Source organism: Populus alba, chromosome 1 (assembly GCF_005239225.2).
Source record: "Populus alba chromosome 1, ASM523922v2, whole genome shotgun sequence".
NCBI classification, from domain to species: domain Eukaryota; kingdom Viridiplantae; phylum Streptophyta; class Magnoliopsida; order Malpighiales; family Salicaceae; genus Populus; species Populus alba.
Window position 1 is genome coordinate 52,935,576 of NC_133284.1, and position 72,089 is coordinate 53,007,664.

At 34.0% G+C, this 72,089-nt stretch overlaps 3 protein-coding genes and 1 long non-coding RNA gene across 4 annotated transcripts; 1 reads left to right on the plus strand and 3 right to left on the minus strand.

The window, feature by feature from the left end:
* Positions 1–7,090: 7,090 nt before the first annotated feature.
* Positions 7,091–10,901, minus strand: LOC140955697 (putative disease resistance protein RGA4). The gene has a single exon (XM_073409842.1). It carries the CDS (start codon positions 10,770–10,772, stop codon positions 7,224–7,226), a length of 3,549 nt encoding a protein of 1,182 aa, XP_073265943.1. The 5' UTR covers positions 10,773–10,901; the 3' UTR covers positions 7,091–7,223.
* A 7,813-nt stretch (positions 10,902–18,714) lies between these two features.
* On the minus strand, positions 18,715–21,228 carry LOC140955949 (uncharacterized). The gene is made up of 4 exons (XR_012170729.1): positions 21,091–21,228; positions 20,911–21,011; positions 18,928–19,506; positions 18,715–18,858 (listed from the first exon to the last, which is right to left on the minus strand). It is a non-coding gene; the product is annotated as an uncharacterized lncRNA (long non-coding RNA).
* Positions 21,229–45,419: 24,191 nt separating this feature from the next.
* LOC118063037 (putative disease resistance protein RGA3) lies at positions 45,420–49,114 on the minus strand. Its single transcript, XM_073407103.1, is given in 2 exon segments — positions 45,420–45,795; positions 45,798–49,114. Coding segments are annotated over 2 exon segments (3,465 nt in total). The 5' UTR covers positions 49,042–49,114; the 3' UTR covers positions 45,420–45,574.
* An 11,674-nt stretch (positions 49,115–60,788) lies between these two features.
* On the plus strand, positions 60,789–62,393 carry LOC118063029 (histone deacetylase 17-like). The gene is made up of 6 exons (XM_035076940.2): positions 60,789–60,795; positions 60,969–61,043; positions 61,399–61,415; positions 61,498–61,588; positions 61,996–62,066; positions 62,201–62,393. The coding sequence occupies exons 1-6, from the start codon at positions 60,789–60,791 to the stop codon at positions 62,306–62,308; spliced, it is 369 nt and encodes a 122-aa protein (XP_034932831.1). The 3' UTR covers positions 62,309–62,393.
* The last annotated feature ends 9,696 nt before the right edge of the window (positions 62,394–72,089 follow it).

The following is a 72,089-nucleotide window of genomic DNA, read 5'->3' on the forward strand; positions in this document are numbered from 1 at the left end:
AGCATGTTTTTATAATAACAAGTTTGATATTATAAGATACCTTAATTTATGGTAAATGCCCATTTTAAATGCAGGACTATCACATAAATAAAAGGATTGATTGATGAGTTTAAGCATTAAAAGTTAAAGGACAAAGAGATGGCCAAACTTAGAAAAGAGATGTCGGTGCAGTCCAAACCGAAACATTGCTCGGTAATTGGATCATATCTGGAGCTCTAGATTTCGGATTTAGGTCCACTTTATATGGATGGAAAGGTAAGACAAAAGCCTACAACTTTCATGAGGAGCCCAAGATTTGAAAAGGTCGTTTTGAAGTCCAAATTGAAGGAACAACGAAGAAGTCCGAAGCTGTCCTGCAGCCCAAACACTATTTAGTGTTCAGCCCATATCTTGAGTTCTAGAAGTCCAAATGACCTCATTTTTTTTTTGTTGGAAAGCTGAGACAATTTCCTAGAACATTCTTGAGGATTCTGGGCAAATTATGATGTTAGCAATGACATCTTGATCAGACAAGAAGATAAGGATTGTTATCTAGTCAAGATGTGGCCACCCACTCATCAATTAGTCAACAAATCAATAGTTCCAAATTTTGGCCTATAAAAGGAGGCACTTACCATGTATTGAGGCATCTTGGTTTCCAGATCAAGATCATGCTCTTGCTTTCTCTCTTTGTATTGCTTATGTTTTGCTTTCATTAATATCAAGTTTATGCACTTAATTTCCTTTCCTTTACTTAGTTAACTTCTTTCTCATTTATGTTCTTACCTTGTTCATTTATGTTTCTTTCTTTCATTATGTTTAGCTAAGTTAATTATGTCAAGGTGAAAAGGATACACTAATGGTGTAAGAATAAGTATAATATAAACTTAACATGGACCTTAACGTTGGATACTAACATGTTTTATATTTGTTATCTTGTTCACTTTTAATACTTTGCTTGTTAAATGGTTAATCTAGATTTATGTTGTATAACACTTGGTACAACAAATACTTGGTACTTTCATAGCCCATACTGTATGGTATAACCGACACCTGAGCTATGAAAAGGACTTGATTTGTTATTAACATAAGTTATAATCATGAATGCCTGCCAACATTTACAAGTATTAGCTTTATTCGAATAAGATAACTAATGTAATCATGTTAACAATTTATAATCTGATAGGAACCTCCTTTATGTGTGATTTCCAATTGAGTAATAAGAGTTTATATTATACTTGTTTGAAGTACCGTTAGTGGATCCTCTAACCTTGACATTCGTTTTTATCATTGGTTAATCCTTACATTAATCTTCCAACTCAAAGTTCTCATTAATTTCTTCATCTTCTTCTATTACTACTACTACTACTATTGTTATTATTATTATTGTTATTGTTGTTATTTACATTCTGTAATATATCCCTTTGATCTTTTCATAAACTTAGTATATAGGCTGGAAACCTGTGACCCGGTCTTTTGGATCATTCTCAGGTGTAACAACGCCACGTACTGAGTATTGTAATTATTATTGTTATTATTATTGTTGTTGTTGTTGTTTTGTTATTTATAATTTATACAATTAACCTCTCTGTGGTTCGACCCCGGTCTTGCCGGGTTATTTATTACTTCGACACTTCTGCACTTGGGAAGAGACATCAAGCTTTTGGTCGTGTCAGCTAGCAACAGAAGCAACACTCATTTCTGGCCCAATATACATATCAAAGTCATTCCCCAAGTCTTGTTGACCAAGCTGAGACATACATATCAAAAAGGGGGTTAATATATGACAAATAACATGAATTGAAAAAAAAAAAGAGGGAAAGTGTCAAACCAGTTCATCAATATTGTCTGGCATGATTGATGCACTAGGGACTCCATGAAGAAAACCCGAGCTGCAAGGATTGAACACTTTTTTGGTACGTTTTAAACGTTTCTAATGATGATCACTGTTTTCATGCTCACTGTCATAAACATTTAAGATCGCTTCAACATTATCTTCCTCCTCCTGTTACATGCATATCCTTATGAGCATCTCAATAAAAAAAAAAGGGAATTAATAAGGCATATATATATAAAAAGGAGACGAGTATTTATTTACTAATTGTGGAGAAAAGGATTGTGCACTCCTTTCCTTTGTCCTTGAGGAGTTAGAGGATTTCTTATTAAGATGATCTTTTGAAGTACTCACTCTCTTTACACTAGGAATCACAAGTGGTGTCCTATTTATGTGGGCAGATGTTCGTGTACCATCTTCCTTGTCTAAATCAACATCAACTACCCGCTTGTCTCTTTTATAGGTAGGAGAAGATCGTTTCTTTTTGGTTAAGAGAGGGTCATTCTTCTTTTCTTTTGTCCTTTGTGATACTATGGCAACATTAGCAGGACTTTTAAGAATGATCTTCATCTCTGGAGAACAAACTTTGGACCACCTTGGAGTCCACCAATCCATGTAACGTTTAGTTACCAAAGGAAGTTTATCATTTGGGGGCAACAGAAGCTTGCACTGGGAATGAGTTTTGAGTTTGGTAAAACTATGCCAAAGTTGAGATACATCCTCCAAGGTTGAGACTCCAGTTCTCCCTCCAAAGTCACGGGGAATATGTTGGCAAAACCCAAATTGTCTACTGAATCTATCAGGACAGTAAGATTCAAAAATAAAAGTATCATCATAACGAAGAGTCAAATAGCCGGATCGAATACATATAAAGTAGTCACTCTCGAGGATTGACAAGTTGCCATCATCATATAAGACCCCAACTTTAGCCAGGGGAAGTAATGCAGGAAATATGACTCTCTTGGGATCTCTGAAAAGAGCATGAGCTTGAGATTCATTGAAATGTTTTGCCAACCCCACGCCGGCATATTTCGTCATCCCAACTAACTTGGTAGGACTAATTGTTGTTTGATGGGTGCCAAATTTTTCTACAAGCCAACTGCTGAGAAAATAAATAGGAAAAGGGATGTCTCGTGCGGTCACACTCAATGCAGATTGGACTTCCTTTAGACCTTTGAAGATACTTGCTAGAACTGGTATCACAAGAGAGAATTGCCTTCCAGCTGCCATCATGGATGCTACTTTGAAAGTACTAGGATGAATGAAACCAACATCCTTGCTAGGAAATACAAATTTGCATAGCCAACATGAAAGAAAAGCCGTTAAATAAACTTCATCCTGAATATGAGAAGGGACATTAAGCTCCTTAAAAGGATGAATGAATTTGCTGGAGCGAACACGAGACTTATCAATTGAGCCAAAAGGATAGTTAGTCTTATTGGATCCGCTAGACTTGCCCACAGAAAAAGGTACCTTGTATCTCAAGTCATCTCGAAACCAGAAATCTACCCAATCTTGAAGGGTCATTACATGGTCACCATCAATAGTCTGACATTCTTTATGAAAGGCGATGAATAGGTACTTGCAGCTCTTTGGAAGAAAAGAACGTCCTTTCTTGTCAGCTTCATTAAGTTCATCAGCAGAAGGGATGACTTCATCATAAAAAGTGCCAAAAATAGGAAGGCCGCTACATGATTTTAGCTCCCAAAGAGATATAGACTCCTCGCCATTCGGGGTAGATAGCGTGTTGGTAGCAGGATTCCAATGGTTATAAAAAGAAAGGATAACATTCATCTGCCAGTCATAAGTAAAAAGGGATGCAAAAATAGTGTCTCGAATATGTGCCCTCTCGAGGATTGACTCGTAATGTTTCAAAATATCTTCTGTCCATTCCCAATACTTGGGAGTATACTTAAGTGCATCGGAGATTGGGAAATAATCCTTGCAAGTAGCATTTCCATCACGTTTATGATAGTCTAATGACGGCAGATCAGCTAGAAAAGTTGTTGAATGTGGAAAGGAGGATTGAAGTTGTAAAACTGATTGAGACAAACCACCATGACCATAAAGTTCATAAGAAGTCTCCAATGACCAGGAAGTCAAATGCTTGATGCTTTCGGAAGGCCTGCATTTAAGATAAACATTTACCATATATTAGAGCATTTTATAGTATTATACTTGTTATTATAAAACATATTTTAGTTAAGGAGTTATTGATACTTTAAGTGCAAAATGATGATATAAACCCTTGATAAACATGCACTTTTAAGTACTAATCATGTACCATCAAGGACAGTGTATGTAATTTGATTATTGATAGTGGTAATTGTGAAAAGGTGGTGTTAATTGAAGTAGTAGAGAAGTTGCAACTTAAAAAAAAAACACCATATACCCTACAAATTGAAGTAGATAAATCGAGATCCCAATGTAATCATGGATAAATATTATCTTGTTTTATTTTTTATAGGTAAGAGATATTTTGATAGTATTTGATATGATGTTGTGTCTATGGATGTATGTTATTTATTGCTGTATAGACCATGATAATATGACAAGAATGTCATGCATAACAAACAATGTAATACTTATACCCTTAATATAGTAATGAAAGAAAAAGGGAAGTTGTTAAGAGCGAACATAAAAATATGTTGTTTTTATCCTAATTTATCGAAATGAAAAAAAAAAAGAGAGAGAGAGAAATGAGATTTTAGAGAATCAAGATGACATGAAAAAGGGTATGATATGGAATAAGTCATTGGTGGCTACTAATGGTTCCACAAAGATTGAGATTATATTAGTATATAAAACTATTACTAATCTGCAAGACTTTTTAGCCATTCTCATCGTGTCATTTTGCAGCAACAAAAATAAAAATAAAAAAACTACTACACATGCCTTCATCTCTTTGCTATCTTCTTTTTATCTCTTAAAAGGAGATAAAAATGAATAAAATGATCAATGAAGAGTAAAAAAAAAAAAGAGTTTTTTTACTTGAAAAATATTAAATTAATATATTTTTTTTATGATTTTAATGTTAAAAAAAATCAATTCTTGTTTTTTCTTTGGACGATAACTTATTTTTTTAAAACAAAAATGTAAGGCAAATAATATATTTAAACTCTGTTTGTTTTTTCATTTCAAAGTGTTTTTTAAAAAATTAAAAAACTATTTTTTTTATTTGCTTCAAATTGATATTTTTTTAGTGTTTTCATATCATTTTGATGTGTTGATATTAAAAATAATTTTTTTAAAATAAAAAATATTATTTTAATTTATTTTTTAGTAAAAAAATACTTTTAAAAATAACTACAATCACACTCCCGAACACCCTATTAGTGCCTGTTGGAGAACTAGTGGCTTTTGTCTCTTCCCCCCCCCCCCCTTAAAAGCTAAGTGTTTGAAAGATTTTTAAAAGTTATTGTGAAAGCTCTATTAACATATATATATATATATATATATATATATATATATATATATATATAACCTGTTAGTGATATTTATATGTATTAGATATTAGATGGAATTGAGATTATATTTATTTTAAAATCCAATATGAAGATATGTTTGTGAATAGAGTAATATAACATATAGTTGCTACCGATCAAGGATTAGATATCACAAATTTAACCACATTTTTTTAATCAATTAAATACTTTTAGCTTTAATTGTGAATAGAGTAATATAGCATATAGTTGCTACCGATCAAGGATTAGATATCACAAATTTAACCACATTTTTTTAATCAATTAAATACTTTTAGCTTTAATTGTGAATAGAGTAATATAGCATATAGTTGCTACCGATCAAGGATTAGATATCACAAATATATTTTTTATTTTTTAATTGTGTTTTATTTGCTTGATGATATAGTATTTGCAGAATTTGATCACAATTCTAATTTGTTCCTGATTATATTTTACAAGTTATATTATTGCGTGTTAAAGAAACCAAGAAAATTGTCGGATGTATTTCAGACGTGATGGAATTGTAGCTCGTTCAATGGAATAATAAAAAAAAAATATTTTATATAAAGTATGATTTATTTTATGATGTAATAGCAATAGTTAAATCCACAATATTTAAATTAAAAATCATCAATATTAATATATATTTTTTAAAATTATTTTATAACCTCAATTTTAAAAGCATTCTTAACCAAACACATTAAATTATTTTTTCTTCAACCTCAGTTTCAACCACAGTTTTAACCAAACATCTATTTTTTCAAACCACCTCAATTAAAAGTATTTTTTTATAAAATAATTTTTGTTAAATCACAATCACAACATCTACAATAATACCAAACACACTCTAAGTATCAATTTCTGACAAACACACTTATCTCATAAATACCACAGAAAATTGTGCAAGTCACACATTTTATCCACCATTTAGCCCGATAAACACTAGTCTGCATAAGCTTCAAATAACCATTCCATGACGTCGCGTCTTGGAGGTTCCTACAACAGTTAAAATAGCTAACATGGTGTTAGCCATTGAAAGATAAACAACGTTAAAATTCAAAATGGTTGGAGTTAGATAATATATTATCAATATATAATTTATAAATCTATATTTTATATAAACTGGAGCCAAGTTTGCCTCTTTTTTTTTTTTTATAATCTTGGGGTCAACTAAAGAGTGTTTTTTAGCTTTAATTGTATTTGCTACTAAAAAGTGATTGGTTAGTAATTTCAGTAATAATCTAGTTGGTTGTTATTAAATGAAATTAGCGAAGTTAAAATTGGTTAGGCAAGAAGTGATTAGGTAATTTTTTTAGAAAGCAAAAGTCTAATGATATTTTAAATTATTGACTTCATGGTTATAATTTTTTCAATTTTAACAAATCATCATTAAATTCATATGTATATAAAGTATTTAATTTTAAGATTTAATGGTTTGTTTTAAGAATCATAATTATATATAAATTTGATGATTTTAAAATAAATAATACTGCATAGACAATGCAATAAATATAAGTTAAATTATTTTGTAAGAATGATATTAGAACAATGCTGGATTGCTATTGATCATTTTATCATTGATATGTGTATATTTTGATACATAGTAGAAGCTAAATAATAATGGAATTTGATAGTGTCCGTCCTATATATTCCACAAAAATAATGATTTATGGTTATTGATATTATCATTGATCACAAGTATAAATTTGGTTAACATAATAATAAAAGATAATAAGATATTAGTATCTAATAATTGCTTTTGATTATGATTGATTTGGTTAATTTTGATATTAGTCTAAAGAATGTTGGGATATGAGAAATAAACCATTCTTAAATGAATGAAGTCTAATTATTGCTTTCATTAATTTGAATACTTTAATTGGTTCTCTCTCCTTAGCATACTACAAATACTACAAAGTAATGAAATAATTAAAACCCCAACCTACCTATACACGTGTTCCCTCTCTATAGATTTCTAGGATATGAGAAATCTTGGGCCACTCAGAACTATTCTCCTTTGTACAATTTTCTTTAAGATGTGGACATCCCCAAATACTTAATTGCTTTAAATTGGAGAGGCGTTGAATGGCTGTTGAACTTGGCATATACTTGAGATTCTTGCAATCCCCAATCCAAAGAAATCGAAGAGAAGAAAGGTTGGTCATCCATTCTGGCAATGCTTCCTCAAATCCCTCTCCACTGAAACCACATATAGACAAATCCTCGAGGGCAGTGAGGTGTTGAAGTTGGTGTGGTACACTCTTCAGTTTATCCCATCCATATATCGATAGAGATTTGAGGGACCCACTCAAGTTGAGGTGTTGGAATGAGTTTAAAACTCCTACAGGAAAAGCCTCCATCTCTGAGAAACCACCGATTATCAATTCCTGCAGTTGGGTGAGGCCGCCCAACCAATCATCCCCTGGGATATCACTCAAATTGGGACACGCGGTGATTTCTAAAAAAACAAGAGAAGGCAATTGTCGTAAACCATGCCAATCAATACTGATGAGCTTATCACAACCTCTAATCAATAATCTTCGAAGCGAAGACAATTCTTGAAAATCATTGCTATGGATAAGCTGACTCCAATCAATTATTGATAATTCCTCTAAAGATGCGCAACATTGTAGTCCGCTTGGAAGAGCTCCCAATTTACACCCAGAAACAATCAATTTTTTCAAAGAATTCAAATCTCGGAAATCACCAGGAATTGAGATCAACTCACCGCACCCATATATAATCAATTCCACCAGAGCTGTGCAGTGTTGTACGCTTGGAATGGATGCCAGCTTTAGACACCTCCATATACTTAAAACTCGAAGAGACGTGAAGCCATGAAATTCACCAGACAAATATCTCAGCTTATCACAACTGTCAATTTTAAATTCTACAAGAGATGAAAGACGACATATCGGAATGCTTTTCAACTTTCCACAATACTTAATGCTCAACTTTTCAAGACAAGGAAATACTGCAACAACTTCTCCACCTGGTACCATCCATTCTTCAAGACCATCCATGTATAGAGTGAGTATTTGTAGTGCTGGAAACAGTACACCTGCGCTGTCTCTGCTGCTATAGAACTCATTGCCTATACATTTCACATTAGGCATTTCAATCATCTGTAGAATCTTAAGGCGTGGAAGACATCCAAGTGTTGGGAGTTGTCTCAACTTGCTGCAGCCTTTCAATCTCAGCACCGTCAGATTATTGAGTTGCAATATCCATGATGAGAAATTTTCACCTCCATAACCCTCAATTGTCAAGCTTCTTATGTCTGGGTGAGGCTGCAGGCCTTCCAGCACATCCTCGCTATTGACACTGCTGTTACCTTCATCATCACTCCATTCAAACACCAATTTGTTCATTCTTTTTCCACTCAGTTCTGCCTTCTCAGCTTCTTCTCTGTCTCTCACTTGCTCAAGCTTGCATATCTTCAATGCTCCTCTTAGTTCTTTCAAACATCCCAGCTCTTCAACCATATGATCTGGACCCACAGCAAATATCGGCAGAGTTTGAAGGCGTGTTAAGAGTCTCACCTCAGCTGGCACTAGCTTTGGATCATCAAAATGAAGATGTCTCAAGCTCACTAAATTCCTCACTTTCTGGGGAAGCTTTTCTAGTGACTTGCAATCAGTGAATCTTAATGTTTCCAAATGGTAGAGCTTGGTGATGGATTCCGACAATGCTCTGATAGCAGTATCCGAGACATCAAGATATCTCAAATGTCTCAGCTTGCAAATTGAATCTGGTAACTCTGTGATATCAGACCGTCGCAATTTGAGAGTTCTCAAGCTTTTGAATTTCCAAGGCCCGTTGAGTACATCAACCATTGAGAAAACAGTTCGCAATTTTTTAGCATCAATCGCTGTTAATGCTGCCTCGTCATCCCCACGAGATACGAGATTTAGATGACGAATATGAGATGCAACATCAACAGCCGAACCCTCTTCCAGATTTAACGCTTCTGATTTTGAGACCTGTAATGCAAGATCATGCACTAGATCATGCATCTTGCAACTTGTTACGATCTCACACTCATTCCTTTCAACATCTTGGAAAAAGGAATTCGCAAGCAAGTCATTGAAATACTTGTTGCCTTCGTCTTCCATCCTCCCATTTGATGGCCTGAGAAAACCTTCAGCCATCCAAAGTTGAACCAGCTCTTCCATTTCAATTTCAAAATCTTTAGGGAAAATGGAACAGTATGCAAAACATTTTTTCAGTGCTGGCGATGACAGGTAATCAAAACTTAATCGCAATATGCGCAAAGCTTTTTCATTAACATCCCGAGAATCCCAATTTCTACTCTTTAGAATTGACTGCCACACATCTGCCTGCTTTCCGTGAAGAGTTCCTCCCAAAACATTAGCAAGCAACGGAAGCCCTCCACATTTCTTTGCAATCTCTGTTCCAATAGACTCCAAGTCTGAAGCTATTGTTTCTCGTCCACCCCCACTCACCTTTTGCTTAATAATGGACCAACATTCATCATCTGTTAGTTTTCCTGGCTCGTGCTGAATAAAAGGAGAAGTCTCCATCATGTCTGCGACTTGCTTTTTGCGGGTTGTAACAACAACACCATTCCCATTCATGCTGTTAATTTTTAACAGTTGCTCCTTCAAATCATTCCACTTATCAAGGTCTTCATTCCACACATCATCAAGAACAAGAAAAAATGTCCTCTTTTCCAGCTTTTTCTTAAGGTTTTCCATAATTGCATTTAGGTTGCTCAACCTACTTGTAGTTTCATCAACATTTTGCAACATCTCTCCTAAAATCCTCCCTTTACTAAAATCATTAGAAACACAAACCCAGATTGTTATATCAAAGTGTTTTCTCTCCCGCACTACTTCACAAACTTTTTTTGCTACAGTAGTCTTTCCAAGGCCAGCCATCCCCACTATAGGGACAACCGGAAGGACATGTTGGTGTTTGGTCAAGCTAGTCAGCAATTCCATAACTTTAGAGACATCATCCTCCCTTCCTACAACTTCTGAGCTGTCAAGGAACGAATGTGTCTCTCGATCTGGGTCCCAGCTAACTTCTTGAGCTCTATCTAGAGGTAGAGATGTCAATCCAAGCCCAAATCCGGCTGCATCTTTCCGGATTTCATCCAGGGCTCTATTGATCTTCTCAACTTTTTGACCCATAATCAAACGGAATGCAACAGGATTGTGGAGTGAAAACCAATCACGTACCTTTCCCTTCTTTTCGTCTCTTCGGAGAATCTCATAAGCAAACTCGTCCAGAACATCTTCAGCATCGTAAGCTACATCCTGTAGGTTCTGCAGCCAACGCTTCACAGACTCGTCTGTTACTGCCCTTCTGGCTGCGTCTTGGAGCACATCTTTGATCATGGTCAAGGACTGGTCGAGCTTTCGCAGCTGGCCCTCCAATCCCCAAGGAAGTCCGATCCCTTTAGCAGCAATGGAACTCACCCTTTTCAAAGTCTCCTCCAAGGCAAACGTAAGAAGAAGCTCTGCTGCCATATTCTCCGTCTCTGTTTGTTTGTTTGTTTTTTTTTTTTTTTTGGGGGGGGGGATCAAAGAAGAAATTTTGAGCACAAGAGAGAGAGAAGCATGGTGTGAAATATTAAAAGATGAAACGAGGTGTGTTTGGAACGATGAGATACAGAGTTTAATATTTAAATCGAGTTATTTATATCAATAAAAAAGATATAGTTTTTTTTTTAAGAAAAAAGGTTAATATAACGTAGTTTTGAAGAATTTTTCTTTAAAATTAAACTAAATTTTAACCTAGTTCTAGGTTAACCCAAAAATATTGTTATCACGCCACTACTTACCAAGTCACTACTTACCAAGAAATTAATCATTGTGAATTGTAATAATGATTTTTTTTAGTTTTTTTATTGCACCCTTATAATCCCAAATTGATGGTCAATTAAAACACATTTATTAATAAATTACAAGATTAAAAAATAGATGACTAAAATGAAAACCACAGATAAAAGATGATTTTACTAAAATTAGGGCTAAACGTATATTTTAATTCTTCAACTTTTCATTTTATAGCTTGAGTATGGCAGGTGATGTGTCGCCTCTATTTTTTTTTTCAAATCATTAAGAGGCAGACGGCTAGTCATTCTTCTCTTAAGAAAACTACATATAAGGCTTAGGTGCATGGGCTGCTCCAAGCTCGTGCACCTATGCCTTTTTATAGAGGTTTAGAAGCTTTAGGCTTTCTTAGCATGAGAGATTGAGCTTTGTTTTTTTTATCCATTACAATTGGATTTGTTTTTTTTTTCTTTGCTTATTTTTTTTTTCAATTTCATCACCTAATATTTGGTTGATTATTAATTGGGTAACATAATTTATTTCAGTTTGATTTTTTTTCTAATCACTTTGGTATTTTGCAGGTTCTTAATTTTATAGATATATCTTTTAGATCAAATATTATAAAAAGATTGTTGAACCCTGTTAAGTTTGTTATCTAGGTCATGAGTTTGGTTGGTTTACTTTGACTGGGTAGGAATTGAACTAGATAAAACTTTTTTTTCTCGCATAAATTGTTCTCAATTTTTTTTTATTATATACATGCATGAACTTTTAAAATTTTGCTTGAGATTTCTTTATGTACAAAAACATGTTGTAAAAAGTTTGCATATATATATATATGATCATGATCATTGGTGAAACGCGGGTCAAATAGCTAATACTATTATTACTAATTCCAGCCTCACATAGGAGTGAGACAACTAGCTCCCCAACATCTACATGCAGAGTGTGTTTATTTATGCGGTTAGACCGTGATTTTGAAGGTTTTTTTAGTTTTAAATTAATAATTTTTTGTATTTTTTATTGTTTTGATGTGTTTATATAAAACGATTTTAAAAATATTATTTTAATACATTTCAAAATAATTTTTTTAAAATAATCTAATCATATTTTACAAACAAGACTCGTAATAGGTTATACCATGTTGCAACTATGCCACTACATGTGCACCATTATTTCCATTTCTTGTGTGTCACAATATATTTATATTTATATTTACAGTACAACTATGAATGAGATGGTCAAAGGTGGAAGGGAAAATATTAAATCAATTGATCTTATTATATAACTATAACATAGGATCAGGACAACGAAGAAGAAAGGAAGAAAAGTTGTCTTTGTGAGTGACAATGATACGATGCTTCTTTTCATGTGGAATTTTTGGTCTAAGACTTTTTGCGCATGTAAAATTGTGAGGGGATGCACCTTAAAAAGGTCATGTAAAATTGTGAGGGGATGCACCTTAAAAAAGGTAGGGTGTTATTAGCCCATGATTCTAGTCATTGGGATTTATTACATTGATGCCAATTCTTTTAATATCAATTAACAAAAGCTCGAGCTTGAGTAAAATTAAAAAAAAATAATTTTTTATTATATATATATATATATATATGTATATATATATATATTGATTGTTTTAATATATTAATATCAAAAATAATTTTTTAAAAAAATAAAAAAAATATTATTTTAATGCATTTCCGAGTAAAAACCATTTTAAAAAAGCAACCGCTACAATATTCGGGTGTTGTAACCCATTTTCGGGTGCCCACAAAAAATAAATAATAATATTAATAAAATAAATAGCCAAAAGAGATTAGAAAAATAATAGCAGGCAGAAGCGCTTAGAAGATGGTCGGAAAAAATTGGTCAAGGAGGTTAAAAATATAAATATTAGATTTTTGACAGTATATTCTTGAATGATGAGAGCCCTGTTGGGAAGGAAATTTTGAATTTTTTAGGAGAAAAGTCCAAAGTTGGATGTTTATGGACTTAATTGGATTTTTAATTGAATTTATAGAGGATTTGATTGCGAGAAAATTGATTTTTAAGTCAATTTGGGCTTTAATTAGAAGAAATTAAAGTTCTGGGGCCAAATTATAATTTTTAGGAATTTATTAGGTCAAATCAGGGGCTTAATTGCATAAATATTGAAGTTTAATGGCCAATTAGGGACTTAATTGAGAAAATCTGAAACCAAGGACCAAATTGGAAAAGGCGCGTAAATAGAGGGGTTGGAATTAATTGATTCGGGGGCCTAATTGAAGAAATTAGAAGTTTATTGATCAATTGAGGGCTCAATTGCATAAATCAGAGGTCAAGGACCAAAGTGAAAAACGCGGCCAACTATAGGGGCAAGGACTGAAATTGGCAGGGACGCAATTGAATTTATTCTTAAAATCGAGATTAGATTTGAGGACTTAATAGAACAAAGGATAAATTAATGATCGATTTGGAACAAGTATTATGGCGCCACTTTTAAATGAAACAGAGCATTTTCCCCAAAACGACGTCGTTTCATATTATTAAAAAAAAAAAAAAGAGAGAGGAGGACCGAACGGTGCCGTTTTGAACAACACTGTTCCCCTTTCTTCTTCCCCCCCAAACGTGCAGCAGGGGAAGAAGAAAACCTTTGTTTAAATCTTCCTGTCTCTCTCTCCTCGCGCCAACCGATCAACCCGAAGCCCCACGCCTTTGGACCACCAAAACCGAAGCCACTGGCCAATAACCCACTGCGCTGCCAAAACCGAGGGAGGCATGCCTGGACAGCTGTGCCCACTGACCAGCCGCCGCGTGACCTGTTCCCCATGCGCCATAGTAAAAAGCCACACTCACTTGCTCTATGAATAGCACCCAACACAGCAGCAAAAGGAGACGACAAAAAAGGGGGAGGAGGGAACCCGAAGAGAGAGGGAGAAGAGAGAGAACGAACGAGAGAGAGGGGAAAGAAGGAGCAAATCGAAAACAACAAAAGAAAAAAAAAACCAAGAATAAAGAGAAAGGAAGGCATAGAGAGAACCACCGAAAACGAAAGAAGAGGAGAGGGGAAAAGGAAGAAATCTCTCTCTCCACCGGTTAAGAGCCGCCGTTTGGAGCCACCGTTCGTGAGCCACGACACCGTCACCGGCCTCCACCGCAGCACCACCAGCGACCGCCTCCTCCACGCCAGGTACAGTCTTTTTCTCCTCTGCATTTGTTGCATGCGTTTTCCTCCTGCATGCAGAATCGTTCTGCATGCAGGAGGCGGGGAGGGGAAAAATAATCCCCCCCCGCTGGGCTTCTTTTGCTGGGCCAGCTCGATGCTGGCCCAGCCTTGCATGTCTGGGTCGGGTCTGGCCCAGACTAAAGAGGGATTTTTGGTTGGGCTAAGATCGGCCCAATCTCCTTTTGGGCCGAATAAATTTAGCTAGAACAAAAGAAGAGATTGTTACTTGACCATAGACAATTAGTCCTCACCCAAAGAAACTGAGTGAATGAGAGAAAAAGACTATTAGCTAGAAAACAATCAACAGATCCAAGAATTTTCTGTATGGTTTCCAAGAAAATGAAACGAAACGAGCAGCACAACCCTCTTTCCCCTCTAAGAAAAGAAAGAAGAAGAAGAAAAAGAAAGAAAAGAAACAAAGAAGTTCGAGGAAAGAAAAAGTAAGAACGTTCATTCCTTTATAAACATTGACTTTGATTTTTCCTTTATAAAACCATAAACCTGCAATTGTCCTACAAATCACGAAAAGCTAGATCAACATGAAGACTTATCAGATCCTAATGAAAAGCTGTCAAAATCCTATCAGAAATTAAGGATTAATTGTAGCAGATCTTATAGAGTTCAGCTGATTGCTTTACTTGTTTAAATAATTCTCTTGTAAGCCTAATGGTTAACGTCTTCCATCATTGCAACCTTTTTTTCTGTGATTGAAAAATCTATAATAGGAACCTGCACTGCATCCCTTCTATGCTGTTGTTCTTTCTTCTTGTTTTGCTATTTTGATTTTATCATATTTTCTATGATGAAAGTTGAAGAAATTCTACTTCGAAACTCAAGACAAAGTCTCTCGGACTGCATATTAGTGGGTTGCTCATTGGGATTTCTATAAACAACTGATTCTAATTACGAAAAACTGAATATTTCACACACAGTCTAATAAAAGTAGATTCCATTGTCAGTTGCTCAGCATTTTCCAAACAAATCCATGCTCCTCAGTTTATACTGTCTTGAGGGTTTCTATTCTCTTATTACCAATTTCAGTGAGTTTCATAATAAGCTGCTTAGAAAGAAGCAATCTAACAGGAGGGCGGGGCTACTCTTAGCCAATGAAAACAGCTTCACATGCTATACAGCAACGTTAAAAAAAGATTCTGAGCCTGTTCTCTCTTCAATGAACACCCTCTTGGATTCTCTAGCACTAGCCAATAAGGTATCTGCTTGGAATTACTTCGACCAATCTGCAAAGAATATACAACCTATTTAATACACTTAACTAAGAGTGTATTTCATAACCCTATTTATTTTTTAACCGAACTAGTTATTTTTCTCAAAAATCCACCAAGTTAATGGTTTTTCAGAAATGTAATTCATAATAAAACAAATAATGAGACTTGATAATAATTCACTAAATAAACATCAATTATTCATCAAAACAATATGAAAAATCTAATATTAAAGTTAGGGACCAATATGGAATTTTATCATATTTTTAGGGGTCAAATTATAATTTTATCAAATTGGAGGATCAAACTAAAAATATCATAAATTCATGACTATACTGGAATTCTGCCCATAATTCATCCTAAATTCTGCCCAGAATCTCAAATTATGCTCCAAGGGACCACTATAGAATTTTATGAAAATTCTAGGGTCAAATTGTAATTTCATCAAATTGGAGGACCAAAGTGAAAATATCATAAATTCATAACTATACTGGAATTCTGCCCATAATTTAACTTTAATTTTGTCCAGAATCTCGGATTATGCTCCAGGGACCAATCTCTAATTTTTCTAAAGTTCAGAGACTAAACTGTAGTTTTCACAAATTGAGGGACTAAACTGAAATTTCATAATCTTTAACCTCAAACCCAGAATTTACACAGATAACCTACTGATATATCAAGATTTCTAACTTAAATTCACCATTTGAATAAATCATAATTCAAAATCATTATTTTTACCTAAAATCTTTTAAAATCAACTAAATAACTTATTACCTGTAACAATGGACTTTTTGTAATGTAATTGTAATTCCTAGCATAATGCATATTCGAGGGCAAGCACAACAACTCAAGAGCAAAGAAACTCGATGAAATAGGAAAAGAAGAAGAATTGAAGGACTGAAATAAAATAAAACCAAAAAAGAGGGATGAAAAAAGTAACTGCACTCTGGTTGCCATCAAAAACATATTTCTTTTAGTATATTTTTTTTATAAAATATTGTAATAGGTCAATCATATTACCCGAGTGTGTAACAGAGATGATCATCATAGAAAATTACTTTTAATTGCTTGAGTTTTATCCTTAGATGACAAACTTACCTTGTCCTACTAATACTTTTGCTTTCATTGTTTCGAAAGTACAAGAGACATAAACATAATCATTTCCTTCCTTTTACTTTCCACTTCTTTGTAATTAATGGATTGCAAACGGGATGGTGCTTAGTGGGGCCAGTTTTTCTTTTCCTTTCTTTTTAAAATCTTATGCCTAATTGGGTGAGGAAATTAGTGGATATTAGACTTTTTAAAAGACAACAAAAAGAAGTAATGTCTCATCTTTTGATATGGTGGTCTTCCATGATCAGTTTGTTGATGAAGATATCGAAAGATTCGAGTCTCCGTTCTAGCTCAGGTTGGAAGCTAGGTCGAAAGCTAAGCTTCTTTTAATTATGAATTGTTTATGCAAAGGAAACCCAGAAGCTTGAACAAACAGAAATGCCTTGTTGATTTTCTCTGCTACTACTCATTATTTCCAATATTATTCCATTATCTTACCCGAAGCAATTATACAAGAAATTTCATTATCCTGCCCCAAAAGGCAATTTATTACAAGGACTTCCTTTAGCCTCCTTTAAGGCAATTTATTTGATGAAAATTCCTTTAATCCACCTCAAAGACAATTTATCTTGGGAATTCCAGCGACCCAGGCAATTTATTTCTTGGAAATTCCTTTAACCCGCCCTAATTAAGTCATTTTATCTAAGGGAATTCCAAAATCAATTTATTTCTTGGACGCAGTATTCTTTGATACTAGTTATTTATATATAATTTAACATCACTTAATCATCTTGCATTTAAGAAGAAATTCAAAGGAAAGGATAACCCTTATCTAGAGCTCCTGTGGTTCTTGCTCCCGAGAGAATTGGCTCCATTCCTGACAAATCTATTACCAAAAACCCAAGTTTCAACCAATCAATAACATCAACACCCATTTTAATTCAATGCAATAAGTTTTTTCTTAACCAATTTACTTGATGCAAGTTCTTATAATCAAAGTGACAGTATTCAGGATGAAGACAAGCAGAAGGGCATGTATTAATTTTATTTTTTAATGTTGAGCTTTTTTTATTAAATTTTATTTGTTAATATTGAATTAATTATAAATTAATTTTATATTTTTTTTATCATATAAAAAAAGCAAAGTAATCTCATCTTTTGATACGGTGGTCCAAGATGCACCATGATATGGTTGTAGTTTTTTTTTTTTTTTTTTGCCTTTTTCTTTTTAAAATGTTATGTCCATGGTAAGGAATCCTTGGTTCCCAACAGCAACTGTGGCTGAGTCAACGGTTGCGTAAAAAAAAAAATCTCTAAACTCCACCGAAAGTAGTGGAGCGTTAGAATTTTTAAAAGACAAAACAGGGACAAGTGGGAGACGAAGAAAAAGACAAAAGTAGGTGTTCTAAGATACATCATATATATGACAATAATAAAACAACCGTTTAAAAACAAAATTCACATAGTGCAATTTACATAGTACAATTTAAAAATAAAAAAAAACAAAATCCACCTTATTTTTTTTATTTCAACCTTTTCTATTAACATGTTTCATAATTGGTCATGGTATTTTGTTTTGATTTTCTCTATGTTTGTCTTCTTCTACAGTTAAAAAACATAAAGTTTTTAGGTTTGAGCTTTGTCGCGTAAAATATTTTAATGTAGACGGAAGCTAAAAACATCAATAATTAAAAAAACACAATTTTTAATGAATGAAAATGAACTGCAAGTATGAACTTTTTAAATTTACAAGTTTATTTTTTTTTAAATAAATAATAATAAAGTCTATAATAATAATAATAATAATAGTTATAAAATCCGAGCCGGTAGTTGACCCGGCAAAATGACCGGGTCATGGGTTTTGTGGGACAACCCGAGTCAACCCCTCTTCTTGAATATAAAGATTAAAGAAATCAAACTGATACATCATCTCTATACCGCAAAACCCAGTGATGAATTGCTTACCTTTTCCTATCCATTTTTAGCATAAGCAGCTGAATGAAAAAATAAAATACCTGTGTAACTAAAATTTAAGCAGTAGAACAAATATAGAATGTATTAGCTTCCAACAAATCCAAAAGATTCCTTAAAATCACAATAAATCATAAAACATAAGAAAAAAAATGAAGAATGAAACCGACAACAACAAAGTTCATGTTTGCAAATCATATCAGAGAAACATGTTTCTCTTCATAGGTGACTAAAGGATGGTTGTCAAATGAATACTTTTTTTCAGTTACTTGTTCCAATCCGAAGAAGAGCTTAAAAAGCATGGAAAAAGGAGTGAATCATTCAAAATCTGCAGCAATTGTTTGCAATAGGAAATCTCAACAATGAAAAAATAAGCAGTGTAAGGAAAATAGAGCACCTGTAGAAATAAACACCCATTTCTCCGATGAAATCTCAACCAATTATTTGTTTTGCAAAAGATAACAGAGAAGGAAATTAGGGGCGGGCTGCTCTTCTCAGAAAATTAGGGCAGAGACTAATTAATTAGTTGTTCAACTTTCGTTTTGCTGCCAGCGACTCAAAGGAAAGTTAATGTATATATATGCCGGGTCTCGCCCCGGTTTGACCGGGTCACGGGTTGACCCACCAGGTCGACCGGGTTTGACCGGTTTTTTGCGCAAGCCGGTTTTTAACCTTGCCCGGACCGGTCCAGCCACCGGGTCGACCCGCCGGGCCGGTCCGGGTTTAATAACTGTGACAAAGATCATGCATATCACATACGTCCCGGGTCGACCCGCCGGGCCGATCCGGGTTTAATAACTGTGACAAAGACCATGCATATCACATACGTTGATTTAATTGAACCATTAAAGAAGAAGGAAAAGGAGAGCAGACAAATCATAGTTTTGAAACCCGACCCGGTCATTGACCCGGTCGACCTTCTGGGTCACGGGTCAGGTGGGTTGACCCGGGTTAACACGGGTCAACCCAAAAAAACCTATATAAAAAAAAAAAACATAATTAATTACAATACAACACTTACTTAAACCAAATTTAAATTATAAACCAACAACATAAATGAATTGTTAAACCAAACTCTAAATTACTCAATTTTTTCCTCTACACTTTTGCATGGTGAGCATTGCCTTCAAATTTTATGGTCTCATGATTGATGTTGAAGCAATGGTGATAATGCTGATAACTAGACCATGCTGAAATGAACTTTTCAATATTGCCCATCTAAGAAGGTTAGTTTGATACTGGCATAATAATTACAAGAGATTAACTAGGGAAAGTTACTCTCTTGATTGCCTTCTGAACATTTTTATATTACATCTTACATCAAGCAGTTATCCTTCATATAAAGCTAATTTCCAGTACCACCTGCTTAAAGAAACAGCAGACTAGGAGATTGAGTTGGAAAGGAATAAAAAAAAGAAATCATGTATAGGTTTTACTGCAAAGGATTATATATTTGTTACGAATCCAGAGCGGATGAGAAATGCTAACAACTTAGGCGTTTGTCAGCAATTCAGATCCTGAACCTCGGATCTAATGGTATATCAGGTTCTTTCCCTTATGATGAACTCTCCGAACTCAAGAACTTAACCATCCTTTTTCTTCAATCCAACAACTTCTCTGGCCCATTGCCTTCAAATTTCTCAGTCTGGAATAATCTCACAATTCTTAATATTTCCAATAATGGCTTCAATGGGAGCTTTCCTCCTTCAATATCAAATTTGACTCACCTCACATCTTTGAACCTTGCTAACAACTTCCTTTCAGGCAATATTCCTGATATAAATGTCTCTAGTTTGCAACAGCTAGAATTAGCCAACAATAATTTTACTGGAAGTATGCCCAAGTCTCTTCAAAGATTTCCAAGTTCTGCATTTTCTGGTAACAATCTTTCATCAGAAAATGCCCTTCCCCCTGCTCTTGTTTCTAATACGTTGCAGATATATACTTTCAAGTGAAGAACGATGAAGACATTTTGCAAACACTTACTACAGAAAATGAGATACATGAGCAGCAGATTAAGGTAGAAATATGAACAAACAACACAAACTCGTCAAATGAACAAATCAGACGCCTTTATTTCTCTAAAATTCCTCTTCGTTAATCACTAATTACAAAAACAACACAAACAAACCTCGAATAATTAAGTTCATAAAACATGCTAGAAACAGAGACCGTGTTGTTTGTTTGCATAGAAACAGAGACTGTTGCTCAAAATCATAAAGAAAAGAAACATAGAAATCATGCCAGGATGGTTGAATGATTATGTAGCAGTTGTATGAATCGACAGAGAGTTCATCAAGAAGTGATGAAGAACACAGACGAATTGAATTGATGAAGAAAATACAGACACTGTAGCAGCAATCGGGTTAGAGAAACATACCTGAGGGCTGAGGTTTCTTCTTCTGCGAAATCGATTGAAGAACCCAGAAGTATGAACTTGAATCGCAGCGAGTGAAGAAACACAGAAGTATGAACTTGAAACTGAAATTGATGCCAGAACCTAGAAATGAGAAAACGCGAAGAATAAACAAAACAGAGAGTGAAAGAAGGAGATTCAAACCTTTTTCGCAGAGATCAATGGTTAATTCGTTCTTCTTCTGCTTCGTTCAATTCGGGCGACACAGATTAGGTCTTCGTTCTTCGTTCGATTGCTTCGTTCTTCTTCTGCTTTGCTTTCCGGTGCGATTGTATATTTTAGAGTCATTAAACAGCGTCGTTTAATGACAGGGGGAGTAAAAAAAAATAGTGGCCGGGTCGACCCACCGGGTGGACCGGATTTGATCGGGCCAATTCCCAAGCGGGTTTTGGCCTCCACCCGGACCGGTTCCATGCCCGGGTCGGCCGGGTCCCGGGTCGACCCGCCGGGCCGGTCCGGGTTTAAAAACTATGAGACAAATAATTGCAGCCATATTACCTGTTTAGCATGTTTTTCAAATTCCAATGCCAAACTAATCATCAGACCCATCATCACCATCATCACCATCATCTTCCTTCTCCTTCTTCCCAACCATTATTTCGGGTCCACGTTCTGTAAGTGCTGATTGGTGCAGAGCAATGTGTTTTCATTTGGTATTCAATTTCATAAACATTACTTTACTCTCAAATTAAATTGCTACAATTATATTATACCCTTAACCAAACTACTAGTTTACTATTCCTCATAGTTATCAGACTAGATTCGAAGGTTCACCGGTCAAGACCTGGGTTATATGGGTTGACCCGGGGCAACCCAGAAAAAAATATATTTAAAATTGTAATATTTCATATGAAAAAATTAAGAAGCAATCAATGTGAATATAGGCTATACATATTATAAATAATGAAGTTTAAAAAAATATTTGGAAAGTATTTTAAACCAAATATATTTGTGAATATATTTTTTTTATCATACATTGAAAATATACTATGTTAGTATGTTTATCTTTTCAAGTTAAAGTATTCAAACCAAAAAGGTTTTTTTATCAGACATTGAAAAAAAATAACTTTTTTCTTGTGAATATAGAGTATATATACTAAAGGGTTTCAGATCCTACATTGAATAAATAATTTTTTTCTTGTGAAGATAGAATATATATACTAAAGGGTTTCGGATCTCACATTGGAAAAATAGAGCATTCTTTTAGTATTTGTGTAGTGAACTTTGAATAGGGTTACTAATCAACTAAAATATATTTTTTAAAAAAAGATGAGTCACTGGCTAGAAGAAAAAACACATTTTAAAAAAAAAAATCGGGTCTCAACCAGGTTTTGCTAGGTCGCCAAGGTCATGGGTCAACCCAGCAGATCAACCATGTTTTTGTTTATCCCAATCTTTTACCTTATGTAGACCTATTCAGCCATCAAATCAACCCACCAGACCAGTCTAGATTTAATAATTATGCTATTCCTATCTAGCTATTGTATCCTTTTAGCAAGAGTCATTGCTAATTATTATAATCCATTAGTAGTCCATTAAAACTAGTTCTTGACAACTTCACTCACTACTTCTACTTCATTTGTAGCATACGTGAGTCATTATCCATTTTCAATTTCATTCCAAATCACTTTCTTTTGATAAATCAATTTATAAAATATTTTTACAAAACCTCCTGTTGAAGAATAAGGAGGAGGATGTAAAGTTGTTAAAAGAAAAAGGATGATTAGTTATTTTTCTTGTTTTACAACTATAGTAAGTTATGCATTCTTTTCTTTATAACCACCTTGTTAAACATGCTGCTGGTGTGGGAATAATTTCCTTTTACATGGGAAAGGCTGACTCATCAGCCTTGATACTTGTATATATATATTCCTTCTGTTTCTGCATTGTAATTAGAACGAGACAATCAGAATAATAAGATTGCATTGGAGAGTTAACAGCCAAAACATCTTTGTTCTCTATTTCTCTTCTTTTCCTTTGGTTTTCAGCCTTTACAACCCTCAGCATGTCTTTCATGGTATCAGAGCTTCGGTTATTTAACTAGCAATGGAAAAAGATGTTGAAAATCAACAATCACCACCATTTACTGCAAAATCAACCTCACGTTTCCATAACCTCTCTGAACCAAACAATCCATACAGACTTGATCATTGAGATACGTTAGTTCTTGGTTTGGTGACTGATCTCTTAACTACAGAAAACTATGTTACTTGGGCAAGAGCCATGAAGAGGGCCCTTAGAGCCAAGAACAAACTTGGTTTTGTTGATGGCAGTATCACAAAACCTTCAGATCCCAATGATCCTTTTCTAGAAGCGTGGGAAAGATGCAATGATATGATTGTTTCATGGATTCACAACTTTGTAAGTTATTCATTAAAGTCTTCTTTCATTCTTTTCGACAATGCATATGATATTTGGAATGAGCTTTGTGAGAGACTTACCTAGCAAAATAGTCCACGAATATTTCAACTAAAAGGTGCTCTACCCAACTTAACTTAGGGAAATGATTTAGTTAATGTTTATTATGGAAAGCTGAAAACAATTTGGGATGAGTTAACCTTTCATTGTCCCATGCCAAAGTGTTCTTGTGGACAGATGAAAATGCTGATTGATCGATACCAACAAGATTGTGTAATCCAGTTTTTCATGGGTCTAAATGAAACATATTCCAATGTAAGGGATCATATCATGTTAATAAATCCCATACCACAAGTCAGTAAATTTTTTTCTCTTATTCAACAGCAGGAAAAACAACACCAAATGTTATCTCGTACATCTACTCCTGAATCAATGGCTTTTCTTGCCAAAAACACATCCACAACCTTCAGGTCATTTAACAGACCCTACTATCCATACTGAAAAATTCAATGGCATCTCTTAGAAGATTGTTTTAAAGCAGGAAATGCCACACCACCTACTTGCAGCCATTGTCATATGAGTGGCCATCTGGCAGAAAAATGTTACAAGTTATTAGACTATCCTCCTATTCATAAATTGCATAACAAGGAAAGACGATCAAATATGCATACTAGACAATTCAATGTCATTATAGCTGAAGATTTTCCCAAAAATCAAGTTGACAAGATGAATTTGATTTCAAATCAGTATTAGAAAATCTTGCAGTTGCTTCATGAGAAACAAAATCCAACAGGCACTCCTCCAATGGCTAATTTTACGAGTCTACCATCAATGTCTGGTATCACAACTTGCCTCTCTACTTACTCTCATAAATCTTTTGATATTAATAATGTTCATTGGATCATAGACACAGGAGCTCCAGATCATACGATCTGCAGCACCATATTTTTTTACAAAAATAACAGCTATTGTGTCCTATAATGTTAAACTTCCAAATGGTCAAGAGGTTCCAGTCACACACATAGGCACTGTCAAACTCTCCACATTAATCACTCTTGAGAATGTTTTGTGTGTTCCTTTTTTCACTTTCAATCTCCTTTCGACTCCTACATTAACCAGAAATGTCTTCTGTTGTTTTGTTTTCCTTTCCACTGCTTGTTTTCTGCAGGACCTCATGTCATAGACAACGATTGGATTGGGTGAAATGAAGAATGGTCTCTACCATCTTAAGCATGTTGAAGTATCTCCAGATGCCTTGATGTGCACACTATCCAAGTATTTCGACAATAATCGTTTGCATTCTGTTTGTACCACAAATATCAATCATCGTTTTGGCTTATGGCATTATCGCCTAGGCCATATTTCCAATTCCAGATTACAATTGATTAGAGATCCTGTTGTAATCCAAACCACACGTTCTACTATTAACATAGCTTCTTGTTTGATTTGTCCTTTGGCAAGGCATCATAGACTTCCTTTTGATCAAAACCTACATAAATCTTCTTCCAATTTTGAACTTCATTGTGATCTATGGGGGCCATGTTCTGCTGCAGCTTATGATGGAAGTAGATACTTCTTAACCATTGTTGATGACTTGTCTCGTAGTAAATGGTTATATTTGCTCAGATATAACTCAGACACACGGAAATTTATAAAATCATTTTGCAACCTTATTCACACTCAATTTGGAGCCAAGGTTAAGTATCTAAGAAGTGACAATGGAGCTGAATTTCACATGTAAGATTTTTTCCATAAAAATGGCATCATTCACCAAAGAGCCTGTGTAGAAACTCCCCAACAGAATGGGATAGTTGAGAGAAAACATTAACATATCTTAAATGTTGCTAGAGCTCTTAGATTCCAAGCTAATTTACCTCTTGAGTTCTGGCATGATTGTGTCCTCACTGCCACATACATTATCAACCGCATTCCTACTCCTCTACTACAAAATAAAACACCTTATGAAGCAATTTTCCATACTGATCCCACATATCATCACCTGCGAGTGTTTGGATGTCTTTGCTTTGCAACCACCATAGGTGAGGGCAGAAGGAAATTTGATTCTTGAGCAAGAAGGTGTGCTTTTATTGGTTATCCTTTTAGAGTCAAAGGCTATAAATTGGTAGATTTAGAAACATATGAAATCCTTTTGTCTAGAGATGTGGTATTTCACGAACAAATTTTCCCTTTCAAACTACCTATACCCCAACCTCTCCATTCTGATACACTACTTCCTCTGGCTCAACCTCAACCATTTGATTCTGGTTATTTTCCTATTTTAGAACCTTCACAACATCCCATTCTTGATACTTCTTCCCCACCTACCACTTCCATCAATTTATCTTCAGGCACAAATATTTTCCCTGACACACATGATCAATATCTTTAGCCTGAATCACAATCATCGGATTTTGTTTCTTTTTCACCTCACATACCACAAACTCCTACCCCTCACCTTTATGTTCGCAAATCTGCTAGGCCAAAACAGGCTCCCAAATACTTACAGGATTTTCATTGTCAATTGGCTTCTTTCAATTCATCCAATCCAATCCAAAACACAACAGCTGAGGCTCCTTCAGGTAATGCAATTCATTTGAGTAAATATCTTTCATACAATACATTCTCTTTACCATTTGAAGTCTTCTCTACTTCCATTTCTTCTCACACCGAACCCGCAAACCTATGCTCAAGCTGTTAATGACCCTCATTGGTGCATGGCCATGAAGGATGAATTGAAAGCTTTAGAGGCTAACCAGACATGGATCTTGACTGATCTGCCTGCTGGAAAAAGACCTATTGCCTGCAAATATGTCTATAAGATAAAATACAATTCTGATGGTAGTATTGAAAGATATAAGGCAAGGTTAGTGGCCAAAGGTTACACCTAAGAAGAAGGTATTGACTATCACGAATCTTTCTCTCCCGTTGCTAAACTTATTACATTACGTTGTCTCCTAGCCATAGCAGTTGTGAAAGGTTGGGGCCTGTATCAGTTTGACGTCAACAACCCTTTTCTTCATGGCGACTTACATGAAGAAATATACATGAAACGTCCTCCTGGGTACACTCAAGGTCGTTCTCATCAAGTTTGCAGACTTCTTAAGAGTCTTTACTGGTTAAAGCAGGCCTCACGACAATGGTACTCAAAATTATCTACCTCTTTACTTAAGTTCTGTTTTTATCAGTCCAAGGTAGATTATAGTTTGTTCATCAAAGAAGACAATCGATCGTTCACAGCCCTACTAGTATATGTTGATGATATTGTTGTAGCAAGTGACTCTCCTGCTGTTATCGAAGATATTAAAGTATTTTTCAACAATCAATTCAAAATCAAAGACTTGGGACAGTTGAGGTATTTTCTAGGACTTGAAATTGCCAGAACTTCACAAGGAATATAGATTTGTCAAAGGAAATATGCTTTAGATATTCTAGCTAACTTTGGCATTCTCGGCTCTCGACCTTCTAAGCTTCCTATGGATCAAAACTTAAAGCTTAGTAAAGAGGAGGGCACCCTTCTATTTGATTCTACCTATTACAAGCAGCTCGTTGGAAAACTTTTATACTTGACCATTACAAGGCTAGACATTTCCTATAGTGTTCAAATTCTCATTCAATTTATGGATCATCCTACTGATTTTCACTTAGCTGCAGCCTTCAAGATCTTGAAATACATCAAAGGAGCTTTAGACCAGGGTCTCTTCTTTTCTTCAGAAGATAACCTAGACATCATGACATATTGTGATTCAGACTGGGCATCTTATCCTGATACCAGACATTCTGTTTTTGGTTTCTACATCTTCCTTGGTTCATCCTTAATCTCTTGGAAATCCAAGAAGCAATTAGTGGTCTCTCGATCGTCAGCAGAAGCTGAGTATCACACCATGGCCATCACTAGCTCAGAAATAACTTGGTTGTGTTTTCTTCTAATAGATCTTCGAATCCATCATCCTCACCCCGCTGCATTACATTGTGACAACCAAGCTGCATTGCATATTGCTTCGAATCCTTTTTTCCATGAAAGAACCAAGCATATTGAGTTAGATTGTCACCTTATTCGTGATGACAAAATCCAAGCAGGTGTCTTATGGACTGCCTATGTCTCTAACAAATGTCAATTGGCAGATGTGTTCACAAAAGCATTACCTGCCTATCTATTATCTTCTCATATGTCCAAGATGGGCATTGTCAACTACTATGCTCCATCTTGCGGGGGGAATGTTGAAGAATAAGGAGGAGGATGTAAAGTTGTTAAAAGAAAAGGGATGATTAGTTATTTTTCTCGTTTCACAGCTATAGTCAGTTATGCATTCTTTTCTTTATAACCACCCTGTTAAACATGTTGCTGGTGTGTGAATAAATTCCTTTTGCATAGGAAAGGCTGACTCATCAGCCTTGATACTTGTATATATATTCCTTTTGTTTCTGCATTGTAATTGCAACCAGACAATCAAAATAATAAGATTGCATTGGAGAGTTAACAGCCATAACGTCTTTGTTCTCTATTTCTCTTCTTTTCCTTTAGTTTTCAACCTCTGCAACCCTCAACATTTCTTTCACCTTCATTTCATATATTCGCAAACATCACATATAAGCAAATTAATTTAAACTTAGCAAGTGTTATATCTTCTTTTAAAGATTGTAATACATATAGTTGAGGCAATTACATTTTTTTGGAGTTATAAACTAATTTCAATTACATTTGCAATCATATATTATTCATCTGGTAATTTCTTTTATAGAATTTATAATAAACTCTAAAAAAAATTATTTTGAAAAACAAAGTTGATGGACATAACCACGGGCATGCTAATATTATAAGTTTAAATATCGTAATTTTAGTTATATTTTAATAAATTATCAATTATGTGTCCAAGTATTTTGATTTTTAGATTGAAAATTTTTTATATAAAAAAAAGGGTAGAAAAAGCTTGTATATTTAGTTTTTGTAAAGTGCGGGCTTTGAAGTGTGGACTCTTGGGAGATCTAAAAGACCCTGCAACTAGATTTGTTTGTTTGCAACCTGACACGGCAATTCTAGTTTTGCCTTTGAAAATGAATTTCTAATACCTTTTTCCATGAAAAAGTATTGACCTTCATAAATAGAAATAGAATTCATCAATTATTTTGTTTGTAGAACATGAATGAGAAAGAAACGTCAAGATATAAACTTAATTAATAAATATATAGTTGGTTTTGTTTTACAAGAAAGAATTTTTTTGTCCTAGAAAAGAGTAATTGAATTCTAGTTGAATAGAAACACGAAATTATTTATTCCTATACAAGATTAAGTCAAGATTAACCACTCATTTGTGTAAGGCAAGACCATATTATTATTATTATTATTATTATTATTATTATTATTATTATTATTATTATTATTATTATTTCCCCAACAACAAACAATTATTATTATTATTATTTTAGGGGCCACCTAGTCCTTTGCTAGAAACTTTACATCCAAAAATTCCTTCACTGATCTTTTGCTCATTTTCAAACCGAAGAGTCCTGTACTAACAAAAGCTTTTTTATAGGATGCTATGTTTTCTTACCCACCTCACGAACATGATCATGAACACAAGCCTGAGATGTTTTCTTACCCACCTCACGAAAAAAAATCACCGACTTTATTTGCATCCAATCTTTGGAGGTAATCTTGCAAATCAACATTGATTTCTCTTTGCTTGTTTCGTGGAGATAGGATCAGATTTTGAAAGCTGAATCTTGCATCAAAATTGAAAGGATGGCTGCTGGTCTTGGAGGGAGGCTGATTGAGTGAGCATGTTTGGCATAAAATCTGTAATGGATTCTGAGAGTTAAAGCCTGATTTCTTGTATCATGATTGTAGCTAACATATCATAGAACATTTTTCTCTCATTTTCTTGCCACCATGAGAATCAATTGGGATCTAAATTAGGCCCTAATATTGCACGAAGATCAGTCTTCCTTGCCCACAAATCTGCAGAGCACATGAACAAAACGACGTTGTTTCCTTTGAATCTTCATCTTTTATTCTCCCGTCCTTTAATCAAAATGCATCGTTTCAATTAATTTGAAACAACGCCGTTTTAGGCCTTAGGGTTTCTTTTCTAATTAAACCAGGCCCATCTTCATATAAGTCCCTGTATTTAAGTGTTTTTTTCATTTCAGTCATTGGTCTATGAATCTTTCTTAACTAGGTCAATTTCATCCTTTTCCTCTTACTTTCTTTCAATTATACCCCTTGCAGAATATGTCCTCTAAATTCTCTGCTTTATCCATTTCCGTGCTTTGGTACTTCAATTCTTCATTTTTAAGCCAAATTGCCTTCTAATTTCAATTTTTTTTAATTTAATTTTCTAACTTGATTATTTGTTCCAAACTCATCTTTGAACCTCAATTTCTTTCAATTTTAGCTAATTTGAGCTCATTTCTCTTCAACTCAGATCTCAATTATGACTTTAAAATTTACAAATTTTATTTTTGCTTGTGATACTCAAATGTTTTGTCCAATTGCAACCCTATATGATCAAAGACCAATATTATATTTTTTAAACCCTTCACTCTTATAAAAACAATTTATATGATTATAAATAGGAAAAAATATTTTTTAGAAATTACATATTATTTTTTTAGTTTTTCTTTTTAATTAGAGATAAGTGAAAGGTTAATACAACTCCTAATAATTAGTTTCATGTAAAAAATAAAAATAAAAATAGTAACCAAAATTTTATTTTAGTTATAAAGTTAATAAAATTTTAAATATATTTTAATTGAATTAAATATTTCAATACAAAATTTATGTTCTTATACAGTTATATATTAATTCTAACAAATAATATGATTTCTATGTTTAAATTTTGGTATTAATAACGCATACAACAATGCGGCAGTTAAGATTTTTAGATAAAAAAATCATTAAAAATAAAAATAAGCTAGCACATTTGTTACATAACTAAAAAAAATTGATTTTTTTCTTTAAATTAATTCTTTTATACAGTTTTAATATGTTAATGTCAAAAATAAATTTTAAAAATAAAAATATTATTTTTTATATATTTTCAAAAAGTATTTTGAAAAGTATTTATTATTATTATTTTAAAAAAAAATTGCAAGTATTAACAATCATAGTTTCTACTTTAAAATATGAAAATGTTGCAGAAAACTAAGGTAGCCGGTCATGTGGGCTCAATGAACCTCCTACAGTTGGCCTAACCTAAATTCTTCAGTACAAGTTGATTATGGAAAAGGCACCTTCGGGGGTGTTTGCATGCATTTTAATTGGAGTCTTGAATATATTTTTGAAAGTTTTTTTTTAGTTTAAATTGATTTTTTTATGATTTTAGATTATTTTGATATGATAAAATCAAAAATTAATTTTTAAAAATTATTTTAATCCATTTCTAAATAAAAAAAATCTTGAAAAAAATAATATTTACCACTACTCTAAACACCCTCTGACAACAAAGCCTTGGGGGGCAAGGGGTGCCACTGGTTTCTTACCTGGTTTGTTCTTTCCAAAAAGCAGGACAGTTTATATAAAAGTAAACAAATTATGGAGTAACAAGTTCTTAGGACATCAATGAAGGGAATATCTTTTTGTGTGGATGATGTTTTGTTTTAGAAAGTAATTCTCGAGAGCCTGCATTCCAGTGGAATTCCTAACTAAATCAATGTGCTTAAAATGCTCATATTCTAAATATTTTTAGCAATTCCTAATAATTTTTAATTTTACAAGGAATGAAATTTGTTCCTGATAATTTCTAATTCAAATTTTGTTTTCTTTGTCTTGGTTTTTTAGCATATCCTTTCTTTGTATTTTTAGATGTAATTTTTATATACCAGTATAAAATCAAGTCATAGATATTAAGTTTAGGTAAAATTTTTACATCATAGATAAGTTAACTTTCTAATTCCTAATAATTGTCTATTCCCAATTTTACATCAGTATATTGCATCACCTTATGCTTATGCTGGATGACATAATAGCCCTCTGAAATTTTTGGATGACGAGTTCTTTTCATTGAATCTACACCTTTGCAAATGATACCCATTAAGCTAAGTTTTGACTTATCTCTGTTATCTAAAAATCTATAGTTTTTCTACATGTTCTCTAGGTATGAACTGATCTTGTTATCAACAGATTAAACAATAAGCATACTTTGTTAAATTTGAGATGACCTGAAAGGGTGCTTTGTGGTCCCTGTAACAGCATAGTAAAATCATTACTGTATATTGTTTTGAGAGGGCATATTTTCCGTAGTCTTAAGATCATTCTAAGAATTTCGACTATCTCATCCATTGCATCTCTTCCCACTAATTGGGTATAACACCAAGGATGGACTTGTGCCATAACTTGCTGATCATGCATTATCTATTTCCCTTGGCATATATGCTTGTGTTCGGCGAAAACAATGGGAAGGTGCATTTTGGGTCTTACAGCAGATGAAGGAAAAGGGTGTGCAACCCATGGACTTGTTATTGAGGTAATAGCTGTTTTTACTATCCATGGTTCTTATCAATATTTCACATCAGCAGAACCTGTATCTTAGATTCTTAGCAATACCTTGTTGTATGAGTTTATCATTATTCTGATAAACAGCTAGTCATGGTTGCTGACTTGCTCTTTAAGATAGGTGCTCAATCTAGCATCTTTTAGGGTGGTTTTGGTGTGAAATTGTTGAATTCATGTCTCAGAAGCTGTTGATGAAGAAGTTGCTGATGAAGAAACAGCTGATGTGGAATCTACTGTCGTGGAAGCTGTTATTAGTTTTAGTTTTAATAAAACACTAGCTATTTGAATTAGTCAATTTCTGTTAGGATTGCTATAATCCTTTTATTTGAATATTATCCTTTGAATTCTGTTACGTAACAGCAGGAGATAATGTTGTTGTTGCTTGCCTTTAAAGCTTCAATTTGTTCAATGTTTTGTATGTGCTGCATAATCAATAAAACAGTGCATTCAGCAAGAAGCTGTTTTTATTCTCTTTTGTATTTTCTTCTGTTTAAATCCAACAGATTGGTATCAGAGCCGATTTTTTCTTAAGAGATCTGTGAGACAGAGAGAGCCTAAACACTTACCATTCTTCTAAAAAACCAATCAAAACAAAATGAATTCAGAAGCCTCCGGAAATTTAATGGCATCACCAGTATTTGATGGAACAAACTATCAAGTTTGGGCTGTTCGAATGAAAGCTTATCTTGATGCAAATGATCAGTGGGAAGCCGTTGAAAACACATATGAGGTTCCTCTTTTGCTTGACAATCCAACTATAGCTCAAATGAAAAATTATAAGGAGAGTAAGCAAAAGAAATCAAAGGCAAAAGCTAGCCTATTTGCAGTTGTCTCGTCTTCAATCTTCACCAGAATCATGACTCTGAAGACAACAAATGAGATATGGAATTTTCTCAAAAGGGAATATGAAGGGAATGAACGAGTGAAGGGCATGCAAGTTTTAAATCTCATTAGAGAATTTGAGATGCAAAGAATGAATGAATCAGAGACTATCAAGGTTTACTCTGACAAACTTCTTGACATTGTAAACAAAGTAAGACTTCTTGGTACTGAATTTACTGATTCTAGAATTGTTCAGAAAATTCTTGTTACAGTTCCTGAAAAGTTTGAAGCTACAATATCATCAATAGAAAACTCAAAGGATGTATCAAGCATCACTTTGGCAGAGTTACTGAATGCATTGCAGGCTCAAGAACAAAGAAGACTCATGAGGCAAGCAGGTTCTGTGGAAGGTGCTTTTTTTGCAAAATCACAGAACAACATACAACAAAGAAACAAAAATTACAGCAATAGCAACACAACATTTCCTCTGTGTTCTTACTACAAAAAATCCAACCATCCACATAGCAGATGTTGGTGGAGGCCGGATATAAAATGTCACAGATGTGGACAACTAGGACACATTGGAAGGGTATGCAAATCTCAACAACAACAGCAGCAGCAAGAAGAAGTCAAAACCGTTGTTGAACAACCTGAAGATGAACAAATGTTTGTAGCATCATGTTTTGTTGCTAATAACTCAACAGAAAGCTGGCTTATATACAGTGGTTGTACCAGCCACATGACCTATGATAAAGAGCTTTTCAAAAGGCTTGACAGAACAATTATTTCCAAAGTAAGAATTGGAAATAGGGCATGTCTTGCAGTAAAGGGTAAAGGAACGGTGGCAATCAAAGGCAACACAAGTTTAAAATTAATTTCTGATTTCTTATATGTTCCTGAAATTAATCAAAATCTTTTGAGTGTTGGTCAGCTGCTTGAGAAAGGATATAAGGTGCTGTTTGAAGACAAGTTTTGCTTGATTACTGATGCACAAAACAAGGAAGTATTTAAAATTCAGATGCAAAGTAAAAGCTTTGCCTTGAATTTTACAAAAGAAGAACAAGCAGCAGTACAATGCTTTGGCATAGAAGATTGGGGCACTTTCATCATGCAACTATACTCTTTATGAAAAACAACAATCTTGTGAAAGGCCTACCTGACTTAGAAGAAGATCTTCCATTGTGTGCAGCCTGTCAGTATGGGAAGCAGACAAGACTTCCATTCCCACGCAATAAAAGCTGGAGAGCTACACAGAAACTACAGCTAGTGCACACTGATGTGGGAGGACCTCTGAAAATATCATCATTAAACGACAGTAAGTATTACATTACTTTCATTAATGATCATACAAGAATGTGCTGGATTTATTTCATGAAGTATAAATCTGAGGTTGCTGATATCTGCTGGAAGTTCAAAGCATGGGTAGAAAAACAAAGCACACACAAAATACAGGTGATCAGATCAGATAATGGAACAGAATATACCTCAGAAAAATTCAACAAGTTCTGTGAAAAGGAAGGCATTGAACATCAGCTGACAGCACCTTATACCCCTCAACAAAATGGGGTTGTTGAGAGAAAAAACAGAACACTCATGGAGATGACAAGATGTCTATTACATGACAAAGGATTGCCAAAGAATATATGGGCTGAGGCTGCAAATACATCAATGTTTCTTCTGAACAGATTGCCAACAAAAGCTCTGCAACAGAAAACTCCATTTGAGGCATGGTATGGCTATAAACCAAAGTTGCAAAATTTAAAAACTTTCAATTGTCTTTGTTTCTCTTACATTCCACAGGTCAAAAGAGACAAACTTGATAAGAAGGCAGAACCTGGAATCTTTGTAGGCTACAACTTAGTATCCAAAGCCTACATGATTTATCTTCCACAAGACAACAAAGTGATTGTTAGGAAAAACATCCAATTTTTTGAGTCAGAAAGCTGGAACTGGGAGAAAAATAAGCTTGAATTTCAAGAGGAGAATGTTGATGTTGATGATGAATCTGTTACAAAAATCAGATTGCTTTCTGATATCTATCAGAGTTGCAATATGGCATTAATTGAACCTGCAAGATATGAAGAAGCTGCTGCAGATCAACATTGGATGGGTGCAATGAAGGAGGAGCTTATGATGATTGAGAAGAATCAGACTTGGTTGCTTGTAAACAGACCTGCACATAAAAAGACAATAGGAGTTAAATGGGTTTATAGAACGAAGTTCAATGCTGACGATTCTATAAATAAACACAAAGCAAGACTTGTTGTCAAGGGATATGCTCAGATGTTTGGGGTAGATTTTTCTGAAACCTTTGCTCCTGTTGCTAGACTTGATACTATAAGAATGCTGCTTGCACTTGCTGCTCAAAATGGCTGGACTATACATCAAATGGATGTCAAATCTGCTTTTTTAAATGGATATTTGGAGGAGGAAATATTTGTGGAGCAGCCTGAAGGTTTTGTTGTTCAAGGAGAAGAGGAGAAAGTATATTTGCTGAAAAAGGCTCTCTATGGTTTAAGGCAAGCACCAAGGGCTTGGTACAACAGGATTGATGCTCATTTGTTAGACTTAGGCTTTACAAAAAGTCTAAGTGAATTTACACTCTATCTCAGAAAATTCAATGATGAATTGCTTGTGGTTTCTCTTTATGTGGATGACTTACTTGTGACAGGAAGTAACAGGGAGCAGATTGATGTGTTCAAAAGAGAAATGAAGAAAGCATTTGAAATGACTGACTTGGGGAAGATGACATTCTTTCTCGGCATGGAAGTCTAGTAAAAGCAGAATGAAATCTTCATATGTCAGCAAAAATATGTCAAAGAGATTTTAAAGAAGTTCAACATGGAAGAGTGCAGATCAACAGCAACACCAATGAATCAAAAGGAAAAGTTTTGCAAAGAAGATGGAGCTGCAAAGATTGATGAAACACTTTATAGAACCTTAATAGGATGCTTGATGTATCTTACTGCAACAAGACCCGACATTATGAATGCTACAAGTATCCTTTCAAGGTATATGCATTGTGCAAGTGAGATTCATTTTCAAGCAGCAAAAAGAATTGTCAGATATATTAAGGGAACAATTGACTATGGATTGAAGTTTTGTCAAGTCAAAAACTCTATTCTCCATGGTTATTCAGATAGTGACTGGGCCAATTGTGTTGATGATATGAGAAGCACTTCAGGTTATTGTTTTAGTCTTGGTTCTGCTATTTTTTCGTGGAGTTCAAAGAAGCAAGAAGTCATTGCTCAATCCACAGCTAAGGCAGAGTATGTTGCTGCCACTGCTGCTGTGAATCAGGCTATTTGGATTAGAAAGTTAATGGCTGATCTGCAGATGGAGCAAAAGGAAAGCACACAAATCCTTGTAGACAATCAAGCTGCAATTGCAATTGCAAAAAATCCTGTGTTCCATGACAAAATGAAACATTTCAAACTAAAACTCTATTTCCTAAGAGAAGTTCAAAGAGAAGGTGAAATACAGTTGATCTATTACAAAACAGAAAATCAAAATGCTGACATTCTGACCAAGCCGCTTCCTCAAGCTAAGTTTGAATTCTTTAGGCAAAGACTTGGAGTCTGCAGCTTCAGAGCCAAAGAGGAGTGTTGAATTCATGTCTCAGAAGTTGTTGATGAAGAAGTTGCTGACAAATAAGTTGCTGATGAAGAAACAACTGATGTGGAATCTACTGTCGTGGAAGCTGTTATTAGTTTTAGTTTTAATAAAACACTAGCTATTTGAATTAGTCAATTTCTGCTAGGATTGCTATAATCCTTTTATTTGAATATTATCCTTTGAATTCTGTTACGTAACAGCAGGAGATAATGTTGTTGTTGCTTGCCTTTAAAGCTTCAATTTGTTCAATGTTTTGTATGTGCTGCATAATCAATAAAACAGTGCATTCAGCAAGAAGTCGTTTTTATTCTCTTTTGTATTTTTTTCTCTTTAAATCCAACAGAAATATCATTGTCAAAGCATAGGAGCATGAGCTATCCTTTTGACCTGCATACCATCATGAAAAATGTTTCCTATGAAAAGCCTTGTGTTGTATCAATAACTAACCAGGAAATGATAAAATGGTTTTCTGCCTCGTACTTGAGCAGGTCATGCTTGCTTGTGGCAAGTACAACTTGGTTCATGAGTTCTTTAAAAAAGTTCAGAAGTCTTCCATTCCAAATGCCTTAGTTCAAGATCTAAGAATGGCTTAGTGTGGTTATAAATAATGTATCTACTTGTTCAAAATCTAGAATGCTTGTGATATATTGTGTTCCTTAGTGTGGTTATAAATAATGTATGAGCAAGGTGTCTTGAAGCCTCGTATTGTGATTACATGCCCAAACTAGCTAGTCGAATAAATGAAGGGACAATAGAGTTTCCGAGGAGATTATTTTTTCTTTTTGGAAAATTGATTTTTCTTAGTTATTATCTTTTTTTCTATTTATTTTAAAATATTATGTTTAATAATTTTATTTTTTAATTTGTTTATGAATTTTATTGCTTTTTTTTATTTTCAAGTTTTTTAGTTGATTTAAGGAGTTGTAAATCTCTTACAAAGGAAACTACTTTACATGGTAAATTATTAAGAAATAAAATTTTAAATTCTGGTTTTTGGTGTGATGATCCTTTTTAGTAGAATTGTGTTGTTTGTTTTTGCTATTTTTTTTGTATTATTTCTATTTATATTAGTTGGTATCAGAACCTAACAATCTTTGATTATTGTTTGCTTGTTGTATGCTGCAAAACAACCATAGCTGGAAAAAATAATAAAACTAAACATGTTCAAGGAGAAGATGAAGAAGTTTCCTCTTTAGAGAAAAAGGTTCATGAGCTAGAAATTGAGGATATACAAAGGTAGATCGCAAAGCTTACGTGACAATTGAAATAAAACACCCAACAAGAATAGGAGGAGAGTAATTGTGAACCCTGGCTAATCTAGAGGAGGCAACCTTTTAATTGGGCAGCACTTCATGGAGATTTTGATTTTTAAATTAAACTTTCTAATTTTGTAGGAACTTTACAAGTGGAAGAGTTTATCGTTTAGTTGAATGAAGTATAAAGGATTTTCAAGTGCATAAAAGTTTAAGAGCAGCTAAGGGTGAAGCTTATTGGTATTAGATTAAAAGGGTGAGTTTATGCTTGGTGGAAGCAATTAAAGAGAAAGATAAAGGAATACTTTTTTCCGTTTGGATACATTTAAACTTTTTACCAATGACTCCATATATCTATAAGTCATAATTATAAAACCTGAGTAATCCGGTAAACAATTTGAAATCTCACGAGAACTAAACTAGTTTAGATTGAGAAAATAATAACAATAATAATAAAATTAACTTAGTAAAAAATCTGGGCTTATGCAATAATCTACCAACTCTTCACCCGTTAATATATTTTTTTTTTAAAAAAAAAACAATGAAGTTTTAATTTTAAAATATTATATTTTAACCTAGATTTACCCTTCATATCCATAACATCGAGCAATCCCTTTTGTCGGGTTTTATAAGTATACTTTGAAGTTAAGGTTAAAGAAAATAAAAACAAAATTGTAAAAAGAAATTGTTTTCTTAAATTAATTTTCAAACCTCTCGCTCTCATGTTCTCATATTTCGACAACATGGAAAGCACAGATATTTCTACGCCTATTACTACAACTCTTTCAAACGTACCTTAGCAACCGGAACTCCTGTCTCTCCTCTTCACTTTTCGCTTCTCGTACGTTTCTCTCGTTCTCTCCCTCCAATTTTTTGACAATTCTTTTCTCTCTCTTTTTTAAAATCTTTAATTAATTCTTGTATTTAGTTCTCTTTATCTTTCTTACGTTTTCTTGATCATCTTGTGGTGGGTTCTTTTCATTTCTCTCGTGACTGCATGTCCTTAAATTTCAAGCCTTTTCTTCCCTTTTAATTGTATATTTGTGTATAGTATATATAGACCCTTTTGTGTTCTTGGGAGGTTTGTGATTGTTATTGCTGTTTCCAGGTGCTGTTTTGATGTTAAAAAGTGTTTTTGTTTTAGTAAATTGCTGCTTTCAAATATTTGAGCTATTTTTGACTGACTGGCCCTCTTTTTCCCCAAGATCCAAATGGACCAGTAAAAAGTAGGAAATACTTTCAAACTCCGTTTTTCATGTAGAAAAATGGGAATAATATGCAAAAGGACTCGATGGGATCTCTGCTTTAGAACATTTCAAGCTGTCAAGCCTGTTATAGGTATCTAAGTTCAATGAAGGTAACATTTCAAGCTATCAAGCTTGTTATAGGTTCCAAGTTCTATGAAGGTGAGGTAAGCCTTTAAAATGGCTTCAGATGTATCTACTTATTAATGCTTGTTATATACTCTATTCCTTAGTGTGGTTATAAATAATGTATGAGCAAGGTGTCTTGAAGCCTCGTATTGTGATTACATGCCCAAACTAGCTAGTCGAATAAATGAAAGGACAATAGAGTTTCCGAGGTGATTATTTTTTCTTTTTGGAAAATTGATTTTTCTTAGTTATTATCTTTTTTTTCTATTTATTTTAAAATATTATGTTTAACAATTTTATTTTTTATTTTGTTTATGAATTTTATTGCTTTTTTTATTATTATTATTATTATTATTTATTTTCAATGTTTTAGTTTGTTTAAGGAGTTGTAAATCTCTTACAAAGGAAACTACTTGACATGGTAAATTATTAAGAAATAAAATTTTGAATTCTGGTTTTTGGTGTGATGATCCTTTTTAGTAGAATTGTGTTGTTTGTTTTTGCTATTTTTTGTATTATTTCTGTTTATATTAGTTGGTATCAAAACCTAACAATCTTTGATTATTGTTTGCTTGTTGTATGCTGCAAAACAACCATAGCTGGAAAAAATAATAAAACTAAACATGTTCAAGGAGAGGATGAAGAGGTTTCCTCTTTAGAGAAAAAGGTTCATGAGCTAGAAATTGAGGATATACAAAGGTAGATCGCAAAGCTTACGTGACAATTGAAATAAAACACCCAACAAGAATAGGAGGAGAGTAATTGTGAACCCTGGCTAATCTAGAGGAGGCAACCTTTTAATTGGCAGCACTTCATGGAGATTTTGATTTTTAAATTAAACTATCTAATTTTGTAGGAACATTACAAGTGGAAGAGTTATCGTTTAGTTGAATGAAATATAAAGGATTTTCAAGTGCATAAAAGTTTAAGAGAAGATAAGGGTGAAGCTTATTGGTATTAGATTAAAAGGGCGAGCTTATGCTTGGTGGAAGCAATTAAAGAGAAAGATAAAGAAACACTTTTTTCTGTTTGGATACATTTAAACTTTTTACCAATGACTCCATACATTGGGATGGGAGAACTATTGCTAAGTACATTGAAAACTCTACCAACCGGTGGCTAAGAATGATTTTTTAGAAAGAGTAGTTGATTGCTAGGTATTTAAAGTAGATTATGATAGTTCATGCAAGATGTATTGTGTTTGCATTCTTTATAAATAGTTTTGTAAGCCTATAAGAGAGCTTTGATTATGGATAAACAATAGGTTATTAGGGTAATTAACAAAGGTGGCTTTTGATTTGACCAAAATAATAAGGAGGTGTGCGCTAACAAAAAAAAAATCATTCATTTAGCCTGAATCGATAACTAAATATATCACAAGTTCAAGTTCAAGTTCTAGATATGATTTTAAATTTTAGTGTTTTAGATATGATGAATTAGGACATTGAATTTATAAGTGCCATAAACCAAAGAGTCGTAAGTGTAAACATTTGTAAGTAAAATAGCATAATGAGAAGAGAAGTGATCCTATTTATGATGATTAATATGTTAGTGAGGAGGTTTTCTAAGATAATGATGGTGCTACCTCAATTATCCAAAAGAGTTTGCTTATTCTTAAAAGTGATTCAAATCAAGATTGGCTACACACTAGTCTTTTTCTTTCAACTTGTACCATCAAGAACAGTGTATGTAATTTGATTATTGATAGTGGTAATTGTGAAAAGGTAGTGTTAATTGAAGTAGTAGAGAAGTTGCAACTTAAAAAAAAAAACATCATATACCCTACAAATTGAAGTAGATGAATCGAGATCCCAATGTAATCATGGATGAATAATATCTTGTTTTATTTTTTATAGGTAAGAGATATTTTTTGATAGTATTTGATATGATGTTGTGTCTATGGATATATGTCATTTATTGTTGTATAGACCATGATAATATGACAAGAATGTCATGCATAACAAACAATGTAATACTTATACCCTTAATATAGTAATGAAAGAAAAGGGAAGTTGTTAAGAGCGAACATAAAAATATGTTGTTTTTATCATAATTTATTGAAATGAAAAAAAAAAAAAAGAGAGAGAAAAGGGAGATTTTTAGAGAATCAAGAGGACATGAAAAAGGGTATGATATGGAATAAGTCATTGGTGGCTACTAATGGTTCTACAAAGATTGAGAGCATTTTAGGAATTGATTATTGGCCTATTTTATCTGAGTTGGTTAACTATATAGTGTTAGTAGATCGGAGGTCAATGGAATGTAAAGATGCTAACATTATTTTTAATGGTTGATAATAACAACATAGACGAATGGATGACCAGAACTCAAGGATGAGTTCTTTTCAATCTAAAGAGATTGATGCAAGAGGATTTTTTTTTTTTTGAAAAAGTTATTTGTTTTCTTAGTTTTTTTTCCTATTTATCTTAGAAAAATAAATCTTATGCTTAATGATTCTATTTTTTAAAATTTGTTTAAAGCTTTTATTTTAAGGTTTCCTAATTTGTTAAGTTTGTTTTTCTTAATTTATTTAAGGAATTGTAAAATGATACTACTTGGTACGGTAAATTATGGAGAAATAAGATTTTAAATTAGAGTTTTTGATATGATGATTCTAGTTGTAGAGATTTGTAGACTTTTGTGCTTATGAGCTTTATATTTTTCCATTTGTGACAAGTCTTTCTTATTCTATCCTAGTCATCGAACATAGTTCCTATGGATGTTCTGCTTGCTCTAATACAAGTTTCTAGCTTTCACTTGAGTTCATATAACACACATGTTGTCGATATCTATGATATGATCGGAAACATGCATGGTTTTTGTGAAACATGGCCTAATCAAACATCTAAATTCATGATCAGTTGGTTAGATCAGAGAAATTTGGACGTGCCTGCTTTTCCATACAAGGACATGTCTAAATATAAGATGGTTTCCAAGAAGTTATTCTAGATTTTATGTTTGCTCTTTTTGCAAAAATCGATTACCATATCAAATGTTTGCATCTGCATTTAACAATTTATAACATTGACGGTTTCTTTCATTATAGATATTGAATATTATGAGAAAAAGTGTGATGTGATTCAAGAAAACTTAAATAACTATCAGATCTGAGTTAAACTCGGGAATGAAACACATAAAACTTAAATAAAGAGCTCGCAAGTTACTACTGACTCAGGGGAAGAGCGGGAGAGGGGAGACGGAGGGAAATGAAGTCAAGAAGAGGAAGTGATTGAGCAGTGGTTGCTGAGGAGTGAGGACATGGCGATCGCCAGTGAAGGTGGGATCTGATGGAGAGAGCGGTTTTTTTTTTCGTTTTAGATAGAGAGTGAGCCGGGGAGGGGGTGAAGATTGAAGAGCAGTAATTGCCTAAGCTAGGGGGGTGACGTGGAGGGTTTTTATTTCAATCCATTAAATAATTATTTTAGTTTTTTTATTCAAAAAAATTATAAATGCATAAAGTTTATTTTATAGTTTATAATAATAAGAAATAAACTAAAACAGAAGAGTTTTTTCACACTTTCAATGTAAGAAAATTATGTTTTTTAAATAAGAAATAAATTTTTTTTGGTTTAAATACTTCAGCTTAAAAATATAACATAGTATATTTTCAATGCGATATGAAGTCCTTGTATAAATATACTTTATGTTCACAAGAAAAAAAGTTATGTTTTTTCAATATGGAATAAAACACTTTTTTTAGTTTAAATACTTAAAACTTAAAAGCATAACATAGTATCTTTTCAATGTGTGATAAAAAACTTTTTAAAAATATTCTTTTAAACTTTATTATTTACAACATGTATAACATATATTCACATTGATTTTTTTTAAAAAAAAATCATATGAAATTTTTAACTTTTAAAAAAATTTTCTAGGTTAACCTGGGTTGACCCATAAAAATCCGGGACTCAGTTTCTTAGCCAAGTCAACCTCCAGACCGGGTTTCATAACTATGCTCCGAACCACTTGCAATTTGTTTGATGGGTCTAATTATACTTGAAGTGAGATCAAATGACAAGAAATCAAATTTTGTATGCAATGGGAATAAAGCTTTAGGAGGACTGTCTAAATCTTATACTAGTATAAAACTATTACTAATCTTCAGGACTTTTTAGCCATTCTCATCGTGTCATTTTGCAGCAACAAAAATAAAAACAAAAAAAAATAAAAAAAACTACTACACATGCCTTCATCTCTTTGCTATCTTCTTTTTATCTCTGAAAAGGAGATAAAAATGAATAAAATGATCAATGAAGAGTAAAACAAAAAGAGTTTATTTTACTTGAAAAATATTAAATTAATAAATTTTTTTATGATTTCAATGTTAAAAAAAATCAATTCTTGTTTTTTCTTTGGACGATAATTTATTTTGTTTTTAAAAAATGTAAGGCAAATAGTATATTTAAACTCTGTTTGTTTTTTCATTTCAAAAGTATTTTTTAAAAAAATTAAAAAATTATTTTTTTTATTTGCTTCAAATTGATATTTTTTTGGTATATTCATATCATTTTGATGTGCTGATATTAAAAATAATTTTTAAAAAATAAAAAAAAAATTATTTAAATTTATTTTTAGTAAAAACATACTTTTAAAAAATAACCACAATCACACTCTTGAACACTCTATTAGTGCCTGTTTGAGAACTAGTGGCTTTTGTCTCCTTTTTTTTTTTTTCCCCTTAAAAGCTAAGTGTTTGAAAGATTTTTAAAAGTTATTTTGAAAGCTCTATCAAAAACACACACACACACACACACATATATATATCTATAACCTGTTAGTGATATTTATATGTATTAGATGGAACTGAGATTATATTTATTTTAAAGTCCAATATGAAGATATTTTCGTGAATAGAGTAATATAGCATATAATTGCTACCGATCAAGGATTAGACATCACAAATTTAACCACATTTTTTTAACCAATTAAATACTTTTCGCTTTGATTTTTTTTTTCCCATCCGACAATGTAAAAAATATTATTATACAATTACACATCAAGAAATCTTGGTTAAGTTTTTCTTGTGTCGTGAATTATTTTCTTTTATAATTTACTATAATGCCATCGAACTGCTATAAAACCAGTAACAACACTAGGAGCAAGTCGGCGGTGGCTTGGGACAGCCATTTCCATGGCCATTAAGAGCCCGTTTGGCTACGCGTTAGAGTTTGTATTTCTTCAAAAACGCACTAAATAAACATTTGGTTAAGAAAAAAAAACTATTTAATGTGCATCGGTCCCACAACGAATTGCGTGCGGAACGTAGGGAGATGGAAAGCAGCAAGCTGCTGCTTTCTTGCGCGGCAACAAAAGACAACCATGCTACACTGCTCACTGAACATTGGAGGCATGCTACACTGTTCAGTGAACAGTGTAGCATGGTTGCCTTTCGTGGAGCAGTAAAATGCATTGAACCGGGTCCGACCCAGTAAAAAAAATATTTTTTTATTTTTTAATTGTGTTTTATTTGCTTGATGACATGGTATTTGCAGAATTTGATCACAATTCTAATTTGTTCCTGATTATATTTTACAAGTTATGTTGTTGCGTGTTAAAGAAACCAATAAAATTGTCGAATGTATTTCAGACGTGATGGAATTGTAGATTGTTCAATGAAATAATAATAAAAAATAGCTAACATGGCGTCGCGTCTTGGAGGTTCCTACAACAGTTTAAAATAGCTAACATGGTGTTAGCCATTGAAAGATAAACAACGCTAAAATTCAAAATGGTTGGAGTTAGATAATATATTATCAATATATAATTTATAAATCTATATTTTATATAAATTGGAGTCAAGTTTGCTTCTTTTTTTTTTTTTTTTAATCTTGGGGTCAACTAAAGAGTGTTTTTAGCTTTAATTGTATTTGCTACTAAAAAGTGATTGGTTAGTAATCTCAGTAATAATCTTGTTGGTTGTTATTAAATGAAATTAGCTAAGTTAAAATTGGTTGGGCAAGAAATGATTAAGTAATTTTTTTAGAAAGCAAAAGTCTAATGACATTTTAAATTATTGACTTCATGGTTATAATTTTTCAATTTTAACAAATCATCATTAAATTCATATGTATAAATAAAGTATTTAATTTTAAGATTTAATGGTTTGTTTTAAGAATCATAATTGTATATAAAGTTGATGATTTTAAAAATAAATAATACTGCATAGACAATGCAATAAATATAAGTTAAATTATTTTGTAAGAATGATATTAGAATAATGCTGGATTGCTATTGATTTTATCATTGATATGTGTATATTTTGATACATGGTAGAAGCTAAATAATAATGACATTTGATAGTGTCCGTCCTATATATTCCACAGAAATAATGATGTCCTATATATTCCACAGAAATAATGATTTATGGTTATTGATATTATCATTGATCACAAGTATAAATTTGGTTAACATAATAATAAAAGATAATAAGATATTAGTCTCTAATAATTGCTTTTGATTATGATTGATTTGGTTAATTTTAATATTAGTCTAAAGAATGTTGGGATATGAGAAATAAACCATTCTTAAAAGAATAAAGTCTAATTATTGCTTTCATTAATTTGAATAATTTAATTGGTTCTCTCTCCTCAGCATACTACAAAGTAACAGAATAATTAAAACCCCAACTTACCAATACACGTGTACCCTATATATAGATTGATGGGATATGAGAAATCTTGGGCCACTCAGAGCCATTCTCCTTTCTACAATTTTCTTTAAGATGTGGACATCCCCAGATACTCAATTCCTTTAATTTGGAGAGGCATTGAATGGCTGTTGAACTTGGCATATACTTGAGATTCTTGCAATCCCGAATCCAAAGACATCGAAGAGAAGAAAGGTTGGCCATCCATTCTGGCAATGCTTCCTCTAACTCCTCTCCATCGAAATCCCTTATCCACAATGTCTCGAGGGCAGTGAGGTGTTGAAGTTGGTGTGGTACACTCTTCAGTTTATCCCATCCATATATGAATAGGGATTTAAGGGACCCATTCAAGTTGAGGTGTTGGATTGAGTTTAAAACTCCTACAGGAAAAGCCTCCATCTCCTCTGAGAAACCACCGATTCTCAATTTCTGTAGTTGGGTGAGGCCGCACAACCAATCATCTTCTAGGATATCACTCAAACTGGGACACGCGGTGATTTCTAATTCAACAAGAGAACGCAATTGTCGTAAACCATGCCAATCAATACTGATGAGCTTATCACAACCTCTAATATATAAACTTCGAAGCAAAGACAATTCTTGTAAATCACTGATATGGATAAGCTCACTCCAATCAATTATTGATAATACCTCTAGAGATGCGCTTTGTAGTCCGCTTGGAAGAGCTCCCAATTTACACCCATTAACCCTCAATTTCTTCAAAGAATTCAAATCTCGGATATCACCAGGAATTGAGATCAACTCACCGCACAAATATATACCCAATTCCACCAGAGCTGTGCAGTGTTGTACGCTTGGAATGGATGCCAGCTTTGGACAACTCCATATTCTTAAAACTCGAAGAGACGTGAAGCCATGAAATTCACCAGACAAATATCTTAGCTCATCACAACTGTCAATTTTAAATTCTACAAGAGATGAAAGACGACATATCGGAATGTTTTTCAACTTTCCACAGTTATCAATGTTCAACTCTTCAAGACAAGGAAATACTGCAACAACTTCTCCACCTGGTACCATCCATTCTTCAAGACCATCCATCCTGGATAGAGTGAGTATTTGTAGTGCTGGAAACAGTACACCTGCGCTGTCTCTGCTGCTATAGAACTCATTGCCTATACATTTCACAGTAGGCATTCCACTCATCTCTAGAATCTTAAGGCGAGGAAGACATCCAAGTGTTGGGAGTTGCCTCAACTTGCTGCAGCCTTCCAATCTCAGCACCGTCAGATTATTGAGTTGCAATATCCATGATGAGAAATTTTCACCTCCATAACCCTCAATTGTCAAGCTTCTTATGTCTAGGTGAGGCTGCAGGCCTTCCAGCACATCCTCGCTATTGACACTGCTGTTACCTTCATCAACACTCCATTCAAACACTAATTTGTTCATTCTTTTTCCACTCAGTTCTGCCTTCTCAGCTTCTTCTCTGTCTCTCACTTGCTCAAGCTTGCATATCTTCAATGCTCCTCTGAGTTCTTTCAAACATCCCAGCTCTTCAACCATATGATCTGGACCTACAGCAAATATCGGCAGAGTTTGAAGGCGTGTTAAGAGTCTCACCTCAGCTGGCACTAGCTTTGGATCATCAAAATGAAGATGTCTCAAGCTCACTAAATTCCTCACTTTCTGGGGAAGCTTTTCTAGTGACTTGCAATCAGTGAATCTTAATGTTTCCAAATGGTAGAGCTTGGTGATGGATTCCGGCAATGCTCTGATAGCAGTATCCGAGACATCAAGATATCTCAAATGTCTCAGCTTGCAAATTGAATCTGGTAACTCAGTGATATTAGACTCCTGCAATTTGAGAGTTCTCAAGCTATTGAATTTCCAAGGCCCGTTGAGTACATCAACCATTGAGAAAATAGTTCGCAATTTTTTAGCATCAACCGCTGTTAATGCTGCCTCGTCATCCCCACGAGATACGAGATTTAGATGACGAATATGAGATGCACCATCAATAGCCGAACCCTCTTCCAGATTTAACGCTTCTGATTTTGAGACCTGTAATGCAAGATCATGCACTAGATCATGCATCTTGCAACTTGTTACGATCTCACACTCATTCCTTTCAACATCTTGGAAAAAGGAATTTGCAAGCAAGTCATTGAAATACTTGTTGCCTTCGTCTTCCATCCTCCCATTTGATGGCCTGAGAAAACCTTCAGCCATCCAAAGTTGAACCAGCTCTTCCCTTTCAATTTCAAAATCTTTAGGGAAAATGGAACAGTATGCAAAACATTTTTTCAGTGCTGGCGATGACAGGTAATCAAAACTTAATCTCAATATGCGCAAAGCTTTTTTATCTACATCCCGAGAATCCCAATTTCTACTCTTTAGAATTGACTGCCACACATCTGCCTGCTTTCCGTGAAGAGTTCCTCCCAAAACATTAGCAAGCAACGGAAGCCCTCCACATTTCTTTGCAATCTCTGTTCCAATAGACTCCAAGTCTGAAGCTATTGTTTCTCGTCCACCCCCACTCACCTTTTGCTTAATAATGGACCAACATTCATCAACTGTTAGTTTTCCTGGTTCGTGCTGAAAACCAGGAGAAGTCTCCATCATGTCTGCGACTTGCTTTTTGCGGGTTGTAACAACAACACCATTCCCATTCATGCTGTTAATTTTTAACAGTTGCTCCTTCAAATCATCCCACTTATCACGGTCTTCATTCCACACATCATCAAGAACAAGAAAAAATGTCTTCTTTTCCAGCTTTTTCTTAAGGTTTTCCATAATTGCATTTAGGTTGCTCAACCTACTTGTAGTTTCATCAACATTTTGCAACATCTCTCCTAAAATCCTCCCTTTACTAAAATCATTAGAAACACAAACCCAGATTGTTAAATCAAAGTGTTTTCTCTCCCGCACTACTTCACAAACTTTTTTTGCTACAGTAGTCTTTCCAAGGCCAGCCATCCCCACTATAGGGACAACCGGAAGGACATGTTGGTGTTTGGTCAAGCTAGTCAGCAATTCCATAACTTTAGAGACATCATCCTCCCTTCCTACAACTTCTGAGCTGTCAAGGAACGAATGTGTCTCTCGATCTGGGTCCCAGCTAACTTCTTGAGCTCTATCTACAGGTAGAGATGTCAATCCAAGCCCAAATCCGGCTGCATCTTTCCGGATTTCATCCAGGGCTTCATTGATCTTCTTAACTTTTTGACCCATAATCAAACGGAATGCAACAGGATTGTGGAGTGAAAACCAATCACGTACCTTTCCCTTCTTTTGGTCTTTTCGGAGAATCTCATAAGCAAACTCGTCCAGAACATCTTCAGCATCGTAAGCTACATCCTGTAGGTTCTGCAGCCAACGCTTCACAGACTCGTCTGTTACTGCCCTTCTGGCTGCGTCTTGGAGCACATCTTTGATCATGGTCAAGGACTGGTTGAGCTTTCGCAGCTGGCCCTCCAATCCCCAAGCAAGTCCGATCCCTTTAGCAGCAATGGAACTCACCCTTTTCAAAGTCTCCTCCAAGGCAAACGTAAGAAGAAGCTCTGCTGCCATATTCTCCGTCTCTGTTTGTTTGTTTGTTTTTTTTTTTTTTTTTTTTTGGTGGGGGGGATCAAAGAAGAAATTTTGAGCAGAAGAGAGAGAGAAGCATGGTGTGAAATATTAAAAGATGAAACGGAGCATAGTTGCATGAGGGTCCCTGCTGTTGGCAGCATCTTCCTCCCTAATTGATTGATGGCTGTTGGCAGCATCTTCCTCCCTAATTGATTGATGGCTGTCATGTTGTTATGGCTAAGAAAATTCCACCCTGAGTTGAATACTTCCATTATCAACAGGAGAATATGACTTCATGTAGTGGTAGAACTACATAAACAAAACGTGATAAGCAAGCATCAAGCCACCGACACATAATTTCATAGTTGGAGCAGGCAAACCCTACCTAAGCAGCCGACATTTTAGAGAAGAAAAAAAAAACCAGCCGCCAACCTCTGTTCCTGGGATTTTGGTCCTATAAAACTCTGTACACGTGTTGAATCTTCTTGCCCATCACTTTCTAGTGGAAAACGTAAAGGGGCCATGAAATTGAAACCTCCACAGGGGAAAAGAGGCCCTCAGACGATGCAAATTATGTTTATCCTTTCGCTTTAGGCTTTATTTGTTTTTACTTACAGGTGCTTGATAATAAATTAAATTATATTTTATATTATAGAATTTATTAAAAAAATAAATTTAAAACGCAGTTTTTATATAGTAGTTTTTTAATTTTTACATGTTTTCTTAAAGGAATTTTGTAAAAACCTGTTTTTTTTTGCGTTTCAAAAATATTTTTGAAAAAATTTGAATATTTTTTTTATTCAAATTAATATATTTTTAATGTTTTTAGATCATTTTGATACACTAATATCAAAAATAATTTTTTAAAAAATAAAAAAAATTATTTTAATACATTTCCAAGTAAAAAGCAACCGCAACCACACTTTTACCAAACATTTTATATATTTTTTTTTGTTATACATAAACTTCAATTATAATTTTTATCGAATATATATCTAAATCCAACAACCACACCTAACTATATTTTTCAAAAAACTTATTTTTTAAAATAAAAACAATACACTAATATCAAAAATAATTTTTTTTAAAATAAAAAAAAATTATTTTAATACATTTCCAAGTAAAAAGTAACCACAACCACACTTATACCAAACATTTTATATATATTTTTTGTTATACATAAACTTCGATTATAATTTTTATCGAATATATATCTAAATCCAACAACCACACCTAACTATATTTGTCAAAAACTTATTTTTTAAAATAAAAACCATAAGTAACAAGTTACCTAAAATAACAAACATTTTTTTAAGTGTTTTTGGGAGTGTTCATGACAGACACTTGGAAAGAGATGTATCCATGCAGACTAGACACAGGCAAAGAGGTGACAAATTACCCAATTACCTTCTTCGTCAACTGTGTAGGCTATGGCGGAAGTTCAACGCATTACTTCACCCGCTTGCGTTGATTGGTTGATTCAATAGCCTGATAACTCTCGGATCATGATGGTTTTCGAATTATTTGAACAGTTTACTTTATTTAATTCGATTTGATAAACTTGATGAATAGATTAATCCTATAAAAATTAATGTAAGATTATCTAATCAATAATTTTTATATAAAATAATATTATTTCATTAAAAAAACTCGATAAACTTTTCGTTATATATTTAACCCATTACTCAAATCTCGAATCAAATTATAAAACAGGCTGATTAATATAATTAGTATCACCACCAGAAATTCGCTAAATACCAACGGACATACCGACGGAATTTTTTCCGTCGGTATTTTTCGGCCGAAATCACCGACGGACAATATTCGTCGGTAATTAGGTCGGTAATTAGGTCGGCAATTACCTCCGTCGGTAATTACCGACCGAATTACCGACCGAAAATTCAAAATTAATGAAAAAAGGGTGGGCAGGTGGCGCGGAGGTTTTGGCAGGTGATTTTTCCGACGGAATCACCGACGAAATTAAAAACTGGGGCCCGTACGCGTGATGGGACGTGTTCACCGTCAAAAAATACCGACGGAATCACCGACGGATTTGAAATGTCAGATCCGTACCGGTGACGTGACCGATGCACCGTTAAAAATACCGACGGAATCACCGAGGGATTTGAATAGCAGGTCCGTGCGGTGACGTGTCGATTGCCCGTCAGAATTACCGACGGTTTTGCCGATGGAGTCACCGACGGAATCCAAATCGTCGGTAAGTCCGTCGGTAAAAGTGAATATATGGCCACTCTGCCGACACTCTCCTCCCCCATTTCTCCTTCTTCTTCCTAATCCTAACCCTCCCCATCTGCAAAATAACCAGCCCCCCCTCACCCCAAAACAAAAATCTTCCTCATCTCAGCACAACAAGTTGTATTTCTTGAAGTTTTGTGGTCACAGCATCCGTGTTCTGATTTACCGACGGATTTTATCATTTTTTGTAAGTAATTCTATCTTTTAAAATTTTAACATTTAAATGTCAATTTTATTGTTTTTTTAGTATATGTATTATTATTTTTTAGTAGATGTACATGTTTTATTGTTATTTCTCAAACAAACTTGTAGTATATGAATGTATAATTTTATACTTGTTATGGTTTGTTTTAGATTTTGTAAGATTGTATTTGTTTGAAAATTGTTAAAACTTAATTTGTAGAATTACCGAATTACATGTTATGTTTTGAAATAATTAAGAGCTTGCTTAATTAATGGGTCCTTTTTATAGAGGTTCGATAGAAGTCATGGATGATCGTTCATGGATGTATCTAGATTCACCCCAAGGATTGCGGAGGATGGATTATTGTAACGGGGTTCAGGGTTTTATTAATTTCGCAACATCTATTCCCAGAAATTTTACTGGAGGCGGTATTAGGTGTCCATGCAGGAAGTGTCAAAATAAAAAGTATCTGCATCCAGATGTTGTAATGATGCATCTTCTACACAAAGGGTTTGTGGAGGATTACGAGTGTTGGTATGCACATGGAGAGGTATTTGTTAGTAATAGGAGAATGGGAGAAACGGTGGTTGGGTCAACTTCTAGTGCTAGCAACGTGCATGAAGCGGCAAATGACAACACTAATCCTTACAGAAACATGGTTATGGATGCAATGAGAATGAATCAAGATAATGTCAATCAATGTCCAATCGTAGAAGAAGAACCTAATGCAGAGGCAGCTAGGTTTTTTGATTTGTTGAAAGATTCTGACGAACCATTATGGGATGGCTGCACAAACCACAGTAAATTATTGGCTGTGGCACAGGTGTTCACCATCAAGTCAAATCACGGGTTGAGTGAGGCCGGGTATGACAAAATTATTGATTGGGCAATAAGCATTTTACCTGAAGGGAACAAGCTCAAAGAGAACTTCTATGCTGCGAAGTCCATGATGAAACCCCTCGGTTTAGGATACCAGAAAATTGACATGTGCCCTAACTTCTGCATGTTATACTACCTTGAAAGTACTGTGATGACCGAGTGCATGACATGCGGGCATTCCCGTTACAAACCCAGAACTGGCAGGGGGAAGACTCTAGTGGCATATAAAAAACTTAGATATTTCCCGATCACACCTAGACTGCAGAGGTTATTTATGTCACCAAGGACTGCTGAGCACATGACATGGCACCAAACACACGATGTCGTTGATGGTGTGATGGTGCATCTTTCTGACTGCGAAGCGTGGAAACGCTTTAACAGTGTTCATCCTGACTTTTCTGCTGAATCAAGGAATGTTCGACTTGGGTTGTGTACAGACGGGTTCAACCCATTTGGGTCATTTGCTGCTCCCTATTCTTGTTGGCCGGTCATTCTCACAGTTTATAACTTGCCACCGAGAATGTGTATGAGGCCGGAGTTCATGTTTCTATCTACTGTCGTACCCGGTCCAAGCAGCCTGGGGCGGAATATAGATGTTTGTCCTCGACTGTTGATAGATGAGCTAGCGCAGCTGTGGTCCTCCGGATCTCTGACTTATGATATATCGAGGAAACAAAATTTCCTTATGAGGGCGGCTTTGATGTGGACTATCAGTGATTTTCCAGCTTATGGAATGCTTTCTGGTTGGAGCACGCATGAGAAACTCGCATGGAAAACAACAAGGCATTCACGCTAGCAAACGGAGGTAAAGCTTTTTGTTTTTACTGTCACTGTCGCTTCTTGCCACTTAATCACAGGTTCAGAAAGAACAGAAAAGATTTCTTTGTTGGTAGAGTTGAAAAAGATGTTGCATCCCCGCGTCTTTCTGGTGAAGAATTGCATCATGTTGTATCAGAGTACGGTGACATTGTGTTTGACCTTCAATCAGGTAAGCAAAAGTTTCCTAGTTTTGGTTTGACCCATAATTGGGTAAAGCGAAGTATCTTTTGGGAGCTTCTGTATTGGAAGACTAATTTTCTCCGCCATAACCTTGATGTCATGCACATCGAAAAGAACGTGTTTGAGAATATTTTCAACACCGTCATGGATGTGAAGGGGAAGACAAAGGACAACATGAAGGCTAGATTGGATATAGCTTTATACTGTAACCGTAAAAATATGGAGTTGATTTATGACGAGTCACGGGTTGCAAAACCAAGGGCAAGCTTCGTGTTAGAGAAAAACGCACAACTGCTAGTCTACAAATGGCTTAAGAGTCTGCGTTTCCCGGATGGACATGCATTGAACATATCAAGGCTTGTTAACATAGAGGACTGCAGATTGTATGGAATGAAGAGCCATGACTGCCACGTGTTTATGCGAACACTCATCCCATTAGCTTTTCGTGATTTGTTGCCAAAGGGGATATGGGATGCACTAACGGAGATCAATCATTTCTTCAGAGATATATGCTCCAGCAAGATGAATGTTGAGCACATTGAGATGCTTCAAACGAATATCATCGAGACACTATGCAAACTTGAGATGATATTCCCTCCTTTATTTTTTGACTCAATGGAGCATCTCCCTATACATCTACCGTTCGAGGCAAAAGCTGGAGGACCGGTCCAGTATAGATGGATGTACCCATTCGAACGGTGAGATATTACAGTTGCAATGGAATTCATATCTTAAAGTATTTTCTATGTTTTTCTTATTTGAAAATACTTGAATTGTACTTCAATGCAGGTACTTGTTTAATCTAAAAAAAAAGGTTAAGAACAAGGCGCATGTTGAGGCTTCGATATCTGAGGCCTATATTGTTGAAGAGATATCAACATTTATCTCGTACTATTTCGAACCTCATCTGAGAACAAGAATCAATCGCGTTCCACGGCATGACGATGGCGGTGAAGTGCCTTCCAGTGGGAACTTGTCAATATTCTCTAATACTGGACGACCCACACCTAAAAATGTCGTAAGAGGAAGATATTTGTCGGAAATAGAATTCAAACAAGAACACAACTATGTTCTATTTAACTGTAATGAGCTGAGACCATTTATTCAGTAAGTCTATATATGTGTAATACTAATTAAACTTTGTCAGTAATATACTGTTAATTATATATTGTAATATCATACACTCATTATCACTTGCAGGCAACATCGACAATATTTGCTCTCCAATAACTCGCAGCTGACCGAATCCCAGATCTTTCAATTACAAGATGAACAATTTGCCACATGGTTCAGAACACATGTAAGCACTATCACAAACTCATTCTAACGTATGCATGTCATTACGAGATTCTCGTTCATTTACCGTGTATTGATGTACATTTAATTACATATATTTACAAGGTTTATCAAATGGGAAGGAGTGCGCCCAAGTCATTGTCTTCACTAAGCCTCGGCCCTGAAAGAAAAGTTAAGTGCTACAACGGGTATTTTGTCAATGGATATGTTTTCCATACTGAAGAATACGGGCAAGGAAGAAAGACATACAACTGCGGTGTTTGTGTTAAGGGATCCACAAGTAGCCAGTTAGAAGTTGACTACTATGGTAGATTAGAAGAGGTCGTCGAACTGCAATATCATAGCGAGCAGAATAAAGTGTTTTTAATCAAATGCTATTGGTATGACACGACGGACAGAGGAATCAGAGTTGATCCGCACCATGGTCTGGTCGAAATCAACTCAAAAGCTAGACTCCGCAACATAAATGATGTCTTTGTTTTCGCAAAGCAATGTCAACAAGTTTATTACACATACACCCCTTCATTTAGAAAGGATCGTTCAAGAGTTGATTGGTTGTCCGTTTTTAAAACTAAACCACGGGGTCGTGTCGAGGTTGTTCAGGATGAGAACGAAGACACAAGTGTGCGAGATGAAGTCTTTCAAGTTCGTGAGTTGGTTGAACCATATCGAGTTGCTCCTTCGATTGAATTGGAAGAAAATTCAAATTTTCGAGTTCTCGATGATAGTCTTGTTGATATTGACGGAGAGGAGTTGAATGTTGTTCTCAGCTCTAGCGGACAAGCAAATGTCGATGAAGAAGATGATATCCATATTGAAGATTGTGATGAAGATTATGACAATTCAATTAATGAGGAAGCAGAATAAAATTCCGACTAATTATGAAAATGAAGCCCTATGTAAAAACATTTGTCTCATGTAATTTAGATTATTGATGATGTATTTTGTAAAACAAAATATTTATTGTTTAAGCAATGTGGTTATTGTTTTATGTGATAGACAGTTTATCAGTTAAGTTATTGCAGGAAGGTAAACAGGCAATACAAAGACAACCTTTCCTGCAAAATGCCACAATCACCGACGTCCATACCGACGGACAACCATCCATCGGTATCTCATAGAAAGTTCGAAAATATTTACAACAAAATGCCACAATCACCGACGTCCATACCGACGGACAACCATCCGTCGATATCTCACAGAGAGTTCGAAAATATTTACAACAAAATATCACAATCACCGACGTCCATACCGACGGACAACCATCTGTCGGTATCTCACAGAGAGTTCGAAAATATTTACAACAAAATGCCACAATCACCGACGTTAATACCGACGGACAACCATCCGTCGGTATCTCATAGAGAGTTCGAAAATATTTACGCGAAATGCCACCAACACCGACGACATTACCGACAGAATATGTCCGTCGGTAATTTATCGGTCACACATATTACCGACAGAAATACCGACGGACCGCGCGATTTCCAAAGTGTGTGAATTAATGCGCCTCTGAACTTGTCAGATTACCGACGGACTGCAAAAAATATGGAGGGCTTTTAAAAATTTGGGGTGAAATTCAAAAAATACCGACGGATTTTTGACCTGTTACTGACGGATTTTTGACCTTTTACCGACGAATATTAATTCCGTCGGTGATTCCGTCGGTAAAATTGCCCTATAAGTTCCAACCCCCGCCGCTTCGCCTCATTTTTTCTTCTTCTCCTCGCCGCTTCGCTTCTCCTCCGTTTTTTACCTCAGATTTTTCATTTTTTTCCCTTCAATCCTTAAACACTTTCACCTTTAATCTCTAGCAAGCTTTGGTGTTGTAAATCTTCATCATATTAAAAGGTATGTGTTTTTTTTCTAATTTATTTTATTTTATTTTATTTTTAGTTGTTTTTATTTTTGTTGTTTTGGTGTTTTTTGTTGCAATTATTTCGTTCCTTTTCTTGATGTAGGTTTTTTTTTTTTGAATTTTTTGAATTTTTTTGTTGTTGTGTTGTTAGAATTGTTATTAGTTAATTTAACTTAGAATTAGTTAAAGTTGAATATTTGAATTTTTTTGAATTTTTTGAATTTGTTGAATATTTGTTAATTTAATTGTTAGTCTATATTTTTTTTAATTTATTGAATATTTTTTGTTGTTGTGTTGTTAGAATTGTTATTAGTTAATTTAACTTAGAATTAGTTAAAGTTGAATATTTGAATTTTTTTGAATTTTTTGAATTTGTTGAATATTTGTTAATTTAATTGTTAGTCTAAATTTTTTTTTTTAATTTATCGAATATTTTTTGTTGTTGTGTTGTTAGAATTATTATTAGTTAATTTAACTTAGAATTAGTTAAAGTTGAATATTTGAATTTTTTTTGAATTTTTTGAATTTGTTGAATATTTGTTAATTTAATTGTTAGTCTATATTTTTTTGTTATAATTTATTGTTGTATTGCCTATATAATTATTGATTAATTTATTGAATTAATATTGTTAATGTTGAATTTACCTTAGAATTAATAATTGCGTTTGTTGGAATAATTATCGATTTCCAATTTAATTTATTTACTTTTAATTTATTTTTAGTTGTTTTTATTTTTGTTATTTTGTTGTTTTGGTGTTTTTTTTTGGTAATGTAGATAAAGTTTTGAATTTGTCACATTATTAAGGTATGTATATTTCGTTCCTTTTATTGATGTAGGTTTTTTTTTTTTGAATTTTTTGAATATTTTTTATTGTTTTGTTGTCATAATTATAATGATTAATTTGTTGAATTATAATTGTTAATGTTGAATTGTAATGATTAATTTGTTGAATTATAATTTGTTGAATTTATTGAATTTATTTTTTGTCATATTTTTTATTGTTTTGAAATATAATTATTGATTAATTTGTTGAATTATAATTGTTAATGTTGAATTAAAATGATTAATTTGTTGAATTTATTGAATTTATTTTTTGTCATATTTTTTTAATTGTTTTGAATATAATTATTGATTAATTTGTGAATTGTAATTGTTAACGTTGAATTTATCTTAGGATTAATAGTTGAATATGTTGGAATAATTAGTATAGATTGGTTCGATTGGTTGTGGCTATTGTTAATATTTGCAGGTTTGTGGATTTGGGTAGTATCCAGTATAGGGGAGGTGCTGCCGATTTTTTTTTAACTTTTGAATTTTATTATACAATTATTAATATAAAATTGTTTAGATGCGCAAAATGAAAACCAGAGCTGGTCGTCCAGTCGAATCAAGTTCGTCTAGCAGCGATGATGATGTTTCCTTAGGTGCCTCTCAAGAAGAGGCACCTACACCACCTGCGCCGTCAATCGATGCTGCCTTTTCCAGCGATGTTTCACATCGCAGACGCGGCGTGCCTTCGAAGCGGAATCAATTTACCCGCCAGTACGAGGCACAGTGGAAGGACGATCTTTCAATGTAAGTTTGTTAAGGTTTTAGTTTTTTTTATATATAAAAAAAACAATTTAAAACATAATTTATGAAGTAATCACAAATTAATTTCATTTCTTTTCAGGTTCACAAACATTGAGGCCGCCCGAGTAATATCATCGGCGTTTAAAGCGTCGATGGAGATTCCATTGTTTCAATGGAGTCAGATATCCAGACATCCTGAATGGATGCCTCAAATCAATGCATGGTTTCGTAGATTTGAGGTTCGTGTTAATATATAATTTTCAGCTTATTTCTAATAAATTCAAGTTATAATTGTAAATAAATTATTAACATTTTAAAAAATTATTTTTTTATATACAACATCGATTCTGCTGGGACGATGAACATGACACTGTTGTGAGGAGGGTGTGGGAAAATCACGCGGCAATTAGGTAACATCGAAAACAATACGACTTTTTTTTACATAATTATTTATGTTTCGAAATGTAATTTTTTCATGCGTGATTTTTGGTATGACACCCAGAAAAAAGCAAAAAAAACAGCGAGGGATAAGGGGTTCCAAGGCTGGAACGATGTTGCAGTTTGGAGGGATTTCAAACCAATATACATCCCGGAAGATATATGGCCGCACTATCTTCAGCACGTGACGTCTGAGCGGTTCACTCGACGCTCACAGTCCGGTGCTGACAACCGGAATCGGCCAATTCATGGCTCGGTGACAACGCACACCGGCGGCTTCGTTCCGTTTTCTGCACATGCGAAACGGATGGTAAGATTAACTTAAATGAAATATATCGTTCAATTAATTTGTTGTTAATACATTTTTTTCATTATACGCTATGTCTTTTGGACGTGAGCCGAGCCCTATGGAGCTGTTTGTGGAGACGCACGTGCGAAGTCATGACCGCCAAAAGGGGACGCAACAGTTCGTTGACAACCGTGCTCAACATTTTGTGGTATGTTTGTTCAACCATTTTATTTTGTTTTGTAAGTTATTATTATGTTTATTGAATTGAATATGATGATTTTTTTTTTCAGGAGACCTATAATAATCGGTTGAGGGAGAGATACGGGGACGATCCATCGACCCATCCGGAATTCGATCCGGATTTGTGGATGGAGGCTGGATCGTCAGGTGGACCCGATAAAAATTGGGTTTACGGGCTCTCCAACACTACCGCGGCCAACTTGCGGTCGACCGGTACTGCTTCAACCGCTGGGAGCTCCCAATCTGTATCGAGCTCCCAATCTAAAGAGTTTGTGGCCTTGCAGCAAAGGTGCGACCACCTATCAGAGGCATACACACAACTCAAAGAAGAGCAAAGATTGGCGAACAAACAACACAGAGCAGAGTCTGAACAACAAAGAGCGGCCTATGAAGATCTTCGGCAAATGGTCATGAACATGACACAAGGTGGAACATGTGCGCCTAATCCTTTTTGGCCGCCAAACCCCCATCCTCCTCCTCCTCCTCCACCTTTATATTAATTTTTAATTAACATTATTTACATTTAAAAATTTGTTTAATGTTTTTTTGAAACACATTCATTTTGTAATGAATATTATTTCACTTTGAGTTTTTGTTGCTTAATATAAATTTTATTTGCATAATTGGTTTGTATTACCATTAATTTATATCATTTTTTCAAAATAATTAAAAAACAATTACACAGGGATTTACCGACGGAATAACTCCGTCGGCATTGGACAGTGTCCGCCACCGTCACCGACGGAACAAATCCGTCGGTATAAATTTCCCGACGGAAATATTCGGTCGGTATAAAATATCACCGACACTTTTGCCGACAGATTTATTCCGTCGGTATTTTTATAACACCGACGGAAAATATTCCGTCGGTATATTCCAAGCGGGAAACTTTTTTTTTTTTTTTGGCGCGCACGGTCCGTCGGTAAAACCATCGGTAAAAGTTTTTTTTGTATTTCCGACCGATATAGCGACGGAATGTGGAATCACCGACAAAAGGTATTCCGACGGGAGTATTCCGTCGGTAATATAGTCGGTAAATTATTTACCGATGAAATTTCTATCACACACCGACGGAATATTTCCGTCGGTAAAACTGTGAAATCTTGTAGTGTATGGTTTTAGTTTTAATAAAAGACTATATTTTAAAAACTCCTTCCAGTAATATCTACTAATTATAATATTTGTAGTGTCATTAAACTACCACTTATTTTAAAGAATTCATTTACAGCTACAAACCTCATATTGCATCCGAGCCCTTTTTTTTAGATGAAGATATTTTTATGTTCTAGACAACATGATACAACTACTCAACTACTATATGCAATAACTTGCCTAGCTAGGTGTTTTAGAACCCACCATTTCTTTTTAACCAAATCAATGTGGAATGTGTAATTAAGAGTTCATTGTTTTTACCCGGATCAACTAGATTATGAGTCTACTTATATTTTTAATCAGGTCATATTTAGTTAATTTTTCCACTTTTTTTCTTTAAACTAGACCGATTTAGGTTTCGAATATGTCAAGTCTCATATTGTTATTGAAAACTAGCATACTAGTATGTGCTATGTAGTAACTCAATAACATTTTTTTTTTCAAGTGTAAAAAAATATTTGTTGCCTAAGCCTTTTATATATATATATAGGTTATTTTAGGTGTATCTGTGGATTTGGTAATTCTGATAAGCTATTGTAATGCTAGTGGACTCTTGAAGTCTGAGTGGTTACACTAGATTATCATGGGCTGTGAGTTTCTCCATGTTTATGTGATTTGTTGTTTCTTTTAGTGGTATCTTTGCATTTGGTGAAATTTTTATGTCTTTTATGGATGTACTACTGAAATGTATGATAAATTGATGTTTAAAATTTTCTTTCAACTTTCAGTTACATGTTTATATTACCCGATCTTCTTTTCACAGATAACCTTGGAGAAGATTGCCCTGTCTTCGAAAACTTGTTTGAATTTTGTCAGATTTATGCTGGTGGAACTATAGGTAAATGAAAACAAGAGAAGACTGCTGTCATAGCATTGTTTGGTTTGACCATTTAGCTTTATTTACCATTCAACCTTAAATGCTGACTGACATTTTCTGACAGATGCTGCACATAGGTTGAACAATCAGGAACATTATGTTTTCTGTTTTCATACAAAGCGTTGCTGGTTACTCTAAATCTGTTTCTTCTTTTTTTTTGAATGATGCAACATTATGTTTCTCCCCCTCAAACTCAGTTTGTCTGCCCTGATATTTAGTGAAACAGGGATGCAACAACCTCAGAAATATTCTGCTGCCTCCTAATATTTTCCCTGGTTTCTATGAACCTTTTATCTATATATCATTCTTGTTCCAGACAACTTGCCCTTGTTGGTATGTTCTTATTTGCTCCAATTCCTATTAGTAGTCTGCTCTTATGAAATGTCAAAGCTCACGAGAAGTTACTCCCCTGCAGGTTACAGGAGGTGGGGGATACACAAAAGAGAATGTTGCTCGATGTTGGACCGTTGAAACAGGAGTTCTTTTAGACACAGAACTGCCCAATGGTATGCTAATATAATCACTTCCTTTTTCTAATTGAAAGGAAAAACTGAGCATGGAAGATGAATTCTAACATATCACCCTCTGTGAAGAAATTGTAAACATAACTACATGATGTTCTGTGGTGAGTTGATGTGGAGTTCTTAGGTTATGTAGCGTTTCTGGGGTTGGGAAGTGGCATGTCATTAATAATATCATGTTATGAAAGTTTGCTTTCTTTTATTTTTTAATGTCATATTATATACAATTTTGCATTTTTCGGTTAATGCATGCCATTAATCATGGCTGGCCTCATCTTCTACCCTTTCCATGCCATTTATCGTTAACACTTCTCCCACTACACGTCATATTTCATTAGCTCAGATTACTCTTTTCTAGCACCTGATTTTGTTGTAATCCAATTTTCTTGCAGAGATTCCAGAAAATGAGTATATTAAATATTTTGCCCCTGATTATTCATTGAAAAGTCCTGGTGGACTCATGGTATGTAACTGCACTGAAACTCCCTGTGATTCCTGGTTTGCTATTTAAGTCTGACCTAGTTTAAATTGTCAGTGCCAATCCTGCATTCTTGCAGCCTTCCTAATATTTCTTTTCTTTTTTGTTTGAGTGAGCAGGAGAACTTAAATAGCAAATCTTATCTTAGCACAATCAAAATGCAAGTACTAGAAAATCTCCGTTGCATCCAACATGCTCCAAGTGTACAGATGCAAGAGGTGAGTTAGATGCAAGTATTTGTTAAGTAGCTAAGCTAACCAATCAAAGATTCAATTAGTCAAATCTGCAGTGCTTTGCAAAAGGATTAAAGGAAACTAAACTAGCTATTTGTGCATGGGAAGTCATTAATTAGTTGACGAATTTTTATATTATATTCTATATTTATATATAGCTTATTTTATAAAATATAATTATATATATGTCATATAATATTATAGAGATATAACCTTGTGAAATTTTTTATTAAAAAAATCTATTAATATTTTTTTTTCAATTTTAAAAGCTTAAAATATGTTTTTTTTCATATGAAGAGAGCCAAATTAGTTTATGGTATTAAGTAAGAGTTTAGATATTTGGATTTTTTGGTATGAAGATTTTTTTAAAAGATAAATAAATACAAAAATATTTTGATGGGTTTTTTGGATAAAGATTTTTTTTTTTACGGGTATAGACAATTATCCCTGTAATATCCTTTTAATATATATCAAATAAGCATTAAGAAATAAATATAAATATCTTACATTAAATATGGTCATGTATAAATATTAAGTTTTGATGCAATATTCATACATATTAGTTCAAATTAACAAACATAAACATGCTGGACCGAATTAAACAAGTAAACATACTTGTCAAATAACAAACATAAACTTTCTTATCATAGTAAAATCATCTTAGCAATCAGACCTGTAGCAGTGTTGGTTCACAAAATTTTGAACCCAAATTTTCCTTAAATTAGTATTTTTTGCCATAAATGCTTTTGCCAACAATTCATGTTAGACCAAGTGATTAAATGCATCCTCAAGAGTGATCTCATCAAAGTCTTCATTTTCATCACTTTTGTATGCTCATTAACATCAAGTTGATTTTTGCTAAGGCTTTGGATTGCAAATGCTACATCTCCAATCTTTTTAGACAACTTTTCAACATTATCATCTTCATGCATGTTATTTCTCTTCCTATGTTGCCTCTTTTGTGCACTAGAGGAAGATGTCTCTTTTCCTTTTGAAATTTCTTCATATTCCCCTTCATTTCCAATTGAAATTGATTATTCTTCAGTGTTCTCTTCCAAGTTGACATCAGAATATGATTTGGTATAATTTCCGGTTTCCATATCTTTTCCAACAATAATTGTCATTGCCTCATACATATCAAGTTTTTTATTGAGATACTTGTCATGATTGGGATGTGCATATTCATAAAGTTTAGAATATGCAATTTTTTAGTTCCCTGTATAACATTTTGGAAACAAAAGTAAATATAAAAATTACGAAGAGTATAATATTTATCATACCTTAACTTCTTCACCATATACATCTTTCGAAACTGTAATCATCTTCAAACAATCATCCCAACCAAAGCCACTTTTATTTTTAAGTTTAGTTATAATTCCCCATTCTTTTTTCACAGTTTTGAGATGATTGTCAACATGCTTAGGCTCACATTGCATGTTGAACTTTTGACTAATTTATGTAGCCACCTTAACAAAAGATTCTACTTTAAAGGTGGAACAAAGTTTGTTTTCTTTAAGTGCCTCCTCAGCTAATATCTCGAGTAGCATGTGAGACATAGACTTAGACCATGTAAAGTAGGGCTAAGCATTTCCGGTTCGGTTCGGTTTTAAACCAAAATAAACATCCAAACCGATTTTTTTTTTAATTTTTTGAACCGAACCGAACCGAAAACCGGTTCAAACCGATTAATTTCGGTTTGGTTCGATTCGGTTTTTTTCCCTTCCAAACCAGTTAAACCGAATGGTCCTCTTTGCTTCTCCTACAAATCTCAACCCTGCAAATCAAGCAAAAAACCCAAGACCCAAACATTGTAATTAATCAAATGGCAGGGGGTTCCACGGAAATGAAAAACAAAAGAAAATGAATGGATCTACTAGCAGAGGGTAAAGTGAGAGAGATGCAGAGAACTTCAATGACGGGCACTGCATTTATGCCGAAGCCGAGGAACTGAACCAATTACTTTAAAGGGTGGCATCTTGGACTGATAAAGGATCAACTAGGAAGACTGGGCAGAAATCTTCTTACCCACAGTAACGACAATCAGGAGGGAGAGGGAGAGGGAGAGGGTGGTGGGGGGGGGGCGGGGGGTAAAGTGAGACTGTGAGAGACAGAGAAGGGAGACGGTGGGGCGGGGGGGGGTAAAGTGAGAGACGGGGGGCGGCTAGGGTTAGGAAATGTTTCTATTTATACTTGTATTTTTTTTTAAGTGCTGGACCTACTGGTTGATTGAACCGGTTCGGTTCAATCGGTTTCAAATTTTAGAAACCGAAACCGAACCGAACCGGAATTTTTTTGTGATTTTTTAATCGGTTAATTCGGTTTTTTTGGTTATTTTTTTTCCGGTTTTCTCGGTTTAATCAATTTATCGGTTTTTTTGCTCACCCCTAATGTAAAGTACTTGCCCTTGCATTTTTCATTCTGTGTGATACTCATTTCTACAAAAAAGAAATTACAAATTTATACAAAATATAATCATACAATATTTAGATTTAATAAATTAAATATAAAAACTACAATTAATATTTAAAAGAGAATACATAAAATACATAAGAAATTATAATAAAGTCAACAAACAATCTAAATACATAACAAAGATAATACAAACTCAAGCAAGACATAATAAAAACAAACACATATAATTAACACTTAATTACTAGTTTCTTTGAGTGTTATAATCATTCCACATGGTTGATGCAATCATTTCTCTTTTTGTTATCCACTCCATATTCTTTTCCCTCTCCTCCCATTGACTTAAATTGATTGTTCGTCTAATTGGTTCACTTTCCGAATATATTTCTTCCATAAAAAGTCATAAGGATAAACTCTCATAATGTGATTCTGAATAATACAACATGCAAGCACAACATCTACTTGTGTTTCATAAGACCAAAAAGATTTTCAATCAATTGATCTAAAACGACTCTTCAAAATACCAAACCCTCGCTCAATAGCAGTTCTCAACAAAAAGTGTCGAAGATTAATTTTCTGGTGAATGTTCTGTAAACTCATTCAAGTGATATTGAACTCCACGAAAATGATAAATGATTCCTTTTCTAATATCGTAACCAGCATCACCAAGATAATATTTCCATACAAATTAGAAAAAAAAAAACCTATTACTATCTTTAGCTAATTAAACATTTTATATATTTATTGCATATAATAAATACTTTATTATATACCTTCTGGAATTTTTAGACTACTAGGTCTTGATAATGCATCACCTAAAACCTGTGAATCATGTGCACTTCCTTCTGAGCCAGCTAAAACATATATAAACTTCAAATCAAAAGTTATAGCTGCTAAAACATTTTGTGTTGTTCTTTCTTTTCGACCTCGAAACTTTCCTTGAATCTCAACAGGAACATTTGCAGGAACATGGGTACCATCAATTGCTCCCACACAATCCTATATAAACTTGAAAAAATAATTTATAACCTTTTCTTCTAGATGTAATTAATTAATGAATAAAAATATTGGTATTGTTCTCATACCTTAAAATAAGGATAAAATCTTTGATTATTTATTATCTTTACGGGAACTGTATCCCCTGGGTCTTTAATTAGGTGTTTGTATAACTTAAGAACTGCTTTTAAAACAATTCTAAAGTAAGGCTAGATAGTTTCAACAGACCTATAGTATATACCACTAATAAAACGAAATATTTGGTTTTGGCCTATAATTTGCAAGAACACAATTATTTGCTCCCTAATAGACACATTTTGAGTTGATCGTAATAGGTCATGACTTGTGAGAACATCACATAAATTATATAAGATAACTGGTTTCATACGAATTTGTTCAACGCAATGTCTATCACCTCGATTCAAAATGCTATCCATATAGAATTCTCATTGAGCAATTGTATTTATACGTGATTTTCTTGGTATATAATTTCTATTTTTTTCTTGTTCAATAATAGCTACCCCTGTAATTATCACAGTTAAAGCTGCTCCCATACATGCTGCATGAATAATCTTACTATCCATAACAAAAAAGTGAAGTTTTCTGCTAACAAAACCTAAAAATTTAGGGAAATAAACATTAAAAAAGCATATAAAATACTTACATAATCATTACAATAAATTATGCTCAAAATTAAGCTCAAAGAAGCTGATTCCCAAAACAAACAATACCTTAAAGGAAATAATTATATAATGAATTCTGTATCCCAAAACAAATAATACAATAATTTATTAATGAATTATGTATATAAATATTTAACGGTCTCAAGTTTTCTACCCAAACCATTTCAGCTTTTCATTACTGTGTATAATCATCATCATCAACGCACATAATATTTCACGGTCTAAGATTTCTACCCAAACCAATTCCCCTTTCATTACCGTGCATCATCATCATCATCATCATTAACGCACACAACATCACTATGCATCATCATCAATGCACCCACATTACGCCTAGTGATTAGTACTTAAAAGTACATATTTATCAAGGTTTTATATCATCATTTTGCACTTAAAGTATCAATAACTCCTTAACTAAACATGTTTTATAATAACAAGTCTAATACTATAAAATGCCCTAATATATGGTAAATGTTCATCTTAAATGTAAGCCTATCACATAAATCAAAGGATTGATTGATGAATTCAACTACTGAAATTTGCGAAGATAAAGAGAGGGTGAAACTTAGAAAAGAGATGTTGGTGTAGTCCAAACTGAAACACTGTTCGGTAATTGGGTCATATCTTGAGTTCTAGATGTCCAAATGACCTCACATTTTTACACAGATTCAGTAAGACATAGGCCTAGAACTTTCATGTTTACATCAAGATCTAAGAAGGCTGGTTTCAAGTCCAAATTATAGCAACAACGGAGAAGTCCGAATTTGTCCTGCAGCTCGAACACTGTTCAGTGTTTGGCCCATATCTGGAGTTCTAGAAGTCCAAATGACCTCCATTTTTTGTTTCTGGAAAGCTGAGTCAATTTCCTATAACTTTCATGTTTTCCAGTGGACCCAGTTCGGATGGTAGCATTTTTTTTTTATTAAGACAAGAAGATAAGGATTTTCACCAAGTCAAAAGTTGGCCACCCACTCAACAATTAGTCATCAAATCAATAATTCTGAATTTTGGCCTATAAAAGGAGGCATTTGCCATGTATTTGGTGGCTTGGTTGTTCAGATCAAGCTCATGCTCTTTATTTCTCTCTTTATATTTTTTTGTAATTTTTAAGTTTTGCTTTCATTAATATCTTGTTTATGCTTTTCATTTCCTTTCCTTTACTTAGTTAACTTGTATTTTCTTTATGTTCTTGTTTTGTTTATTTATGTTTCTCTTCTTCATTATGTTTAGCTAAGTTTATTATGTCAAGGTGAAAAGGTTACACTAATGGTGTAAGAATAAATATAGTGTAAACTCAACATGGATCTTAATGTTTAATATTAACATGTCTTATCTTTTTATCTTACTAATTCTTAATACCTTGCTTGTTAAATGGTTAATCTAGATTTGTGTTGTATAACACTTGGTACAGCAAATGCTTGGCACTCTCATAGCCTAACAGTATGGTATTACCTACACCTAGGCTATGAAAGGAACTTGATTTGTTGTTAACATCAGTTAACATCATGAATTCCTGATAATATTTAAAAGTTTGGTGTTATGTAATTAAGATAATTAATATGATCATGTTAATAATTTATAATGAGCTATTAATGAGAAATCATCCGATTGGAACCTCTTTTATGTGTGGTTTCCAGTTGAATAATAAGAGTTTATACTATACTTGTTTGAAATACCATTGTGGATCCTCTAACCTTGACATTTGTTTTTATCATTGTTTAATCCTTACATTAATCTTCCATCTCAAAGTTCTCATTAATTTATTCCTCCTCCTCTTCTTTTTTTTTTATTATTATTGTTATTATTATTACTACTACTAACACTATTATTATTATTATTATTATTATTATTATTATTATTATTATTATTATTATTATCATAAAATCAGTATATAGGCTGGAAACCTGTGACCCGATCTTTTAGATCATTCTTAGGCATAACAACGCCACGTACTGAGTATTATTATTATTATTATTATTATTATTATTATTACTACTAATACTACTATTAATATTATTATTACTATTACTATTACTAATATTATTATTATTGTTGTTGTTATTGTTATTGTTGTTGTTGCTGTTGTTGTTTTTGTTGTCTTGTTATTTATAATTTATACAATTAACCTCTCTCTGTGGTTAGACCCCGGTCTTGGCGGGTTATTTATTACTTCGATACTCCTGCACTTAGGAGAAGACATCAATCTTTTGGTCGTGTCAAGTTTTTGGCCCTGTTGCCGGGGAGGTAAATTCTTGTATAAATTATAGTATTTATTTTATTTTTTCTAACTTTGTTTCTTTTGTTTTGTTTCTTTTTATTTTTCTTTTCTTCTTCCTTTTCTTCTCTTTCTACACGTGCATGAGAGTTTAGTCACGTACATTAAATGATAAACTTTGTAAAGTATACTCATCTTTTTTAGAAAACATGACCGAAGAGGATGATCAATCGCTTTATAATGAGAATAATAAGAATAATCGGGTTAGAACACTTAGAGACTACATGAATCCAAGAAGAACAATTACGCGATCATGTATATTGTTTTCCTCCTAATGCATCTCATTTGAATTTTAAGCCAGACATTATTCTTCTTTTACCTTCTTTTCATGGCTTAGATCTAGAAAATCCATACTTGCATTTGAGAGAATTTGAGGAAGTTTGTAACACTTATAATGACTCAAATTGTAGCATGAACACCATCAGATTAAAGCTTTTTCCTTTTTCTTTAAAAGATAAAGCTAAAACATGGCTACAAAATTGGAGACTAGGATCCATTCGTGCTTGGGATGAAATGCAACAATAATTTTTAAAGAAGTTTTTTTCATCTCACAGAACAAACTCTTTCAAAAGACAAATCACCACTTTCACTCAAAAACCAGGAGAAACATTTTACCAATGTTGGGATAGGTATCGAGACTTGATTAATACTTGCCCTCATCATGGTTTTGAAATATGGAGATTGGTTTCACATTTTTATGAAGGATTAACACCTAAAGATAGGCAAATGGTGGAATTGATGTGCAATGGAACTTTTGAAGATAAAGACCCTGATGAAGTAATGGAGTACCTCGACTTGCTAGCTAAAAATGCACAAAATTGGGACACTACGGGCACTTATGAGGCACCGGGTAAAACTCAACCTCATACATCTAATGGAGGTATGTATAACCTTAGGGAAGATCATGACCTCCAATCCACTGCATCTTTAGCTAGAAAAGTCGAGGCACTAGAATTGAAAAGGAGTGGTCAATTAAAATCTGTTCAAGACATTGTGTGTCAAATCTGTGAAACAAATGAACATGCAACCAATGATTGTCCAACTTTGCCTTCTTTCAAGGAATGCCTCCATGAACAAGCTCATGCTTTAAACAGTTTCCAAAAGCCCAATCATAACCCATACTCGCAAACATACAATCCTGGTTGGAGAAATCACCCAAATTTTAGTTGGAAGAGTGATAATAATAATGCATAAACTTTACAGCCATCGTTTCAAGCACACCATAATTTCCAAAATTTTCATGGATATGCACCTCCTTATGCTCCACCTTCTAGAAGAAATCTTAAGGAAACATTGCATTCATTCATTGAAAAGCAAGAGATAATCAACACTCAACTTGCTTAAAGCATGACAGGTTTTAAAGATACTCTTGCAAAGTTAACATCTACTCTCAGTTTTCAAGAGAACGATAAGTTTCCATCTCAACCACAACAAAATCCAAAGGAGAAATACAATGTAAATGCAAGTAGTTCCAGAAGTCAACACATGAATCAAGTTAAATCAGACATCACTCTTCGTAGTGGTAAGGTTATTGAAAAACCCATTCTTGAACCTTGTGAGAAAGATGATGAGTCAATCTCTGAGGGTAAGGAAGGGGTTGAATCTGAACATTGCAAAGAAAAGACTGATTCCTTACCAACAGTTCTATTTCCTCATGCCATAACCAAACAGAAAGCAATCAATGATGAAAAAGGCACCGAAAATGTTGTCGCGGATCATTTATCAAAGTTGACAATAGATTCGACATCCGACATCACACCAATCAATGATTACTTTCCTGATGAATCTTTACTTTCTCTTAGTTCAATGCCTTGGTTTGCTAAAAATAACAATTTTCTTGCTTCAGGATTTTTGCCAGCTTATTTGGATAACCAAGATAAAAGAAAGTTTTTGAGCGACGTGCAAAACCTTTATTGGGATGACCCTTACTTATTCAAATATTGTCCTGATCAAATATTTCAAAAATGCATTCCCGACAATGAGGTAAGTAGTGTCATTAAATTTTGTCACTCTGAAGCATGTGGGGATCATTTCTCGTCAAAAAAGACAACTGCAAAAATCTTACAAAGTGGATTTTACTGGCCCACCATGTTCAAGGACTTATATGCATTCTGCAAAACTTGTGAAAACTGTCAAAAGGTAGGATTTATTTCAAAACATAGAGAGTCTTTAGATAATCTTTTATTGACTCTTAAGTCTCATTATAGTGGAGATGTGCATTGTGCATTTCATGACTTATGACTCCATTTTCATAAAGAACATACTCGACTTAGTCTTGGGAATCTGACTAAAAAAGACCTTGTTTGCCAATTTTTAAGAAAACTGGTTGGGAAGCCTATCCCCGACCCATAGAGGGCGTTTAAGCCATTCTTGGACGTAAAACCAAAGGAATATGTGAGTCACAATCACAACTACCTGTACATACACATTTTGTTTTTTTTTAAAAAGAAAAAAAGAAAGAGAGAGACTCCAGCTAGCTTCCATATCGGTGATATGATTGCATTTCCTTTTTCTCATCTATAAAAGCTTCTTCTTCTTCCCTTCATTTCTACTCAACCCATACATTCTACAAGTATAGACAGTTCTTGAAATGGCAGGATCCTCAGCTTTTAAAATAAAAAATATTTGTGTTTTTTGTGGATCTAGTCCTGGGAAAGGAAAAGAGTTTATAGAATCCGCAAATCATTTTGGTCAGATACTAGCTGAGAGAAAGGTTCATTTAGTATATGGGGGAGGCAGCCTTGGGTTAATGGGGAGTGTGTCAACAGCTGCATTCTTAGGAGGCAGTCAAGTTTTGGGGGTCATCCCCAAAGCTTTAGCAAAAGGGGACATCATTGGAAAAATAATTAGAGAGGAACTACAGGTCTCCACAATGTCTGATCGAATGAATACAATGTTTAACCATGTTGACGCCTTCATTGCCTTACCAGGTGGTCTGGGCACATTGTAAGAGATCTTTCATATTTCCTCTTGGGCCCAACTGCACATTCACCATAAACCCATAGGTCTGTTAAATGTGAATGGTTTTTATGATAATTTGTTATCTTTTCTTGATCAAGCTGTGGAACAACAATTTCTAAGATCTTCGGCACGACAAATCATAATTTCTGCTGCTACTGCTGAACAATTGATTGACCAACTACAATCTTTCATCCCTGTAATTGATCCCTCAATGAGTCGCATAAATTGGTCAACTACGGAAAGCTGTAAAAAGCTTAAATTGGATTTGAGCCTTCATTTGTGAAACCTTGTGTCTTTTGGTTTTGTTAATAACACATTATTTTGTTTTGTTATTTCTTATATTTGTTTAAGTGTGTTTCAGGTTTGTCAGTGTTCGTTGTTTCAGGTGATGTCTTCTATACTCCATCTTTCTACCTTAGGACATTGAGGACAATGTCTCATTTTGGTTGGA

Bases quoted from the DNA above. Each gene is read 5' to 3' on its own strand.
- LOC140955697 (XM_073409842.1), bottom strand. From the start codon at position 10,772: ATGGCAGCAGAGCTTCTTCTTACGTTTGCCTTGGAGGAGACTTTGAAA.
- LOC118063029 (XM_035076940.2), top strand. The intron at 61,589-61,995 runs GTATGCTAATAT...ATTTTCTTGCAG, and splicing joins AGACACAGAACTGCCCAATG to AGATTCCAGAAAATGAGTAT. The intron at 62,067-62,200 runs GTATGTAACTGC...TTGAGTGAGCAG, and splicing joins AAAGTCCTGGTGGACTCATG to GAGAACTTAAATAGCAAATC.